This window comes from Balearica regulorum, chromosome 1 (assembly GCF_011004875.1).
Source record: "Balearica regulorum gibbericeps isolate bBalReg1 chromosome 1, bBalReg1.pri, whole genome shotgun sequence".
Taxonomy (NCBI): Eukaryota; Metazoa; Chordata; class Aves; order Gruiformes; family Gruidae; genus Balearica; species Balearica regulorum.
The window spans coordinates 189,526,971-189,582,909 of NC_046184.1; the positions used below are offsets into that span (position 1 = coordinate 189,526,971).

The 55,939-nt window shown below is 43.2% G+C and overlaps 1 protein-coding gene across 2 annotated transcripts; it reads right to left on the reverse strand.

The window, feature by feature from the left end:
• Positions 1-23,205: 23,205 nt before the first annotated feature.
• On the reverse strand, positions 23,206-54,704 carry ATP7B (ATPase copper transporting beta). 2 transcript variants are annotated; one of them, XM_075741902.1, is made up of 21 exons: positions 54,208-54,704; positions 46,210-47,434; positions 44,426-44,662; positions 43,114-43,277; positions 42,058-42,219; positions 40,520-40,596; positions 39,987-40,161; positions 39,189-39,422; positions 38,916-39,007; positions 38,649-38,776; positions 37,400-37,554; positions 37,055-37,189; positions 36,155-36,349; positions 34,346-34,528; positions 32,613-32,805; positions 31,124-31,270; positions 29,665-29,807; positions 27,904-28,107; positions 27,678-27,795; positions 26,833-26,935; positions 23,206-25,383 (listed from the first exon to the last, which is right to left on the reverse strand). In XM_075741902.1, the coding sequence occupies exons 1-21, from the start codon at positions 54,454-54,456 to the stop codon at positions 25,119-25,121; spliced, it is 4,584 nt and encodes a 1,527-aa protein (XP_075598017.1). In that variant the 5' UTR covers positions 54,457-54,704; the 3' UTR covers positions 23,206-25,118. The 2 variants fall into 2 exon arrangements, with proteins under 2 accessions (XP_075598017.1, XP_075598016.1); XM_075741901.1 differs by having other exon boundaries at positions 44,426-44,683; positions 54,208-54,684.
• Between the last annotated feature and the right edge of the window lie 1,235 nt (positions 54,705-55,939).

A 55,939-nucleotide genomic window follows, 5' to 3' on the forward strand; every position in this document is an offset into this window, starting at 1 on the left:
AGAAGCTGCCAAGCCCACCTGTGCCTCAAAAGCAGCCATACCTGCAATGCTCTCTGCAAACACTTCTCTAAGCTGTTTTGCTTGTTTAATTCCCAGCGCTAGCATTGCACAACCATCACTTTCTCTCTAGGGCTTTACTTATATTAATTTTTTCAGGGTGTCGGAGATGGATCTCCTTAATTGCAGTTTTAACTTCTATCTGTAGTCCTATCTACAGTGGACGTGGGGAACAGCCCATCCATTTGCCTTGTGCTTATCTGTCTGAAGCCCAGTATTGTCTTCTCTACCCAAGTCTCCCTAGGCTAACCCACCCCATCTTCTTCTGGCCTCCTTCACTGACCAAGCACTTCAGCTATCTGGAAGGCTTCTGTCCTCCCTTCTAGCCCTCCCTCCAAAAGACTGAAAAATCAAGACAGTTTGCAACATCCAGACACAATCCCTGAAGATGCCGAAAGTCCAGGTCGCAGTGTTTGTTTTGCAGAAGAGATTCAGCCAGGGGCGATGCAGCTGAGTCCTTCGGACATTGAACATGGGTGCTGGTGGGTCCTTCTGTAGAGCAATGCCACCGCAACCAGCCCTGTCCTGCACCCCGGGGTGTCTCAGCCCCGTGTGAATGGAGAGCAAACGCGGGACTGACTCAGTGGCACAGAGTCAGGCAGAACAGGCGCTGGTGTAACTTTACACCATACTCAAACTTCCTGTGGTTGCTGTTCAAATAAAGAGGCATTAAAGGTAAAAGCAGAAAAATTAGTGTAATTTCAGAGCAAACATAGGGATACAACCCAAATACAGGGAAACATAGTGAACCCGAACGAGCATTATATGTTGTCAGTGCAATTGATTTAAAGTCAATGAGCTGTGTGCACTCAGGAAAGCTTTGAAGGCTTCCCAAGTCCTGCACAGAGCGATCTGACAAGGGGACGCAGAAATTTGACAGACTGGCTGGGCTGCGTGCCCAGAGCTCACCTGATTTCTGGTGCAGGCGATGCACTTCTTGCTCTCCTTCCCTGGACAAAAATATGGAAATAGTATGGCAAATATTACAGAAAATACATGTTGGGACAGAAGGGTTCCATTTTATCCACACTGAAAGGCAGCCCTGGCCTCAGTCATGAGCCAGCGAGGACGCTGATAAACCTGAAATTCGTATTTCTAGGTGATACTCAAGTTTTTTTCTTTCAAAGTTTCTGCTGAAGTGATTCACAGCAGGCTATTTTCTGCTCAGGGCCACAACAAATATGGAAGTTAAGGACTGCAGCTTTGTACCTCTGAAAACGCAGAACATCCCAAAGCCCAAAGTGTCTTACGGAGGGATGACAACAACTCTCGCACAGAGCAATAAAGAGATTGAGTCATTAGTGCCAAATCAGCATAAATATTTCAATAGGAGAAAGAAATATCTCCTGAGCAAACCTACACAACTTCAAAATGCAGCATTGTAATCTGAAAGCGTTCCTGACGCAGCTGTAGAGCTAGTTCATGGGAGAGGCAGAACATTGACAATGGTAACGAGTCATTTAAGTCAACTGACATGTCTACATGTGTCATAAACCGGAATGGTAAGAGTGAGAGAAAATTAAATTATTCAGTATATGTATGTGTATATATGTGTGTGTGTGTGTAGCTATAATTTCCAACTCTGTGTGTCCGTCATTGCATAGGAGGAATGTGAAAAAGCTGGGAGGCAGGCCTGTGACTCATGGGAAATTGGAGTTATGGAGAGCATCCAGCCACAAATATAAATCCTGCTGCCATTCTGCCAGGAAATCTGGCTGGATTGTTGAAAAGTCAGTGCAGAGGGTGCCGTGGAAATTGAAGGAGGAGATAGAATACTGTGGCTGAAAATTTCAGATGGGGAAAAAAATACCACACTTTCACCCTTCAGAATTTAACATCTAATGTGGGTTAATGAAGAGAGGAACCATGAAGAAACTGTATTTTAAACACAGTTATATAATGCTGAAAATCTCTCTGTTTCTGCCTTTGTCTCTCTGTCTCTTCCCCTCTTGTCGTCTTTTTTAAATCTTCTTTTATTTATTGACTGAACCAGGAACATGATCTCTAGAGAGGGAGGGAATTCCAGATTCTTGACATTTGGGGATTTTGGGGAAGGTTTTGGTCCTGATCCAGCAATTCACTCAGTCTATGCGATCCCTCAGAGTACTTGAAATATTCCGAAGTCCCATATAAATCTGTATTTAGAATTAAAACTGGGATTCTGCTATTGCTGGATCTCAGGTCATGGAGAAACAGGCAAAGGGAGCACTCACAGGTGGTGGTGAATTGGAGCACAAGCATACACACTTAGATGAGGTGGGCTTTCATCAAAATAAAAGACAATTCAGATTTGTACCTCGGGTCTTCAGAAACCATGGTGGCAGCCCTGGAGTTGTAAAGATAAACATAGCTTGTATCTTGGACCTTCAGGGTGGCAGTATGTTATAAATGACACAGAACCACCGAATAAGCATCCAACTTCCCTTGACTGCAAGTTGCCCTCTTCTTATTTGTGATTTTTCTGTGCCCGCTGGTGTGTGTGTTTGTGTGTGTGTACCTGTAGACACATACCGAGAGAGAAAAAGTGGCCGGGAACTAGTCAGTGTGCGCAGCGCAGGCAAAACTCTCTGCCCCTGCCCTTGGAAGTGCTGCTTCGGTTGCTAACAGCGGGAGCTGTGCGGCTACCGACTTACCAAATCTCAGCGCTGCGGAAGCACGTGACCTCAGCGCCGAGCTGTGACAACATACCTTTCGTGCCATCGCCTTCATTAGCATCCCGTGCCTCGCCATGCTGCTCAAGAACAGTGTGTAAAAATTAATTAAGGATCGTATTTCTTTGATCTGAATGGAAACACAACTGTCCACCCTCCACATTTTTAACATGAGTTATAGCGTCATGATTTTGTTATCCCACCAAGCAGCTTTCTGAGCATTTTGGCATGGGAGCTTTTCAAGCAGAATTACTGTTATTATTATTATTCATGTGAATGCCACATTTCCAGAGCTCTGCTTAGCTAGCCTGAGAACACTGAAATAGAAATTGGGTTGAAAAGCTGTTATTTGGCTGCTCACCCTGCCAGTAAATTTCCAATTCATGTATGAGTTTTCTTCCTTGTTCTTCAAGACTGCCCCGCGCATTTTCGGCTTGACTGCCGTTCTGCGGGAGGGAGGAAAGAAGTGTGAACCAAAGAAAAGTCTCGCTGGGAGCACCGCGGGTGCCTCTTTTGTGAACATGCTCGCTCTCTGCTGACTCACAAAAGGAGCAGCTTTCCCTGCATTCTCCATCGCAATTTCAAGCTGGAGCCCAAACACATGAAGTCCCACTAAAGAGAAAGCTATATATCCCCCCCGGTTGTTTCATGCCTGTCATTTATGCACTTAATTCTTAAAGTGACCTACATTGGCTTTACGTCATGCCAAGATACACGGTATTTTCTTCTTCTCAGTGGCATTCAGATTTGCATCTACGCAATTAGCAGCAATGTTTAGTTTAAAAAGCCAGCCCAAGCGGCAGCCTGATGGAAAGTCATTAATACCATGGAATAATTGAGAGATGAAGAAAGGATTGTGTGACCTGACCTTTTGCACTGATCAACTGAGGAGCAATGCAATCAAGGGCTGATAGAGATGGAACTGATTAACAGGGCGGATATCGCTTGAAGCACCCATCCTTCCCAGGGGTGGGGAGAGGGAATTTGTGTAAACTGATCTTCTTTCTAATGAAGACATAAATAACAAAGCCTGCAGGGATCCCTCCGCAGGGAACCATCAGCCCTGCACCAGCCCGCTGAAAAGCAGCAGCAGCAGGCTACTTTGCACTTGTATGGTACCTATATGGTATACTGACATGGTATACTTATATGGTGTATGGTACTTCCCGTTCAGAGGTCTCAGAGCGTGCCACGCCATTAGTGCATTTACCCCACAGGTCTCTCTCGAGCTGTGCAGAGGATGTTATCACTGGTTTAAAGAAGAGGACATAAAAAAGGGCTGAGAGGTTACAGTTGAAAAAGGATGTTGAGGCAAATCCAGGAAACACAACTCGCTTCTTCCAGATCTCCACCCCACCCGTGACACCAGCCTGCCAGCGGGACTTAAAACACCCACAGATGATATCTTTCAAAAAGCATGGTGACAACTGGGCATCCTCATCCATATCACTGTCTCTTACGGCTCCTGGCATACATATCTCTGTGACAGATAAAAATCTGGTGCTTTTTACCCACCCTGGTAGCAGAGAATTATTGATTCGAGCTTATAGTATATCACAGGTGAATATGTTCCACCTCCTAGTACCATGTTTAGACAATTAATTACGGCATAACCTTATTTTCCATTTAAACAGGCCAGTTTCTAGCCACTGATGCAAGACTGAATCAGTTTTTCAACACCTGGAGTTTTCTCTTGCCGGTCCAACGGTGACAGCTGACTGCAGCCCACACCAGAGTCACAGTCCGTGGCTTTCCCTGAGGAGTTCTCCGGAGAGCCCTGCTTTCCAGGGCACGGCTCTCTTGATCCTGAGTGAGGAAAGACACTTTCTTCCTGCAGCCCCAGCTCTGGACAGGACTGTGGGGTTTCGTGTGCACCCTTGGCTGGGTGGGTTTGGGGCTGGTGGGAGCAGTACCTGGTGCTTCGTCTCAGGTCCCTATACCTAACTGTCCCCAAAGAATGTACAAGGAATTTACTTCCCACCTTTTGGTTTCTCTTCCAGGTGATCTTAATTGTCATTTCAAGACCTCATCCTCTGCAATTAATTATCCCGCCCTGTACAAGGCCCAGTGTTGGGTGCGACACATGTCACCATGCATGGGAAGTCAGAAGACCACAGCCCTGGAGCACTCACTGGGGATGGTGGAGGACCCCATCCACTGGCACGGGTCTCATGTGGGCAGACGCAAGCTGAGCCGGCCTTATCCAGGAGTCAGGGCACGGCCATGGCTCCATGTAAACCAATGGGATGGACCAGTCCCGGACTTTAATGCCAGAAATGGGTCTTCATGATCACCTGCTATTTTTAGCATCTGACTCAAGAATCTCACAGAATGGCATTTATAGTCTACTCCAGGCAGATGCTACCTGGTAGAAGGGCAAACAGATTTGACTGCAGGACCACAGGCAAGGAGGTACCTATAACCCCTCTGCATGCATATTCCCATGGGCTGCTCTCTTTGCATCTCCTCTCTCACATACATTTGTGAGTCAGCTCTCATTGCAAGCACTTCTACGAGGGAACATCTGACATCCTCCAGCAGTTTTATCCTACAGCTCATCTGTGTGGTCAGGACACATACTATGGTATGTGTATAGATTACCATGTCAGTGTAACAGGCATGGCTTGGGTGCATCCTAATGCCGTACTGGAAGCCCAGGGCACACCAGTGTCCTTGCCCAGTGCCCTGGTTTACATGGGAAGGAAACAGAGGCAGACGTGAGTGATACAGATGGGTTGGGATGTCAGAGGTAGGATTGCAGTCATACTATACACCTACAGTCTGGATTAAGGTTCAGAGCTTTAAAGGTTGATATTCAGGCACCAAATGTGATTAATGTCACTGTGCATGAAAGTCCTGCACACCTCCAAGGGTCTGGGCTGGGGTGGCCTGTCTGACAGCAGAAAGATGGCTCTCAGAGGGCTGACCCTGTTTTTTGGGGGGAATTTCACAGTGCAAAGACCACAGCAATCTTCTCCAGTCCTTGGCTGCAGCCATGGTGGAGGCCCTAGAAACAGCAGTAAGAACAAGACGGTCCTGTACTCAAACTCCTAAACGCACACGGTGATTTCCAGGCTCCCTTTTGACCAAGCGATAAGATGACCCCAACTTCAGATGCTTATCTGCCATTTAACCATATACTTAACACCTCTGCAGCTTGTTCACACTTTACGTGCTCACAGTCTTACTGCCAGCCAACGTCTCTCGTGACAACTGTAACAAGAGGAATGCTATTTTTAATCCAGTTACTGTTGATAGCATACCACACACGTTATGGGAAACCTGTGGGCTAGAATTCCTAAATAGCTCAGTCATCAGAGAGCCATGCTCCCGGTGACGGGCAATGCCACCCTCACCCCTCCGAGACCCACCTTGGCAGTAGGAGCCACCAACTTCACCCTTCAGCACGCCTTGCTACGCTTTGCCTCTCTGCCCCATCTCCTCCCCTTGCTGGAGCAGCCCAGCCCAGCTCAACCCCAACCCTTCCTCCTCCACACGGGATTTCCTAATGCATGGCAGCCCGCCTGGAGGCAAGCGGCAGGTTATCACATAACCTATAGCTAGATGCTTTGAGAAATAGAGAAAAAAAAAAAGCAAAAAAAAGAAAGCAGAGGTGCTGGCTGGAAAGAGGGGATATGACCAGGAAGGGCAGCTACGGCCAGCACAACCCTCCTCATCATGCGCCCATTTCCCACTGAACAGCAGGGACAAGTACATGTAATGTGTCATTGCTAAAACGATTGGTATTATAGGTAGAGATGCTGGACTCCTCAATTTAATGCTGGCATGTGAAATTATCAGTTCGCAGCCTCAAACACAGAGACAATAACTGGTGCGGCACACATTGTCAGTGCTGCGTATTTTTAGACTGCTGTAGGCGTTTGCAGTCATTTCAAAGTGCCTTGATGATTTTTCACATGTTTTTCCAGCAGGAATTAAGATTGCTTCCTGACCTGGGATATAATGAATGGTGAGCAAAAAAGAAATGACCAAGTGACTGTATTTTGCCGTCAGGTCAGGGCAGATTTTGGGTGGGCAAGAGCAATTTTGAGGTTGTGTAGTCATTCTTTCTGCTTTCCGAAGAGCTTTGTGATGTCAGCCAGAAACATTTTTCATGACTGCCCATTTTACCATGCTGTCAAAGCAGGGACATGCTCCTCGGGGGTTGCAGGAAGATTTTACTCACAGATGTTTAGGCAGGGGCTGGTTTTCTCCCTTGTGCTCCCTGAAGGCAGTCTGTCCTTGGGACAATGCCAATTAAACCGAGATGCTTTCATTTCATTATAAAAGAAAACTTGTGAAAATTTGATTTCAGTGGGTAGCAGGCTCACAGTTCCTACAAGATCAGTGCCGAGTGGTTCAGGAAATAACGTTGGTTTTCCACAGGACCTTGGCAGGGCTGAGCTGAGCCCTGCAGGGAGCTGGGACCGAGGAGCAGCGGGAGAGCTGGCGGGCAGCACTCGGCTCCTTGCAACTCACCCATTGCAAGGATGCTCACATCCAACAGCTTTCATGGGGCCAGGGACAGGTTTCTATGATGATGCTCAGACTATGGCTCATCTCTGATCAAATCAGGGTTTGTCAGGAGAGCGAGGCAGTGAGAGCAAGGGATGACTCCATTATACATGAAGCATTTGCCATCATGGAGAAGCTTTTCAGCAGCTTCCACCCAAAATGCTCATTTCCAAATTAAACAATAATAAGTGCCTCAATATAATGATTACATGTTGATGATTTTTAATATCTGTATGTGCATGTATATGCATTCGTGTGTGCAAATGCATATGTGCAGACAGGTGTCTCTGGGTGTATAATCACACCCACAAGGAGACCCAGACCTGCCTGAGGTCACGCACACTTTAAAAAGTCCTTTTTGCTCAGAGATTTACTCTAAGGGCTCTAAAAGCTGGATGAAATTTCTAGTGCCTCCTCCTACAGTGCTTGGATGCTTTTCATGGCCTGAATTTGGGCTCCTTTGACAAGGGGATTCATGAGATACAGAGGGAGAAAACCACACAGTTTTTTAATAGAGTCAATGAATTCTTCCAACAATCATGCACGCCTGGGTGTGCATGCAAATGACAGGACCCAACCTCACTCTCCAAATTGTTCACATTTATTTTTGACTAGTGCATAGTGAACCCTGGACTTTAGGAAAGTGGTGTTGGAAGACAGTACAGCAAGATTTCAGGTCTGTAAAATGGTCTGTACAGAGCAGCTGGCACCACCAAGGTGGAAACATGGACGTGCACAGGGTTACAAGCACTGCGTTTTCACTGCATTGTAACTCGATGGGTCCAAAAGGCGTGGTGGGATCACTAAACTTGAACCTACACCCCGCATCCTGTCGGTCCATCTCATCCTCAGCTGTCTTGGGAGAGAGGACTGCCAGCAGTATGGTTCTGCTCTCTTCTGTCAAGGAGATTTTACTGGTATGAGGGAAATGTGTCCTGTGATGTTTGTAAAGGGCTTGGACTATTCTCTTGAAAATAATACGTTATCCCTGTTGGATCAGTTCCAGGATACATTTCGGGGTTTTCATTTGAGAGTCATAATAATCATTCACATACATACATTTATAATCAGTTTGCTGTAATTTAGCAACAAGGAACGTAAAAGGCAGAGTCATCTAATTACCCTCCAGGAACAATGGGTCTGTGTGAGCTTAATGTCAAGGTGTTCCGCACAGGAGATGCTGACAATATTTTTGGATGTCTATCCCTTTTTTTGGAATGGATGCCTGGAAGAGGAGGATGAGGGCAGTGGGCAGTGAACAGCGGGTGCAGCCGGGACAGGGAGAAGGATTGGGGTGGAAGGTGGGGCTGGGAAGGGGTGGGAAAGCCCCAGACAGGGAAAGGGGGTGGGGTGTCAAGGGTGGGCAGAGCAGGAGTACTCACACCAGCCAGTTCCACGCATGCAAGTCCTTCCCCTGTAATACATAGAGCAATTCAAACATCAACACAGTGATCAAAAAGGGGGACAAAGAAGCAAAACAAATGTTGGGAATTAACTGGAAAGAAACAGAGTAGAGCAGAAAATGTAAGCGTGCCATTGTAGAAGTCAATGGTGTGTCACCTTTTGGACAGTGTGTGTGGGGGGGTCTGGTATCTCCATCTCCAGAAGCAGAAAGGATGCAATGATGGGAACGTGGGAAGCGGGAAATGTGGGACAGGTCCTGTACAGCTCAGCCTCGAGAAGAGGTGAGTGGAGACAGAAATGAAAAACATCTGTAAAGTCCTCAGGGGCACAGGTGAAGCTACTAGTCTCCACTACTACCAAATTCAGGAGGCATCAAAAGAAACTAGCTGTGTTGGCATGAACAGTATTCCCAGTTTTAAGTGCCCCACATTTCCTGGTTTTCGGAAATTTAGTTTTAATCACTAGCTCTTTCCAATTCTTCAGAGGTTTGAAGTATGTAACCCAAAACATAACATACCAGAGGCAACCTTAATTCCCCTTTAACCAAGTTCTGCTGCAGGATTTTGTGCCGAATGCCAGCCCACCAGCCGTTTCCAAGCGACTAGAAGTCTTTTAGCACCTGGAAATCCATCAGAGAGGTCTTGCATGATTTTTTTAGGTCACTGTACTGTGAAAATCCTCCCACGCCAAAGGATAAAGTCTGTGACCATGAGGGACCTCAAAAACCACAACCAGCTCCACTTTATGCCCACCAAAAGAAAAGCTAGTGCAAAGCAGGTGAAGAAGGGAGCATCCATGCAATGTCACCTTGTTGCTGTGCAGTACCACGTCCCTGCTCCCGAGGGCTCTGCCCTCGGGAGCAGGGACGTGGTACTGCACAGCAACCACATCTCTGCCAGAGCTGGCACGGGGAACGGGTGCACAAGAACAGCGAACGCAAGAAAAACAAGAACCTCTCGACAGCAGCAGCCTGTGGGTGACTGCCCTGGGGGCTTCCCGGGCAGCCTGGGTATGCAGCACTCCCAATTTCTCACCGCTCCACTGCTAGACAAGTTTTTATTAGAGCTTGGTAAGAGTTTAGGTAAACCTATTTGTTAGTTTTATTACTGCCTCAGAAAAAGCATTCCCATTCTCAGCAATATCAGGAAAGTTTTATGGGTTCGTATGGAAGAGACAGACCCTGGCATCAGTAAATTCTCATCGTTTGGATTATTATATGTCCTAAACAATCTCTTTGGTGTCAGTGTTTCTTGTGTTAGATGCTATCAGTAATTCTGTCACCCTCATTCATCAATTAATGTTCATAATGAAAATCTACCCGGCCAGCTTATCTCTCTAAGCGACTCCGCTGTGTTTGTCATCATGGCATATGAATGTCCAGTACTGCAATTGCAATCAGAGGGAGTCATCATCCACAGTTTGATTTTTCTCTCCTTCCCCAGAGACAGCCAGAAGAAAACAGCAGTGAGAGACAAAATAACCCTCTTGTTGCTTTTAAACATCAGCCACAGCCTCTGAGGAGCTGGAGAAACAGACCTCTCTTATTAAACTGTAAATTGCTGGTGTCATACCTAAAGGATTACGTTGGACTGTTTACATTTTCCTACATTAGATCAGCATTGGTTTTGGGTTTGTTTTTGTTTTGTTGTTGTTGTTTTTTTACCCAGTTGGACAAAAGAGCTGGATCCTGACTGCTTGCATCAGCTAAAGTCTTCAGGACATGAGAAGCAAGCCCAACCAGTCGTGCCTACATGCCTTTCTATGTTAAGGAAGAGCTGTAGAGGTGGGATCCCTTCCCTACCCCAAAACACTTGCAGGGAGCCAGGCTGGGAACTGGTTATGTACCCTAACTAATACTGGTAGCTTCTGCTACCAGTAAAGACCTCATAGATGTTTTGCCTGAAGTGGAAGGAGAAGGTGAGCACTTACAAGTACTTATTGTGTGGGAAGGTCCAGATGGCAAAATACTACATCAGCAATAAAGCTGCTCCAGTGGTCCACTTGCAACATAGCTGTCCCATAACACAGTTAAAAATATAGTGGAACTGGGATTTTAGTGTGTTTTATGGGTTTTCTCAAATACCTGAGAATAGCTGCTATGGGCACAGATAAAGAAAGATTCTAGCAGGGTTTAAGCATGGCCTTAACTCACTGTTTTTTTCTCATTATTATTTTAATTCTTAAAAAGGACTTTTAAAGGATTTCAGGAATACTTTGTGTTTTCAATGCATGCAGCGTCTGCCTGGGGAGGATGCCCTGAAGGCCTCCAGCGGGCATCCTCCAGGTCCAGCCATGCCATTTGGAGATGATGCCATCCCAGAGTTGTGCCAGTGGGAAAGACCAGGGGAACAGCTCATTCAAAATGGGAATAGCTGTGTAAACACTTTCTAAAGTGAAGTGTGTGATCACTCATAAAAGCATTTCTTCGGTGTGCTGGTGAGTGTTACAGAAAACCTGCAGTGCTCATCATGGCAGTGTCACCTCATGCTCCTCCATGTTGTGGTGAGCAAACCCCAAGTGCTTCTGCACTGCAGCTGGGCTCTGAAACATGGATGCAACCGGGTGGTGTGGCAGAGAGCGAGCTGAACTGCGCCATTTAAAGGCAAACCAGCACATTCAGGTGACTGTCAAATTAAGTAATGCCTGGGAGTTGAAATGAAGACTAAGGTGCCGCAGGCTTCTCCTGGTGGGAGAAGTATGGCTAAGCTCCAGGGTCACCAAGCTTTCAGGAAGCAAGTATCTCTGCTGGAAGAGGGAGGCCTCCAAGGGTGCTGGAAAGAGCAGAGATGACCAAGTCTGTATCACTGAATTGCCACTGCAAAGGGTTAATCTGGATGATGGGGCAGAGTGCACCCTCAGCAAGTTTGCTGATGACACCAAACTGGCAGGAGCAGCTGATATAGCAGAGGGCCATGCTGCTGTTCAGAGGGACCTTGACGGGCTGGAGAAATGGGCTGAGAAAAACTTCATTAAGTTCAACAAGAAGCGCAAAGTCCTGCACCTGGGGAGGAACAACCCCAGGCACCAGTACAAGCTGGGGGACACCCACCCAGCTGGAAAGAAGCTTTGCAGATAAGGTCCTGGGGGGCCTGGTGGACACCACGTTGACCATGAACTAACAATATGCCCTTATGGTAAAGAAGGTGAATGGTATCCTGGGCTGCATTAGACAAAGTATTGCCAGCAGGTCAATCCTTCCCCTCTGCTCAGCGCTGATGAGGCCACTCCTGGAGTGCTGTATCCAGCCCTGGGCTCCCAAGTACAAGAGAGACGGAGACATACTGGAGGGAGTCCAACAAAGGGCTACAAAGTTGAGGAAGGGTCTGGAGCATCTCTCCTATGAGGAAAGGTGAGAGAGCTGGGACTGTTCAGTCTGAAGAAGAGAAGGCTCAGGGGGATCTCATCAATGTATACACATACCCGAAGTGAGTGTGCAAAGAGGGCAGAGCCAGGCTCTTTCCAGTGGTGCCCAGTGACAGACCCAGAGGCAATGGGCACAACCTGAAATGCAGGAGGTTCCCTCCGAACATCAGGAAACACTTTCTCACTGTTAGGGTGACCGAGCACTGGCACAGGTTGCCAGGAGGTTGTGGAGTCTCCATTGCTGGAGATATTCGAAAGCCATCTGGATGTGGTCCTGAGCAGCCTGCTCTAGGTGATCCTGCTTGGGCAGGGGGGTTGGAGCAGATGACCTCCAGAGGACCCAGCCAACCTCAACCGTTCTGTGATTCTGTGAATCTAATTGCTTCCACCAGCGTGTGCTCTTGACACGTTATTCTTCCACATTAAAACTTCCTTAGCAATGAAGTGACATGGAGAAAAGCTGGTAAATGTCGGTTGACGTTCATGACCTCTTTCCAGTCCTCATCTTCTAGAGGCAGGGACAAGCACATTCCCATACAGCGACAGGAGTGGCTCTGGGAAGTGTGTGTTCCCAGCACAGTGCCACGTGATCCTCATGCAGCACAGGACCAGCGACGGTGGGAACAGCGCATCTGATGTGGACAGAGAGACAGGATGTCCACATGGGCTTTTGTGGCTGAAATGCATTCCCCAGCTTTCTGAGGCCATGGGAAATGCTGGTTCCTGGCCTTTTCTGTAGTCAAGCCAATCTTTTTGAGTAGGAAAGCCATCTCCTAGCTCCCTGGTAATTGCTTTTGTGGTAAATACAGTTGGGGCTGAATAACACTAATAAGGATAGCTTTTCTGCTATTAATTATTTTCAAAAGGACCTGGGATTCGGCCAAACACTAATGAAGTCAGAGGGAAACGGGAGCTGGGCCATGCATGAAGCAATGAAAAAGCTTTACCAGCAGTTTAAGAGCTGTATCATTTTCTTCACAAAACCAGATGAATACATCTTTCTGCAGCCCTTTGCAGTCACTTTTCACACTTCAGCTCTCCATTCCTTCTACAAATGGTATCACTTGAATCCTGCATTAGTATTTCAAGAGAAACTAATATAAGGTGAAAGACTGGTGTACAGTGAAAAAGCCTGAGCCAGAACTTGAAAATGTTAATAGAGTGAATGAAAAATAGCTCATTTTATCTGAAATAACTTGCTTAGTGTGGAAAATAGGACGGGGAGAAAGGGAAAATGGAAAGAAACTCATGCAAGAAGGACAGCCTAGTATTTTTTTAAGCAGCAGATAGACAAAGAGATGTAGGGACTCAGGGGCTTGCAGGACTGTCAGTTGTGCTGTTATGACTGGTCTTAGGATAAATAAATGAGAAGGTCTGGCTTGCTGACCCTATGCCCACCTGCAAGAGCAGCAATGAGCCAAGGTGGTGAGAACTGCTCGCTCGTGCGGAGCTACCAGGGACCAGATGGCACGGTCAGTGGTAGACGAAATCCTTGTTCTGATACACTGCTAGTGACTGGGGTGATTGGCAGTCTGTATATTTAAAATGAGACCATATGGATTGACAAGTCTTTTCCCCCAAAGATTTTCAGTCCTATTTTGGATTAACAGCCAAAGAATATGGCTCATCCAGCACATGGGTATTTACTATCTGGCAGGCCACGTTCTTGAGCTTTTGCTGTCTAGAAATACGCCCACCTTGTCTTTATGATCCAAATGACTTTATGCACCTTCTGTTAGGCATGAGCAGCATCTTCCCTTAAACACCTTCCAGCACCTTCCCATTCAAATGCAAATAAACACCACAGAGGTCTTGCCAATGTCTCCTCCGTATTTCAAGAAAGCTCACCCATCCTCCTCTTTTCCAAATCATCAAGCCTCTATTAGAAACACCTTTTAGTTTTAAATCAGTTGTGTGGAATTGCTGGGTTTCAAAGTCCAGGAGAAGGTAAGTCAGACAAGCTTGCTGAGGACAAACAGATGAGAGCTGTAAAGACCAGAAAAGAGAAATGTACTATCACCCCAATAAAAAGCATGCTCACAATCACTACTAAGTTATTGAGAAAAAACTAGTCACCTTCATGCCCATTGACAGTGAGCTGCTATTAGCCAGAATGATATAATTAAAATTACTGAAACAAGGCAGTTTGAAAGCCCTTCCCCTTCCCCTGCTCCATGTCCCCAGCCAGCTCTCTGTCTGAGATTTCCATGTCTGAAATATGTTAAAAGATGCCTTGCAAATGTGCACAAGGTTTGATACAGTATGGATGTGTGGGATTTACTGGGCATATCGGATCAGGCTGACTGCAGATGGACCATGGTCATTTGCCAAGGACATGGAGGTGTCTCCTAGCTGGCTGAGAATATACAAAGGTCCTGGGCAAATGCTCCAAGTCTTCCAATGCCACCCAAATTTTCTAGGCAGAAAAAAACCCACCACATGTGGAAAAGACCCAGACATATGTCAGCCCCAATTACATGTTTGGGGATAATATACCTGAGTCCTGTTCTTCTGACCAAGGTATACTAGTCCACTTCAACCTTAGCAGGGTCAAGAAAGGGAAGATGGACCTGATGTCAGTGCATGATGGGTGCAAGAACCCAGCCCAAGAGGGTCAGCATTGCTCCAGTCTGTGCATCACATGGGATCGAAAAAACAAAGATGCCATTGGGATCTGCTAAAACTGCACATCACCCTCTGGTGATGGTGGAAGCCTTCAGAGGCAGCAAGGAGGCTTTTTCTCTCAGTGAAACAGGAGAGGTGGTGTAAGACCCTGGCAGCTTAGGCTTGGTTTGTCCAAACTCTGCCCTTGAGCTGCTGTGTGGCCTCTGTGGTGCTTCCACACGCAAATCCCAAAGCATGTTACACACGGCCACCAGCTAATCCTGTAGGGGAAGATGAGAAACAGAGGAGTAAAGTACTGTCACAAGAGGCAAATTTAACTGACCCTTGCGCATCCTCTTGCCAGGCCAATGACTTAAGCTTGGAGTGGCCTTATTAAGTAAACAGAAAGATAATTTTCTTTCTGAGGCAATAGGAGACCCTCAGTAGAGAAGAAACTATGATCATCAAAGTACCGAACTCTGTAAACAGGAACCTTGGGATCAATAGAGAACCGAGAAGAAAAGGAGTAATGTTCTCTCCAAATAGCAGGATAAAGTGGATAGCAGCTGATGCAGGTGAAGCAGCCCTCGGGGGAAATGTGCCAGCACTTTCTAGTTATTGCTTTGGTACTGCCCTGTGTGCAAGCGGTGGTGTCAAGAGCTGGAATTGCTCGGAGTATCACAGCTTGCCCTGCACCCCAGTGCCTGTCTGAACAACTCACCAGAATAAAGAGAATATATCATTTGCCACGGTTTGCCATTTCTGTCTCTGCTTTTTTGGTTCTCAGGTGTTAAAAGTGGGGTTTTTTGCTGAAGCCAGTGTATGTCGTGCAAAAGCACTGTGGCCATTCACACACCATCTATGCATGTATAGAGCACACTAAATTAAATGAGGAGAATGTTAATACTGGTATAGGTGCAGTCATTCTCATTACACCTACTGCCATTTCTAAACATGTGATTTAATTTATAAAGAAGTGGCTGTCATTAGCACAGATGGGTCAACGTGATGCACAAATACATGCACCTTGGCAGAACTTGAAATCTGCTAATTTCATTACTCTTCAGGTCTCTTATTACAGGCTTTTCCAACATGTCTCTTTTCTGACTTACTCATACAAGAAGTTGAAAATGATGGAAGAGCTGGCGTGAGGATAAAGAGGGGGAAGAAGTTGGGAAAACAATCATATGTGTCTGAATCACAGACTAATAACTTGTCTGCTGGTGAGTTATGTTTGTGTTCATTTGTTTTCATGAAGCTAAACATGAATTGTTTAAAATTCAATTTTTATTTTATTTGTTTTTTTACAAACAAGCCCAGCCATTGGGAGAGCAAGGCAATATGGTGGTGAAGAGACAGGGCTGAGATGCAAAACATCCCGGTCCCTGCTGGGGTCAGACACTGCTCAGGTCACTTCACTCATGCCTCCGCTCAGCCTTGTGTGAGATGCAATCCACACTTTCCTTGTGGAATAGGCTTGATATTTTATTTCTGTAAAGTGTCTTTATCTCAGGGCTTACGTTTAATAAATGTGCAGGGACTTAAATAACAGCAATGATAATGTAACCAAATCAGCGGTGTGCTTTTCCATATAATTTAACACTTTTTCAAAGGAAGAAAATAGTGAGGCTGCTTTGGGCTCAGCCTTGTTTCCACCTCCCTCCCCAGCCCTCACCCACAGCGGTGCCATAGAGGCCCTGCCCACTCTGGGCCATGATCCTGGGACAAAACTCTCCAAGTAAAGCTGCTTTTCTTGTTACTTGAAAGATCTCTTGAGAGCAAGTCTATGTTTCAGCAGCCTTATCTTTGTCCAACCTGCTTATTATTTAAGCAAGAGGATCTTTTCCTACAGCCTAATGCGTTCAGAATGGAAAGCTCTCTGTCAAAGTCCCATTTCCTCCCTTCTCTTTAAGCACGTGGAGTTGTTGCCGTAGCCATCAATAACTGGTTAATGGCTTCTGCAGGGAAAGGGACTTCATCTGCTGCCTCCTTCACTGCAAAAGTGCTGTGTGAAACCTGCCACGGACTTGCAGTTTTTGGGGTGCTCCCAGCTCCAGCCGTAGGCTGCAGTGGGTGCTGATCAGACCCCGGCACCTCTCTGAACAGCTGAGGCTTTCCACCCTCCAGGATCGCCCAGCAAAGTGCCCCGGTGGCCTGAAAATCCAGGTGTCCCTTCCCTACAAAAGCAACCCCCACATCCTACTCATCACAGGTCATGGCGAGCAGCTCCTACCTCCTGTAAGATACCGTGTGCCTTGCAAATATTTCTCATCCTCGTAGTTTCCCTTTCCCACCTTTTCCAATAAAAGCCCACATTTTACGGCCCATAGACCGTATAAGTCATACTTCCCTGGCTGCACAGCTGTTATCTGTCACGGTAGTCATGAGCAAAAATCAGGCACCCTGTTTTCAGAACAGACAGGAGTCACCCGGTGTCCCCAACCCTGCCAGTGAGGCCAGGAGGGGGCTATAGCAAACCTTCACGGAGGAGGGAACTAAGCTCTGGCAGAGGTGCTCTGGCCACAGCGTCCCTCAGCGAGTGCTGCCGGTTGGCGGGGCAGCGTCGGCAGGACCTTATGCCCAGCACCCACCACCAGGTTTCTCAGCCCACCCATCCGGGAAGTGGATACCTGCAGCAGCAGAGGCAGGCAAATACAGCCATCTTCCACCAAAGCTTCCCTGCCAGCAGTTTCTTGCGAGCTACAGATATAAACTTTCTCACTGCAACATGGCCTTGGCCAGGGTAGCCTTGGCCAAGTCACCTTTACAGCCAAAATCTGCCTCCCCCATGGGGGTGAAGCAAGCAGCACGCTACCCAACAGCCTCGCCTACCTCCCCTTCACCCCTAAGATGATGATGCGCTTAACAAGCTCCATGGTCTGTAAAGAGATCGATCAAACAACAGCTTCTAAGTTACTTGTGGCACGAACATATTGGCAGGTGCATGTAGTTTTTTAATCTTCCTGCCATAGTGAGAGCATAAAATTCCCAACACAAATGGCAACTCTGCAGCAAGTATCTGACATAATTACTGTAATTATATTGTCTCCGCACTCTCTTATAAATCAGTGGCAGTATATATTTAATGAGCTCTTTCCTGTTCAGCAGGTTGCTCCCAGCTCTCAGATTTGCAACTGCAATGCAGAGGTATCTTGAAACAATATTAACCCTTAGAAGCAATGCCCCTTTCTGCGGGGATGCAGGTGAGTGTCTCAGAGAGGGGCCTGACTCTGCACACCCTTCCTGGTGCCGTTGGAAAGCACAGGCCGGCTTCGGAGCAAGCCCCTGCGCAGGTCTGATTTGCCTTGGTGAGTAATATTTTGCCAGTTCTGCCCGTGTGAGCTGGATGTGGTGGATGTGCGCACTGTCAGGACATAACCTGCTTGTACCCTGCGTGCAGGTTACAAGCAGCTCAGCCCACAGTGGTATATGTTGTGTGGTCTGATGACATGTCCTGTAGGAAAGCCAAGGTTTTCCTTGTGTTTTCAGAGCAACCAAGTATTTTTGCAGCCCCCGGGCTAGCAGGTATCCAGAAAATAGTCCGTGGGCTTTGGCCATGCAGAGGCACCTCTGGAGACACAGCAGGACACGTGTGGCAGTGCTGATGCTCTCTGTGCACAGAGCATGCAGCTGGTTAGCACTCCTTGGCACACCCCATGCATCCCGGTCAATGGGGAGGTAACACAGGTCACTCGGGGGACGTGCCACATCTGAGACATTTAAAATCCAGCACTTGTCTGCAGAGAAGCCTGTTACAATTCCATGTCAGGGACAAAGACAAAACTTACCACATCAGCAGGAGCACGTGATGAAGCAATCCCCCTGCCCAGCAGGAAAGCTGGCAGACACCCATGCACTAAAGCACCTACACCTGACCTTCACTGCCAACTCAGAAGTCCTCTGCCCTTGATGATCAGAAGGCTGAGAGAGCTGGGCTTGTTCAGCCTGGAGAACAGAAGGCTCCGCAGAGACCTAATTGCAGCCTTCTAGTACCTAAAGGAGGCCTGCAAGAAAGCTGGAGATGGACTATTTACAAGGGAAGGTAGTGACAGGACAAGGAGGAATGGCCCTAAGCTGAAGGAAGGTAGATTTAGATTAGGTATTAGGAAGAAATTCTTCGCTATGAGGGTGCTGAGGCACTGGAACAGGTTGCCCAGAGAGGTGGATGCCCCCTCCCTGGAAGTGTTGAAGGCCAGGCTGGATGGGGCTTTGGGCAACCTGGTCTAGTGGAGGGTGTCCCTGCCCATGGCAGGGGGGTTGGACCTAGATGATCTTTAAGGTCCCTTCCAACCCAAACCATCCTATGATTCTGTAATTCTATGATTCTGTGATTCTGTAATTCTAAGCTCTCCAGGCCAAGACCCTTAGTTGTGTCCCCTGCTTCAGCCCCATAAACTGGCCCACTGACATGCAGGGAATTTAAAAGCCAGCTCTAAAAACCAAAAATGAGTGCACACAAGAGGACCACAGCCAACTCCCTGGTGGCCAGTGCCCCCGGCACAGCGGGGAGGCCACCTAGCCTTTCCTGGCAGTGGGCTTGGCACCAGCTCCTGCTTGCACCCCCGGAGCAGGACTGCGCCGGGTCTCCCAAGGAGCCTCATTAAGTCCATGTGTGTGTTGTACACCTGGCCCATGTCTCCGGCACCATGTGCTGTCTGCTGGGCAAGGAAAAAGCTGCAGAGCTTCAGGACAGCCACGGAGTACCAGGTTTGCTGTGCAGCCGCTCCATGCCTGGCCAGAGGGGACCATGCCCTCCTCCTGCCACCCATGGCTGGGTGCCACCTCCAGCCCTTGCCCTAACACATCACCCTTGTGCACCATAAGGAGAAAGGTGAGACAGGTGGAGAGCTCAGGGGACACCAATGCTCAGCCAGGTGTTCCTGAACAACAGAAATGTCTAAAAAAATAGTAGAAGTGGAGAGAGAAATGCCAATTTTAAGGTGATTTGCTTTAAGCAAAACTGCCACAAACCATCCCCTACCAAAGTAGGGTGATCCCATTGAACTTGTGTATCTCCAACAGCATCTTTGGTATTGCCTGGGAACTGTTCCTCTTCTGCTTCAGCAGCTGGTGTCACCTGGGAGCTCCTCACACTGCTGGGGGCTGAAGGCAAGCAGGGTTACAGAGATTTAAATACAGAGCTACAGCTCTTTGTGACAGCAGCATTGCTGCTTTTCACAGCAGTGATGTGCCATCTGCCAACCACAGACACATCCTGCATCGTGTCCATCTTACAACGAGGTGACAGTGGAGGAAAACCAGTTTAGTGAACTTCTTTCAAACCCAGTCTATTTATTTATTTTAAGGAAAGTAATTTGAATTTTGGGTAGCTCCCTAAGTGTGTGGAAGCCTCAAATACTCAGATTTATGCCTAAATTTTTTTTTACATCTATCATGCGACACGTGCAGCTGTAGTTCAGAGGAACATCAAGCCTTATCTTCATTGACTTCAAAAGGATTTACACTTATGCTTTGGTGCTCTCCTGAACAGAAACACATTCCTGGAGCCTTATGGTGGGTCTACGTGGTGACTTTCCCCACGGTAAGAGTCTGCTTAAAACAAAACCCAACCAAACAAGCAGCCTTGCACCCTCAGCTGCCTGGGGAGTTTAAACTCACATCACGAACTGCAGGTTTGTTCTGAGGGCACAGGCATCATGCTTCGCCTTCCTGAAGTGCTGCTTTTCTTCTTCAGTCTCAACTTGTCAAAGGAAAAAATAATAAAAAAAAGCTAACAGTAATTTCAGCAGACAGCATATGCAGAGCTTAGGAATTAAACTTGAGTGGCACATAATACAAACATGGTAACAATTCAGAGCTCAAGGCAAATAAACAATTGCCTGAAATCTGTTCCTGAGCTAGATAATGCCAAGTCAGCCCAAAATTTTAAGCACACCCTATATTATTTGACTTAAACTGCCCCCTTTGCATTTTTTCCCGTGCATTGAATGTATTGGATTTTCAGACGCTTTACAGATTAAGGGGATTCTCTGGCTTGGGCTGGACCTGCAGTGACATCTCGTGGTCCCCCGTGAGGCGAGGTGCTGGCTGCCAGGCGGCACACACAGCTCCCCAGCCCAAACCTCGCACCGGCGCCCCTGGACCACAGCACTGACCAGCACAAATCTGTCAGGGGACTTACCTCCACCTGCGGAGACTCAATGGCCAAGTAAGGAAACAAACACACACCTCCTCCTGCGACATCCCTTCCCCTTTACCTCCAGCACCAGGGGAAACTTCAGAAATCATCCTTTTATGCACAAAGATAAACAAATCGGGAAAATCAGATCATTGCACAGAGAGCCTGTGGGTGGGCTGTGCTTGCCTGCAAAGCCTGGGTGCTTTCAACTTGAGACACGGAGAGGAATTAATCTGCCTCCTACCGTGTTTGTGCCTGTCTGAGGCTCACATGTGAGCAGGATGCTTTGCCCTTTGCCACTTCTTCTTTGGTTGTGACTCTCAAATGATTTCCCACTGAAAACCAACACGCTCGCTGTTGGAGTCTTGGTAGAGGAAATTAAATCCGACATTTCGGTGTTATCTGATTTCCCATCCCTGTACACCACTGTATAATTTCACCACCTACTCACTTGTTTTCTTCACACACAAGTGCATTTAGAGAAAATATGATCCTTGGAAGAGTATTTAGTCAGAGAAAGGTTGTAATCAGCTTGGATAGAAATCAGACAAATCATTTGCTTGAAAAAGGGGGAAGGAAGGAAGAAATAAAATGGAATAATTTCTTTCCTGCGAACTGAAATATTTTATGGTCAAACTATAGCACGAGAAGGAAAATAGTTGAAAAACTTCATGGGAAACACTGCTCCTGAGCTATTGCACTAAAAATAACACGAAAGTCAAAGATCTGATTCATTAGATGTCTTCTGTGTTCACAGAAGAAAAAAAAAAAGTTACAGGAAAAGATTCACAAATTTTCCCAGGGTAAAGTAACTAGATATTCCATATAAATTATCAGATATATGAACATTTAGGGTCAGATTGACAGTGACTGAGTCATCCCAGGAGAACCTGCAGAACGCAGACACCTAAAACCAAAACAGGGATTTGAAAAGCTCCTCCACACTGTCTAATCCATCAAAATACTCAGTCCTCAGAAAGAAGAGAAGCATGGTGAGCAGCTGGGGCACTGAGTTTAAGGATTACCTCAAGAGCCCATCCTCTTGAGCACCTTCCTCCAGCCTAGTAAAATATAGACTGGGCACATAGCACAGAGGAGCACCGGTCACAAGCCAGCACCTCGCTCTGCCAGCGGCTCTGCAGGCAGATGGTCCCACTGAAGGCAAGGAAAGCTCGTAATTATGTTATGCAGAAATGCAGGTGCTGTCCTCCATCTCATACACCCCACCAGTGAGCCAGCTCTGGTTTAACAAGAGCACATGATCACAAGTGTCCAGCCTAGCACTTGTATTTCTTTTTCTTGACTATGTGTAGCTATTCTAACTTCCTTATAGGCATTTATGCATGTTTCAGAGCAGTTTACAGTCTAAGACATTAATCGAATATAGTCAGGAAACCTTAACATATTTTCCAGTTCATTTGAAGTTATTAAATAAAGTCAAAGCCTATCTTTCTTCCAGTCCTTTGACATCTCTTGAGAGCAGGACAGTGTGATCAGTCCTCTACTCCAATAATTTTCCAGTTCATATTACATTCACAGAAATAAGAGAAAGGCCAGCTGGAGAGAAGGTCAGGAGATTGTCCAGGGCAGTTGCCTGCCCCAAGGCAGGATTCACATCTGGCTAAGGCATTTTCATCAGATATATGCCTAATTGCCACGCACATCCAAAGAGCCCCCCTTGGCGATCTCTTCCAGTACTCCATAATCTTTCCTGTTACACGGTTCCTCCCTAGTGACTAATCTAAATCTTCTTTGATTCAGTGAGCCTATTATTTTTCTTGTTCCAGCCACCATGAACATAAAAGATGCTGAAAAGATGAGAGGAATAAAATGTTCTCTTTGTGTTTGGAGACTTGTATTTCCTTAGAGTATTCTGTAGGCAAACCTACTCAAACTCCTTTGGTCTTGTTATATTTCTCATTCTCATGTACTTAGGTTCTCATGTTTTCTAGATTCTGTTAAATCTCATTGCTCTTCTCTAAACTGTCTCCGAATTTTCCAAACAACTACGACATAAAAAACTAGACCTGATACTTCAGCCGATGCCTCTCCAGAGCTGAACAGAAAGAGGCATTTTCTGTCGTATGGATCATATAGTCGTTATACATCTTAATGTTTCAGTTCATTTTGCAGCATCACTGTGTTGTTAGAATGGGTCACAATACGAATGCCAGCCAACTACCCGACCTTTTTCTGCCAAGCTGACCTTTAATTCCTCTTTGCAAAGTTTGTCAGTTCTGTCCAATTTCTCAAGATGATTTCGAGTCCTAATTCCACCCTTCAACATGCTTGCAACCTTACCTGCCTCAACATACAACACAAAAGTGTCCCTTTTTTCCCCACCTGAAACAGATCACAAAGCGGTCACAAAATCTCTCTTGTGCGTATGTATCCTGAAATCTAGCAGTCACTGCTTATGCTTTTTTTCACTCCTCAAAAAAAAACCAAAAAACAAAAAACCCCACAAAGTTATTTGTTTGTTTTTTAAAAAACACAACATTTTTACTGTAAGCACTGGTAAGAAAACATAAAACAGTGAAACAGAAGACCATCTTCCCCACAGGGACATGTATAGTAACCTACAGTGTGTTTGAAAAGTGTGTGTGCTGTGAAAGCAATCTCTACACATGTAAAAACGTTTTAAAACTGATTTGTAACTATATTTAAGACAGTGCTGTTGATGTTTGCTAAGGAAAGCTCAAATATAATATTAAGACGAAGAGAGAATAGGAAGACATGCTCAATACTTTAAGCACAGTTCTTTTCCTCTCGGACTTGTTTTTCATTTTTACATTAGGAGGAGCAGGATTTTAACCTGTGTTGAAAACAGTTCTGTATTTAAGTCAGTGAAATTCAGTGGTTTTTCACATTGCTTAGCACAGTAATTCCTGTTCTTTCACTTTTTAGAGCAGACTTATGAAACTTTGGTCTGCTTGCTTCAGAGTCCCACAGTTGAGCAGTGCAGCACCCCAGGACTAGATTCAGTGCACCAAAGCCATTTATTCCTGCTGTCCTGACTAAAAAGTGTTAAGGGATGAATTTGACATTCACAGTGATAAAGATACTGCAAGCTTTGGTAAAGATATTAAAGTGAAAAAAGGGTTGTTCAGCACCTTGATTTCTCATGAAACTAGAGCAAAGAGCAAAATGAAAACCAATTCAAAACATGAATATAAATTTACATTCAAATTCAAGCTATTACAGATAATCTTAGTTCAAGTCCTTCTGTAATCAGAAAAGGTTATTTATATGATAGCAAATAGAAGCCCCACATTTTAAGGCCATTTTTCCACCTTTACCATTTAAACTTTTGCCTCCATTTTAAGCAACCAGCAAGCTGGGATTAACATGCAATAAACTCACTCCATTCAGCCATGCTGGAGTCACACCTGTGCTAGCTCTGCTCTCAGTCACACCATAGTAAATACCACATTCGCTCACACTGGCATAAATTCTCCACTCTGTCAGAGGGAAGAGACAGCTGCCCAGTTGTCAGGAGCTTCATGGGTCCTGCAAGGTATCCACAGGAAAATGATATGCTAACTTGGACCAGGAATTGCTCTGCCTTTGTGGAATTCCATAGGAACGGAAAAGTTCCTGGTGACTTAAAGGAGTTTGTCCCAAACAGGAATATCTGTAAACATAATAATAACTCATAGAAGATACCTTGTGCAAAGAAAGGGGAAAAAAGAGCTCATATGGAGCAAAAGAGAAAATCTAGGAGAGCAATGGGAATGACAGAACAAGTTCAGCAATGGAAATGCGCATCAAAAGGATGTGATACTGGAAGGCAAGTGAAAATCTTTGAAAGAGACCTTTTAGAGAGTTATAGTCTGTGAAGCACTGAAGCATTTTTGGTCCAGGGAGACGCACGTGCATCCTAAATACAAAGTGCTCTCACAGTGACGTGACTAGTTAGGATTCTGTGTAAAAATACAACTTCCGACCACAGACCTCCTTATGCCATGGCTATTTTCACTTAGACACAGAAATTAATATTTGGCAACTCTGAAAATACTTTTGCTTCATGTGCTCTTCAAAGAATAAAGTTAGAAAGAGTGAAAAGTATGAAATTTGGTGCCTAGCAAACAGTCTAGAAGAGAGAAACTCTTTTAGACTCTGAAAATTACAATTTTACATCATTTCACTAGTTGCTGTGTGCAAAGGAGCCAGTTTATAGAGCCACAGATTCTTTCCATGACTAGAAATAACTGGTGACCTGAAAAAATCCACAATCCATAGAACCCAGCATCAAGCTGAGTTGCAGTTGTTTTGTGAGCCGAAGGAATGACTTCACTTACAACCTTGAAGCTCTTGAAGACATGTTGGTCCCTCCTGTCACTGATGAGGAGGACCGTTTCCTCCTGTACTAAGAACACAGTGCTTCAGATGTACTGTTCTTCATCTCCTCCATTCATGAGCAATGACCACTTGTCCCCTTCCTCCTCAACAAAACCATTACGTCTCGGCAGCTTGTCTGAAGTCAAGGAAGAGAGAGACACTTGGCTAATCTGATCCCAAGGAGCTGGTCTGGATAAATCCCTCCTCCTATCATCCATTCCAATATGAACACTGATTTGGGAAGGAGTAAGTGGTTTCATCCGGCCTTGAGCTCGTGCTTCATAACTTTCTGTGTCTGGCTTCTTATAACTAAGAAGAGAAAGAGACAAGATGTTTAGCACTAAGAGGTCAATGTGTAGAAGTGACTTCAGCATGAGAACAAATCAGAAACTTCTGATAATCTAAATGTAACCTGCACTTCAGATGGAATGTTAACGGCTAAGAGTACTGGTCACACGGCATTAAAACATTTCAATAGTAAAAGAAAGGGACTCTCAAAGTGAGATTCTTTAAGAAAAATTACGAGTTTGCCAAATTATGAAAGGGTTCATAGTAGACAATTGCAGGGGAATGGACTTGATGAGTCAAAAATCACTTTCTGATTCCATGTATTCTAGGTCAAAAAAAGCCCAGCAATGGCAAATATGCATGGTCTTCTTCACGTACATGTATTATTGTCTTTGGAATCTGAAGTTCTGTTCAGATGTGATGCTTCAAGAAAGAGAATTGTTTTGCAGAGTATACTGTAATACAGCTTCCATAAGACTGAAGCCAATTATGTTTTGGGGGCTTCTCAATATCTAACCACAATGGTGTCCAATACTTAATGTAATCAGCACAAGATCAATGGAATTGTAGAATAAAGGAATCCCTTTATAGAAATTTCTCATCCTTTGGATAACTACACACAGAAAGTTTTTAGGATGAAAATTCTGTAGTGGTAGGGCTAATTCTGCAAACAGACATAAGCATGTATGTAGTTTTTATTCTAGACTGTGGTTTCACTGAGCATTTTCAGGATCAGAATCATGACGCAGAAACAGATAGGCTATGCTATGCTATGCTATATATTACAGAAGATCCCAGCTACAGTAGAAATATTTGAAAGTTTGGACTAATTTCAGACACCGTAAAAAGTTTTATTTTTGAAAGATGTTTACTCATAATGCTGTTAAAAACTGGTCCACTCTAACTGCACCCAAAAAGGGCACCCAAAAATGTAGCATAAAAGACTTAATAGAATTTGAAAAATCTTGTTATAGTTCAGAAATTGGTTCGCTTCCAAAAAAATAGAGCAAGATACTTTATCGGTAGTGAGGTGCAAAAGAATAAATACACTGCTTCTCTGTTCCTCTCTGCCTAAATTGAATAGACAAAAAAACCCCAGGTACAAATCTTTTAAAAACCATCTACTGCCACATTATGGAGAACTGTGTTTTGAATTATTTGTTCACTTGATATTCACAGCAAAACCAGTGCTATCATTACCTCACTTGGTATTGAACTACATCTCCAACACAGGTGCCCAGGTGGCATCCAGTCACACTTTTAGCTGCTAGTTAAAGAAGGCTCAGTACAGTCTTAGTCCAGGCATGTTCATAATAGTGACAGCTTTGGGAGCTGAGGATTGGGCAGAACAACATCACTAAAGGAATGTCAGGTACTTTCAGGTATACAAAGCTTAAAGTAACCTCTCACTTGAGTCCCAGCAGCAGTGCTGCCTATGGTCCCCCATTTGCTTAGCATAAGAAAACTTGCCATTTCAGCTGCAGGGAAGACAGCACGACAGACACAGAAGAAGCTGCCATTGCAGCTGATCCCATCCAAGGCTGAAGCACGAGGCCAACAGGCATGAACACACCTAGCAAAAAAACATATGGACATCAGCCAGAGCAGCCTGTCCCCATACAGACATTTCTGTCCCTGCATATCACAGAACAGACCAGTAGTTTTACAATGTGACTTGCTGAGACCTCCATAAACACAACTAGATCAATATATATTTACTCACTTATTTTTAAATATGTTCCTTCTGTTGCAAGGGATGACCTCTGCACCAATTCAGCTACAAGACTGCAGCCACAAGGTAAGACTATTTTTCCCTTCCAGCTATTCTGCACATATGAAACAAAGCAAAAGCAACACAAAGACAAGGCAATAGTCCAGGCAAAGGAGGGAAAAGTTACTCAGAAAGAAAAAGAGGAATGCTTGAAGTAAGTTTGGAGCATGAGAAGATGTCTGACACAAGCAGAGAGAATGCAAGTAGTAGGAGAGAAAATGTGACTAAAATAGGGAGCACCCAGAAGTGTGATGGTATCTCTGATTAGAGCTGGGTTTGAATGTACAGAAACTAATCCCCAAGTACCGCTATGTGAAATAAGAGCACGGTTTTCATTTTATCATATAAGAATTTATTCCTAAGAGTTTAAAATTTGGGGAACACAGGTTTTTTTCTAGAACATGGGGAAAAAAAAAAAGAACTTATTTATTTTGTCGTCCTTCTGACAAGTTTTAAATACTCTAGGAACCTCTCTATGGTTCTTGAGCAGGAAACCCTGTGAGAAGCACCACAGAGCTCAAGCTGAGCTCTGTCAGTCACATACCTGCTGCTATGGGTATTCCAAGCAGATTATAAATTAAGGCAAGAATCAGATTTATTCGTATTCTTCGAACTGTTCTCTTTGATAAGTGAATACTGGCAACTACATCCAGCAAGTCATTCTGCAAGACAAGAGCATTGAAAGTTTTCCACATGCAGAATTCAGAATACCAAAGCACGAAGAGGAGTCTCAGTGATAAAAGAGGACGGGTCAAAACTGTAGTGCTCACTCGGATAAGAACAACATCTGCTGCTTCGATGGCAACGTCAGTGCCCGTTCCAATTGCAATTCCAACGTCTGCCCTGGCTAGTGCAGGGGAGTCATTGACTCCATCACCAACCATCGCAACCTTCCTCCTCCCATTTTGGAGTTCCTGGACCTTTGCAACCTTGTGAGAAGGAAGAACCTCAGCAAAGACTTTTTTGATCCCAACCTATGTACAAAGAAAGAAACACACCCCAGTTAGTGATATGCTTCGTGCTGAAAGGAAGAGTCATTTGCTGTTCTAGGGGAAGAGGAAACAAGGGAAGATCAACCAAAATGATTCCAATAGAGGCAACACTTGCAAGCTACACCAAAAGCTGAAGAGCATCATGCCTTTGACATAAGACAGGGACTGATTACAGCCCCCTCCATCTTTACTGCAGAGATGCTGGCAAACAATGCCCTGCCCTTAGCATCACAGGGCTTCTGAAGCTCTACTGCCCTGGCAATAGAGGTTTGATGGTTAAAAGAGCCAGTTTTCAGCTAATCATGCTGCTTGATGCACCAAAAAAATGTTTCAGTGAAATAAAACACAGGAACCATGAACAATCAGGCAGTTACACTAGGGGAAACACAGAAATGGCAAGTATGTGCAAGTCTCAGGAAGACTATAAAATAAAGCAGATGGCTGTCTAAATGCTTCAACCCATCCACACCTCAACTAATATGCCGTTACTACCAATGGCTTTAGCGCAAGCAGGTGGGTGTACTAAAGAGCACTGGTTTGGCTGCCTCAGCAGGCACAGATCAGGTTTTCACTACACAAGGCAGAAGCTCTCTTTTAACCTTTCAAAAAGTAACATTTTAAAAAGTTTTTAGGACTGCCTTACCATTTTCGCATTGGGAAAGAAGTGCCAAAAATTCAGTAAAAATGTAAGTTGACACAGACTAAGCTTGTTTAAAAACTTCACCTGAATGCCTGGAACCATAAATTCAAGCTTGTTTCTGAAAGACGACTTCTCTTAACAAAGAAAGTTGGGTGGGAAAGCACTTTACCACAAGTGAACACAAAAGCGAAAGTGTGAAACAAAATAGGAGAAGGATTAAAGCATCACACTGAGAAAAAAAACAGACCTCAGAACATCCGAGATCGTACATACCACAGTGCTGGCTGAGTTAGCTGTGTGGTGGGATATCTGAGGAAAGCAAAGTGGCACACGGTAGATTAGAAGTAGACCGATGCAAAGGGAAAGAAGGAAATGAAGATGGAGAGGGTGGAAATGTAGTAGGTAGAGTGAGAATTTGGCTTTGCCTTTGGAGCAACATTTATAGTTTGAGATCAAGGAAATCTCATATACACTCAACCTCTTTTAGACTGCTGTGCTTCTTAACAACAATTCTTATTGTTATGTTACCCTTAAAGACAATGACAAATTCCCACTTCCCTATTGGGAACCTTAAAGGAACTTTCCTTCATCACTAACCGGACACAACTGCCCTTCAGTGAAAGGAAGCAGGAGGCTTCAGTTCAGCAATGGGCTAATTACTGTAAGAAACTCTGTACCTCTGGAGAAGAACTGACTGCTTGTCTGCAGTGGGATCTTAATGCAGCCACTGGCCTTTACTATGCCATTATACTCGACCTGATTTTCAGAACAATTCAAGAAAAGTTAGTCTTCATTGAATGTATCCAGGGAAACTCTTGAGTTCCTGCTCCAAATTCATTGGGGTAAACAGTTCTAGAACCTCATCATGTATTGTTTTTGAAATGAAAAGAAGCAGATACCTGAGTGGCAATGGCTTTTGCAGTTTTTCTGTTGTCCCCCGTTATCAGCACCACATCTATTCCCATGTTTTGCAGCGTGTGCACAGCAAGGGCTGCCTCCTGCTTGACAGTGTCTGCTATTGCGATCATTCCACACAACATGCCTGCACAAAGAAATATGCTCTGTTAGAGAGCCCTGTGGGAGGCAAAGTGGCAACAAGAGAACAGGTCATACCCCCCATTACGGCGGGTTGTAAAATAACACATTCTGGGCAATATTGACACTCATAAGCCTGATTAACTGTCTACAGTTTTCTAAGTTATGGTCTCTTTCTTAAACACACACACTTTTCTCATTTATCTGTTTCAGACTGAACAACAAACACCTTTGATATTTAGGGAGCAGGAGGAAGGGGAGAAGAGGAAGGTAGCTTTTAAATATGCCTGAGTTGTAGGTTTTATGGTATGGACAAATACAATAGTGGGACAGAGAAAGTTTTGGTATTTATGGCCTGGTCAGATGTTGAAGCCACTCCTCCAGGAGGAAGCACACAGAGCATCTGGGTTTATGTCCCCTAATCTCTCTGGATCTCTAATATAATTAATTACTTTCATACAGAAGTGTTGTACCTGCCTTCCAACACATTGACTCAAAGATGTGTCCAGGTTTCCTTCACATGACTTACAAAAATCTCACACTGGTTTATCATTGCATGTTACCTTTCAAAAGTAAGGGCTTAAGTAGGTTTTGCACTCCTGCATCTCTATTATTTGCTATTATTATCAGTGATAGGAACACCAGCTGTACATTGGAGCCCTTATTTCCATGTTGACAGCACTTGATTTTGCTGGACAGCTGATGGAGTCCAGGCTGAGACATGTAAATGCCTCTCAAAATTGCTGTAGAGGAGCACCAAGAATATTTATTCAGTAATTGAATCAGAGGTCCCATTTCAAGATCACAGATGCACTGGCAATCTATCACCATTATAGTAGTTTCTCATATTAAGGTATTGTCTGGGATCGCTTTCTGCATAGCACAGAACAGAACCCCTCTGGCAAAACTAATTTAGTCTAATCTATTATACCTTAATGATCTAATGAATCATCATGTTCATTCATGAGATGTTTTGAAATCAGTGATGCAACAGGATGGCGTGTGATCCTTAAGTGATGTAAAGTCAGGATGGGACATGGCACTGCAGTGGCACTGCTTTTCTGAACAACTGTCCTAGACAACAGGAGGTTCAGACGTTAATACTTAAATTAAAAACTACCCAACAAAATCTTATAAACACTGTTCTGAGGCAAAAGCTTCTTTTAAGAACACCTTGATACTTTGCAGTTCACAAGCAGTTCTGCGCTAAAAGATTAGTAGTTTCTTGACAACCATTGCTGAATTGCTCCAGAGTTTGTTTTTATCCATTCGATGGGAGGATCAATTGATATTTATTAAGTCACTCCAAAGAACAGCAGTTACCATCTATAGCCACTAGTATGGCAGTCTGTCCTTTCATTTCATGGTCTGTCATCGCATCATTTACGTCATTTGCAACATGCAAGCCATTGCGTCGCATCCACTCACGATTTCCAATCAACACTGAGTATGTATGAGAAGCTGATGAACCTTTGTGCACAGAGAAAAAGAAAAACGAGCAACTCAAAAATAGTGAACGCAAGCCAGAGATGTTTTAGGATGACAATGTCAGGCTGCATTAGCTATAGAGAGACATTTTACTGATTTTTTTTTTGGGGGTGGGTGTGTTCCAGACTGGCAATGGTCACACCCAAGACACAAACAGAATTAGTAGTCTTCTTGAAGTGCTGCTGTCATGGCCAAACACAAATGCATAGGCACTACCTAAAGACAGCCTCATAAAAACTTTTCTTCTTCAAGACTCAATCCGTGCCTGTTTATACACAGAACTGCATCATGAACTTAATGGAAGTATTTGCCTGTATTTGCCTTTGCTAGTTGGCATTGTTTTTCTGGATAAGTGCAGTATGCATATTTCATAAATGACACGCTGCTTTGTTCTCACAACTAATGACTTCTTTCAAATATAAAGGCTATTTCTGGCAAGAAAAAAGTAGTTTTGTTCTAACAAACAATGAAACAGTATGTAGAGCACCTCATTATGAATTCAATACAACTTTACAAGAGCTGGATGAAGCAGGTGAGAAAATATTACATTAACACCATTCACAAATGGCACAGTTCTGATGATTATAGTTCTTATTTTATTTAATTCTTCTAATAGCTTTCTCAAAAAGGTCAGGAGAGCTGCAGTCTTCTGAAGAGAACTGATGAGCTTCTTAAGGAAGGCTTTAAATACTTTTTCTTTCTCTCCTACACTACAAAAGAACAAAGTGGCTTCCACAGAGGCTGAAACAAAAACAAATGTATTGGCCTAATCAAAATCATCAGGCACTGAAACTCGGTTTGCAGATATAACATGCTTAATTGTGCATCTGCTGAATAGGTTCTTTTTTAAAGTATCTTGAGAGACGTATGAATAGAAAACAAAAGGCCCAAGTTAATATGGAACTAAAGGGCAGGATATAAAAAGTAGCAGTAAGATAACATATGTTAAAGGTAACTGCTCTAAATGAGAAGATAATGCTAATTGGCAAACTCTGCTCTCCGCTGGACCACTCTTCTATCCAGAAGGGACATTGCTGGGTATGCCTTATTGCCTATGTATAGCATGGACTTTTTGAGTACTTATCACTGTAGCATCTAAATGCTTATTTAGGTTTCTGAATTGCAGAGAGATCAAGAGTAGGGGAAAGAGCAAGCTTCAATTTTTATCAAGGTGCATTTTTGTTCCTCATGTTCTTTGCCTCCTTCTGCCATAAATCCACCTTTCTGTTGTTCCTAGTCCCATAGGATTGTTTTACAGTAGTCAGCACTGTTGATTCTTTAACCCTGTCATTGTGACTGGCGGTCAGTTCGGGGGCAGACATACCATGTGATTCAGAGAGCGTGATCAGCGCGTTATCTCCCGGAGGAGCACTGCTGTCCCTGCTCCTGTTAGCATCCAGGTTATCCTCCTCGGCCATGCCCGGGATAGCCTCAACACCTCTGACTTTGCAGCTGATGCCACAGCCTGGGACTGCCTGGAAGTCAGTGCAGTATCCCAGGCTCTGAGTGCCAAGCTCCTGCGGATGTAACCAGAGTTCATCATCAGCTTCTGCTGCCCACGTGGGGTACAAATATTAGACAACTTCTGCTGAAAAGAGGCCTCATTCCTCCTCTTGACAATGACTGATGAAAAAGCAGCATGTAGTATCAGTAGCACAGAACTAAAAATAAGGATGTTCTGGCCGTGCTGTGGTTTAGACTTCTAGAAAGGGGCAGCCATACAGATCACATCCAGGTCGTAGCCCTAGCAACAGCAAACCATAAAGGACAGCTTTTCCTGGTAGTTCAAGGATGAAGCAGTTACACTGATGGTACACGACCTCAGCCAAGACTAGGAACTAAAGAGAAATACTGTAACAATAAGCCATACAGCTACTGAAAAGATGCAACTTCTAATTAACCTCACAGACAACTGGCTGTGGGGGATCAGGCCTTCTATATGTAAGTACAGTGAAAAACTGTATCTAATTCCTGGATTGATCTGGCCAGATGATAAGGAAACTGGGTCCTTCTGTTGAGTTAGAAAGAGAAGCCAGTGAGTACCTTCAAGATGAGAAGAAGGATTACCAGGACCCTATGAGTTACAAAATGAATGGAGAAAATATGCATTTATGAACAAGTCTCTGGAAGCTGGAATTACATGTGACCTTCTTACAATGCAGGGATGATAAGGCAGGTGGGTAAGAATATTAGCAAACAGTATAGCATTGCAATTCATATAAGCCATGGTACAGTAACAACTGGTGCATGGGATGACTACAGAAGTGTCAGGGAACTGAGACAAATATGAAAACAGAAAATGTAAAATACGAGAGAGGCAACTGAATCATTACCCATACTCTCTTTTTCCTTCTAAGTTTATATGTTAACTTCCAAATTTTACCACTGAAAGATCTATCACTAATAAGGTTGATATATTATTGCCAATTATTTTTTCCATAAATCAATTAATGACTTATCTTAACAGAAAGAAATTATTTATTTAAACAAGAGTTCCTATTTTGGTTACTATTCATGCTTTCATTCTTCCTGAAACATTTGAGGAACACATGCAATACATAAATGACCTCTGACGATTTACAAAATTTGCAAAGACTTGAGTAATCTATTAATTTGTTTGTGAAATTCACAAATATCAAAGTTTAATATTCAGGTTTTAAAGGTTTTTGTTTAATCTATTCAGATAAGCAAGTGACTAATAGAAGTGACTACAGTCAGGTAACATATGAAATGTCACCACACACATTTGCTTCACAATGCTATTTTAAGTATAAGTATTCCTCCTGCACGTATTCCACAATCCTTATTTTCCCACTGGTTCAGGAAAAACTTCGTAAGATCTTGTCTGAGAACTCCACAGCATTACCAGAAAAGCAAAGTTTAAAATATGCCTTCTGGTATTGTCCAGACTAAGATCCACAATCATAAAATCTGCCAGCTTTCCAGCCTGTTACTTTTCAGGCAGGCCTGTCCCCTTGGGACTTACTCATTTCATACAAAATTGCCGCATTTGCACAGATCCCTTCAGGCCTGAGATGAAATAGGAAGGCTAAGTACCTCTTTGCAATATTTAGTGACTGCCACTCCTAAAGGATGCTCACTGCTGGCTTCTGCAGTGCCAACCACTGCCAGCACCTTCTTCAGAGAAAGCACAGCTGTGTCTCCCAGCAAAAGCACCCTCATGACTTTAGGAACTCCGCAGGTGATGGTCCCAGTTTTATCAAACATCACAGTCTTGATCTGCAAGAAATAAACAGCACCTTAATCACTTTTACCAACAAGGTATATCATGCAAGGAGGGTTTTTACGAATGCTGTTCTAAATAATTAACAATATACATAATTAACAATATATATAATTAACAAAGTACTGAGGAAAGAGGACTCAGGACGTTATTTGGTGATAAGAGCAGGTGAGAAGAGTGCAAGAAGCTGCAACAAGTTTCAGAAACAACCACCTAACCAAACCCAACCTCATGCTGTTCACCAAATTCAGCAATCACTTGTTAGCCAGCCCAGTGGGTCTTGAGGAATTAGGAATGAACCAAAAAACACAGCCCCACATACAATGAAACCCAAAGCTAAAGTCAATTCTAATTCTGAAAATAAACATGGCACAGAGAAACACACAAACCAAAAAACTCAACAAAGTAGGTACTATTTCCATGCCTAACTATTCCAACCCACCAACCGGATTCCAACAGGTCACCTAATTCTCCAAGCCCTGAACCTAGTCTTACTTAGATTCAAAATGTAAAAAGTCCTGACGCTAATTAGCAGTCTTTTTTTTGTTGTTTTTTTTCCTGGTTTTCAGCTGGGATAGAGTTAAATTTCACAAGCAGCTGGGAGGGGACACAGCTAGGGCAGCTGACCCAAACTAGCCAAAGGGATATTTCATACTATGACCTCATGCTCCAGATATAAGGGGGGGGTGGGGGGTGGGGAAAGCTGGCCGAGGAGGAGGGATCATGAGCAAATTGCATTGTGTATCACCCGCTTTGTACATTCTATTATAAGTACTGTTGTTGTTATTTTCCTCTACCTTTGCTGTCCCAGTAAACTGTCCTTATGCCAACCCATGAGTTTTACGTTTTTTCTTCCCATTCTCCCCCCCGCTCCCACGGGTGAGGAAGGGGTGAGCGGCCTGCTGCCGGCTGGGGCTAAACCATGACACCTTGAAAAAACTTTTGGACTATGCTTTATAATGTCCAGTAAGAACAAGAATTATCAGTCTGATTATGCTTTATAATGTCCAGCAAGAACAAGAATTATCAGTCTGATTAACTTATTCTTACCATTCTTTTCACTTAAAATGTTTTGCCTATGTCTAATCCAGTCTATCATCACATGGTTTAAGCTCATATTCTTTTCAGTGGTTGTGGACATAGCAAACCTCCTCCTTCAATCTCCTCCTCCTCTTTTCATCAGTTTTCTGTCTTTGAAGGGCTTTTTCTGCTTCCCTTCCAGATTTTTCTATACACTAAAAGAACTTCAAATTGTTCTGTTTTCTCTTCCATCCTACATTTTAAACTACTGATCATGAACAGTATGCATTTCACAACAGTCCTCTGAGGAAAGAAGGGAAACACTGGATTATTGGGCTCTTTTGCAGAAGAGGTAAAGAGAGTGCAAAAGTCAGAAACCTCTTGGGTCATGCAGAAGATTAGAAGCCTCACTGGCTTCTGCTCTTAATTAGAGTAGAAGCCAATAGGAAAAAAAACCATCAAAAAAAAAAAAAACCAACAAAAAAAACCCAAACCAAACAACATTCTGCAGTATTTCTCTGCACTAGCAGGGTTTCCTGGGAAATTACATGTCATGTAGCAACAGCTGGGTAAGCTATAAAAGTACAGAATGAACTATTAACCTTGTGTGCCATTTCCAGGGGTTTTCCGCCTTTGATGAGAATACCATTCTGTGCAGCAACTCCTGTGCCCACCATCACAGCTGTGGGGGTAGCCAAGCCTAAAGAACAGGGGCATGCAATGCTCAGCACAGTGATTGAGGTTTGAAATGCAAACCTCAGTATTAGTTCAGCTTTTGAAACGTGTTTGTTCTGATTCTGCAAGAAGAGGGAAGAGAGGGGGAAAAAAAAAAAAAAAAAGAGAGATGTGTGATTGCCCATAGAAGGTAACATAGATGTACGATGAATCCTAGCCATTTCAAAAAACATATTTACCTGGAAACCTCCAGCATAGGAAAGCAATCTATTATTGTTACTGTAATGGTAGACAAAGGTTATGAATTGTTTATGGCAGTATTTTCTGGCTTTCTTTGGGCTCAAGCACATATATGCTTGACTCTGCCCTCAGGCTCCCAGATGACAATATAATTTGCTATAGCTTAGCAAAGGAGAACCCTATTTCCAGGTAGCAAACACACATCCTAAAGATAACAGAAGCTCATCTTCTTTCTAAAGCCAAATCCACTATCTGCCATCAGGAACAAGGATGTCCTAAAAGATTTCAGGTGATATAGGAATGGCTCAGCTCCTTGCAATGCAGCTATAGATCATGTTTAGTCCAGAAAAACTGCCAATAATTTCAGTTTGTAGGAAAGCCATGCAGAACTAAGAAGTAAATGCAAATGTATATTTATACCTGCAGATAGATTTTAATTAGTGTAATTATCTGTTCTGCACAGAAAACACCACGTCGTACGAAAGTATTTGCCAGGTTGCAACATCAAACCCTACACACAGAAGGTATGTTAATAATACCAGAAGATATCCTAACACCAAAATCCAGCTCTTAATGAAATTACTTACAGGAAAATATTTTTGAATAACATCAAAATTTATAAAACCAATTGTGATCCATACTATCAATGTCACTGTTGAAATGATGATGATAAATGGAACAAAATATCCACTAAACTTATCTGCCAGTTGCTGGATGGGTGCCTATAAAAAAGAAAAACATGTATTTGTATATTTATGATCAAAACACATAAGTATGCAGAGTTATGAAAATATCTAATATTCTTCATCTGATTCTTTTTTGAAGTCTGGAAAACACAGAGTTTGTTGAACAAGTAAATATATAAAAATATAGAATCTTTTTCTTATATTATAGAAATCTGTGAATAAGTTTTTCTTTTCTATTGTTTTTACCTTTGACATTTGAGCTTCTTCCACCAATTTCACAATTTGTGCCAGAGTCGTATCATTACCAACATGAGTTGCATTAACAAGAACTGAGCCGTGTGCATTTATAGAACCAGCAATCACTGTGCTCCCAGGCTTTTTAGTGACTGGCATAGCTTCCCCTAGAAAGAAAAGGTAAGAATAAATGAGGCAATATAATTCATTAGCACACAGCTCATTGTACGCTGGCAAAATCAGCATGCTAAGCAATAATGACAAGAAATCACGTATATCTCTGTCAAGTGAAGACATGTGTAAGTGCTGTCATACTTCTATAAACCTTTTTCTAGGTTTAGTTTCAAAGCAAATGCTGTTTCCTTGGTCCTACCCATCCAGTATGCCATCCCTCAAAAGGGCCAGGAGCAAATTGATTGTAAAAGGAACTGCTAAGAATTTCTCCAATTAATACTTTGCATAGCCATGGGAGTTTGAGCAATCTGTCTTTATTTCCACCACTCTCCATTTTCAAAGTCTATAAAAGCTGTCTCTGTGGCAAAGCTCTTGTTCTCACGCTGCCTCTCCAAGAATACTAGCTCTACAAAATCCTTATTTTCTCTATTTTTAGGCTTAGTGATAATGACTGGTTCTCTTTAAGGGTATCCCCATTCCCCAAGCAAATTAAATACATAACTAAAACAAGAAGCCACTGCCAATGTAAAGTTTTTATATCCTTTACCTTATTCATAAGAATTGCATGATACAGTAAATTGTTACTATATTTATAAAATGAAATGAAAATTTCAGAAGCTGTGAAAAAGTCCCATGATCCTTAATGAGCATCAAGTTGTGAGGCTTTATTTCCGTCTCCTTGCTCACTGGGAGATCCCTGTCAGAAACCCTGTTCAATGCCCACGCATACCCACCCCAACATCTCAGCAATATTTCCCCATCGCCCTTTAGAAGTTATTTCTGAGAAGGTACCATCTCTACAAATACATTCCAGGTGAATCTCCCACCAGATCTCTGGAATAATGACAATAGTGTTTAAACTCTACTCGTCCCATCATAAAAGTGGCCAAACTGAGTGAAAATTATTCAGCTTTTTAGGTTGTGTGCAGATGTAGGATTTGGATTCAAGCTCACGAAGGCCAGGCACAGCTTCCATTAAGGTGGTAGGTTATTCAGATAGCAGCTTTTGGGTTGGGTCTGCTCTCTTTTCTTGTAAGAAAGTGTTCTAGAAGATTTCACTTCTTTGAATAAGTGTAAGGGAAGTTACCAGTAATGAGAGACTCATCTGCCATAGAACTGCCTTCAATGACCTTTCCATCCACTGGGAACTTTCCACCAGGAACAACCTTTACGATATCACCCCTTTGAACCAGTTCAACAGCTACCTGCTCCTCCCTGCAAAAGACACAAGCAGAACAGACAGATTATTTATACCATCAGCTTCAAAAGAATAATAATGCTTTCACATTAACTGCATCAAGTCTAGTCTGTGCACCTACGCAGGCTGAAGGGGGTTTGGTTCATAAATACATACCTGACGATAGAGTGATCAGGTCCAAGAGTCACCACAGTGGCTTCTGTGGCTTGAAGAGATATAAGTTTAGCAAGAGCTTCTGAAGTCTTACTCTAAAAAACAGAGATAAATGTTTAAGATACATTGAGATATATAAATGCTGATGTCTACTTAACACAATGAACTCTAAATGACCTTGTATACATCAGAAACATCTGAGTCAAAATTCCTCTGAATAGTTTTATTCTACTCTCATCATAAACACACTAAATGTTTAGTGTGAAGGTGAGTTACCTTTGCTATGTGTTCCAGCCATCTCCCAAGGGCAATGAAGACAAACAGCATCGGAGGAGTGTCAAAGAAAGTGACAGGGCTTTTCTCTGCCTTTTCAATTATCGCTACCATCAGGATCACACATGAATACACATAAGCAATTGTCGTGGCCAGTACGATAAGCACATCCATATTGGCCGTCTTGTGTTTCAGTGATTTGTAAGCTTGTACGTAAAAATACCATCCACCAAGAAACTGTTGGTGTAAGCATGGACAGATGTGTTAAGATCACAGCAGTGAAAGCAGAGACTACATAATATTGCCTATAGTAGAATTATAAACATGTAGTAGATAAGGGAAGGCATCGCTATCCCATGCAAATTTTATATTGATACGACTCCAGTGGAGTATCTACTAGGAGGCTGACTCCACTGTCATTCTCTCACTTGCCCTTCCTTGTCCTCAAAATAACTCTGCCAGCTAAATACCATCCTTTTCCTCAGCAATGCAAAGTAAACAAGGCACACAAGTTGAAGGGATTTACCCAATTAGTTTGCAGCTGATCAGGTATTTCATCATTTTAACACTACGTTCCCCACTTGGAAAACTAGGTGACACAAGTTTGGCAGGAGTACGTGCTGTGAGCAATTACAGAATGCATAACTTGCAGAAAAGTGCCGCTTTATTCTGCACAGGCGGTACAGATAAGAGGTCAGGCCTAATCCACTAAGCTTTTCCAGTCTCCTGTCTTTATCACATCAGATTACATAAATGGGAGATGAATAGAAAGCAAACTGCTAGGAAGTACTGTGGACATACCTGAACAAAAGTGCACAGGACAAAGAAGAGAAGATTTAAAATAGATAATCCAGGAATGAGATTCTGTTCCAGCACCATAGTCCCACGGTGCTCAGCAGCAGGTATTAGCATATAAATCATTAGGATTAAGACAGGGATACCAAACAGTAGGCTGCACAAGAAAGATTTCCTCCACCTGAAAAGTAGAAGCTGTAAATCCCTGGTTGTCATACACCCGCAGTACACAGGCCAAACAGTGTGCTTGCAGTGCAGAGCTTGGGGTATTAGTACTGTACTAACACACAGCTTTGGGATATATGGAAAGATCCAACACTTCAGGACAGTTTCCTACATGTTTAACTGTATAGACTTCCATCAGTTAAAAACTGAAACTAATGAAAGTAATGAAAGTACTTGAACCAAATGGCAAATCATAAAATTAAACAATCTTTACACAAGGATAAGCTAGATTAACTGGGAAGAGAGGGGAGGAGGTGAGTTACAAGACATGATCTATACACATTCATTAGTGAGAGAGAAAGAGAAATACTTACTGCTGTATTTCCTTTTTATGATCCAGGTTATGTGCATTTGGAACTCTTCTAGCCACAGAAGCATGAAAGCCAATTTCCTTTTCATTGAAAAGGGAGGGAAGATGAGTTAGTTTTGATTAAACTAATATTACTTATAACATATTTAAATGACACTACTTTTAGAAGAAATGTCAGAAAAGGACGCTGTTCCATATTTAATAAATGCCAACTTCTTATTTATTTTTAGATCCTGCCAACATGAGAGGATATTTCAGACAGTACTCAAAACGTGGACTGCAAAGGATTTCTGCTACCTATTCATGGACAGGGTGTGTAGATGCAGTAAGTGTCCCAGGTTTCTTAGCTCCCACTGACAGCTGGAGTTTTGCTGCCCTCCTCTTCAAGGGAAATTTATGCCCTTTCATCTCCACCAGAATAAGCATGAGAGATGGGAAATACCACAAAGGAAGGTAAAAGTGTACAAGCCACTGGGCTAGTCAACCTTGCGAGCATCTCCTTAACACTACAGTTGAGTATATACACCTGAAGTTGAAAATCAAAGTGGCTAAAATCAGTTTAAACCTGTAAAACAACAAACTGCAGGGCAAAGCATCCCAGAAACAAATATGTGCAAAAAGCCAGTTTTGACTGATGCTTCAGTGAGTTACTGCAGTAGAACCACCACCACCCCCCAAAAAAAAAACCCCAAGCACACTTGCAAGCACAATACATTTAAACCTTGTATCTGCATCGTGAGATGCTCCTGTGACACAATGCACTTTACAGAACTACCCTGCCAGCCTGAAGAGTCCACTAGTTAACATGTTAATCTCTGCTGCCACATCAGTTCTGAGCTCTAGGAACCTTTTTCTAAGTAAATACTCCAGAACACGGAAAGGAAACAGTCTCTGCTGTCCTCCTGACTACTCACTGCCTGTGCCTCATACAGTAAGCTCTCTTCCCTTCTGGTGGGGTAGAGAAGTAAAAAGTTTTGTCCACACCCAGGCCATGATAATGGCAGAGTTCATGACCTGTGTGGTTACTGGTATGCCAGGATTTTTTTTCCTTTAGTGGCTGTATCACAAGCTCTTTTAGTTTAAAGAGTTCTTCTTTGACTTGATGTGGGAATAAATGCCAGTGTATAGAGATGTGTAATATTTGTGGTATGAGCTGTTGCAAAACTTATTTTACAGCCTCTTTTACTGGCAAGAGAAAGTAGTGATTTCTTCTGAAGTATCAACACTTCACTGAAATGACTGGAAATCAGAGACACATAATTCTACACACAGAACTGCAAAGAATAAATATATGACACTTTTACCAGATACAGATAAAAAAGGTTTCTTTTTGTAGTTTTTAGGATGTGTTTTTAGAGTAACAACCTGGAAGACTATGCATGACTGTGGAGCACAGCAGCTTCACCACAAGAGCATAAAGACATCTGGCAATAACTATGTCATCTGCAAAAGTCAGTGAAACCTCTTAAACATCACCTGCCTTATTTCCTTTTTAATGTCACCTTACAATTGTTCATATATAAAAAAATTTCTAAAGCCTACCTCAATTATTTTTATAATATCTCGAGGTCCAGTAATTTCAGGATCAAACTGGATGTGAGCTTTGCAAGTAGCAAGTGCAACTGAGGCATAAAATATGCCGTTTGTTCTCATGAGTTTGGATTCAATATTGTGAACACAAGAAGCACAAGTCATCCCTGTAATCTAAAGAAAAGACAAATTTAGCTAGTTAGCAGTCCCTCACATTCACCCAGTATTTGTGGATGAATTTGACACAAGGCCTCCCGATGTCACAAAGGCACTAATGACTATTCAAACTCTGCTGGTACTGACCCAACGCCTCAGCATGAAGATTTTATATACCTGTCTTAAATGAAACAAAGCTGGGAGCATATCTATCCACTTTTATTATAAAATTCTGCAACCATTAGTTATAGTCACAGCTCCATATTTGTATAGCAGCACTTGTACATCACAGTAACTGTACTAGTATAGCTAATACAGTTCGATCAGCATCTATATTAACATTGCCACAGTCAAACTCTGCATGTGTGACTTCATCTCACTTACTTAAATTTTCCTGTGGCTTCAATAAGGCACGTTTCCACTTTCTGATCTGTTAGCACAACTGCAGATTGTTGTTATCTGTCTTGTAGTAGGTATATGTCAGAGAATAAAAATAGACTTCTGAAGAATCTGTCCTTCATATAAACAATTTACCAATTTTACCCAAAGTTCTCAGACCTCTATACAAAGCCCCAGGCATTATCAACATGTATTTGGTCATACATTCTCAGTTGCTCAGAGTCTGCACTGTTAACTGAAGTGCCTTCACAGAAAAGTTCTGCTTCATTTCTCCTTCCTAAGAAAAGTCTATTCTGTACATACAACTATCACCTTTTATTTCAGTGCCTTTGGACAGGTTCTTCTAAGACAAATTGATTTTGTCTTTTCAGCAATTAAGAAAAAATAGTGTCACCAGCCAGAACTGACCTACTGAAGTCATGACTCCTTAAACAAAAGCATTTGCAAGAAAATGGTTCTTCCAGACCTGACTTCTCCAAAACCAACATAGAATTTCAAATACACATGACTTACAAGAAGCTCCACATTTCCTTCTGTTTCTGCATGATCTTCTATGACGGTAGCTTCAAAACCCAAATTCTGGATCAGCTGTGCTATTTCAAGAGGCTGTATGAATTCTGGCTTGTATTTTATCTCTGCTTTACCTGCCATCAGTGCTACCAACACTGAAACAATTCCTGTGGTGGCAATAATAAAAAATATTAGACAAATTAGCTCCTTTGAGGGGGAGAAAAATAAAATATTACAAGTGATTGTCAATGAGGGCTGTAACAACTTAGAGATGTTATAAGCCCAATGATTTCTCTCTGCCTCCTTCTAGTGTTGTCCCCTAGTCACAACAGCAAAGCTTTTACTGCGATCCAGCCACACTGTGGTTTCCTTTAGCAATGAAAGGAACCGCATGAGATACACAGGGAAGGAGGTGAGTTTTACTATGATCTAATGAGACAAAAAGGATGGTCAGAAGCACTCATTGCTGTGAGCTCTACCCTGGACTCTTTAAGTTTGGAAAGCCCTAAACAAAACCCACAGCACAATGCTAGGCCTTTTTCTTTTCTTGTTTTTCCCTTTGGTGGTTTTTTCTTCTTTTTTTTTTAAATAAAACCACAGAAATCTACATTTAGAATTGAAAAGCAAAACATAAAAATCACAGGCAAAAAAATTGTTCTGAATTGCTAATGATTTCTGGAATTTTTAAATCAAGGCAGTGAGATCATCAATGGGAGACTGAGGGCACAGGAATCAATAAGCAAAACCCTCCAAAGGCATGCCTACACAAATTAAAGCAGACAATGCTGAGGCTCATCTGTTCATCTTCTAAATGGCCAGAGGAAAGGCAGCTCCAGTCTGCAGACTTCTAACCTAATAAGCTTTGCTGTGCCTAAGCTAATATAATTCCCCATGCACTGCAGCCACGCATTTGTTTGTACCTGCTTGTGCAAATGTGCCCTGAAGGGTAAGTTTCACATCACAAATGTGTCAGAGCTCTCGACAGCTCTGGAAGCAATGGATTGCTCTGTAAAGCAATAAGGCCCTGAAAACGAAATGAGAACAATTTCTCTGTTCTTGTCTTGAACCTTATTTGAAATTTTTATCGCGTTACAACAACTTACTGTTACAATACAAGTATGTCCATTGGGTTTGTCCACCAGTGCAGTAGGATAGTTAGCTAAACAGTGATGTAGTTACATTAGCACTAAGAAAGAGTATTAAGTCTTTTTAACCTCCAGATGTTGTACCACAGCCTCTTCCATTACTCGCATAGAATACCTTTTCCATCCCGTAGTCCCTTATAGACTCATTAAAGGAAATTTAAATTTATTACCATCTTCTTTCTGCAAATTTCTTTCAATGGTAGACACACACGACGCACAGGTCATGCCTGTGATTTGTAAAAAACACTTTTCGGCTGTCGCTCTGCTGGGCTGGTTTGGCCCATCAAGGTGAGGACTGTCTGGAAGAGTATCCGAGGCACAACCTTGGCGAGGAGGCTCTGGAGTTCGAGGCTGCACAACAGCATTGCTGGCGTCAGGCTGGTGCCTACGTCCTCCAGCGGCAGTATCTTGAATAAACGCACAATAAACTGAACAAACACTATTTACAGTTCAATCAGATCACGTTAAACTACAAGCAGGTCACATTTATCAATCATGCAAAGTCTCTTAGTTTTTTGAAAGGTGACATAGTAATCTCAGTCTCTTTATGGAAATAATATGGATTGTTACTATGTGTATAACGATACGCACTCACCAGTACCACTGGCATGACCATTTAACTCTACAGAACTGGTTTTCCACTTTCAGATGGTCAGTGATTCCCTCCAGTTTCAATGCCTAGGCCTGACAGCTACCTCCACTCGATAAAGGTATATTGGTATCTAGAGGGTCCTTATCCAGCACAGAGAACGCAGTCCAGTCATATCCATTCTGTCCCTGTCACCTATGCAGGACTCATAGCACTTCACCTCAAACAAGGAAAAGGACAAGTTTCTCAACAGGTTTCTCTTTATGGCACAATATTTACACTGCAAGTACTGCAAAACAAATAGAGGAAGGATTTGCAGCGCCCAGAAGACCTCCACATATACAGGCCTGTTGCAATCATTTCTGTTCTTTACAAGATACTGAACAGACACCCAACGGCTCCAGCTGTGTTCACAAACTGCCTCCCTTGGGCAGAGGTTTGTGTAAAGGAGCAAGAGTTGCTTCTGAACATGTTAAACACAGGGGCTCCACTCCTTTTCCACAGATGGATCGAGAGATCTCCACCCAACAAGTTATAAACCGAACAAATCATAATTAAAAAGCATATATGGGCTCTTCCTCATCTGTAGCAGTCCAGAGATTCAGAGGATTGGACTCGTGAAAAAAGCAAACAGGATGTGGTCTAGTGTGATGAAATGAATGAATTCATCCCAGATAAACTGCATCAGTTTCTCAAAGCAAATTTGTTGAGTTGAAGCAGATAAATATTGCTGCTTTTGAAATTTGCTAGAGAGGAGATTGTGTACCATAGCAACTTCTTAAACATTGAGCACATGTACAAAATGTACAAACTGTCCCACCAAACAGTACCTGCATCTTGCCATTTACCTCGTTTAAAGTAAAGCTTAGTAAAGGCGAGATAGTAAAAACACTCAAGAAATAAAGGCCAAAGGATTAGGACACTAAAAAGATATTTTAGCTAGCTAAAAAGTGGTTTTAAATGAAAGAGATTTCATTAAGTTTGTGGGTTTTAGTATTTTGGAACATAAAGGAAAACATTTGGTTTGATAGATCTACTTACAGCAGCCTGTAGACATAGGATGAAAACTACTGCCGTGGGTAAGGGGATCAGCTATTTCAAAGACCTTGTACCAACTTCCAAACCTTTTGGCTTCACAATGTAACTCAACTCTTCCACCCACTAGTGCAGTTATTAAGGGCTGAAACAAGGGGCTTCACAGCTGAAATCTCTCTCCCTTGCTAAGTGAGGTCAGATCAGGCCAGTTCTTTAGAAAAGACACCACCAATGTGATGTTTTAAGCGTTTCTCTCCAGAAGAGAGTTTCAATGCAGGTGTTACATGGCCCAGCTTGGCACGCTACCCACAGAAGAAAAAACACTGTTACCTGTCAGCACAGAAGCATCAAACCCCATGTCTTCTATGGCAGCTCTTAACTCTTCTCCATTAGTAACAGCTGGATCATAATGTATGGTCCCAGTTCTGCCAGCTAGAGAAACTGCTATACGTTGCACTCCTTGTCTCTGTGATATGGTCCCTTCTATGGACTGTACACAAGAATTGCAGGTCATGCCATCAATCCTAATAACAGCTGTGCATGTTGTGTCTTGCAGTGGCTCTCTGAAGAGATCGCATAGCAAAGCAGGTGATGGAGATGTTCCTTTATTTGCTTCTGTACCATTAAGGAGGCATACTTTAAAGTTTCCAGGTGGAAGGGATTCAATAGCTTGCTGTAAAGCTGACAGGGTAATTAAATTTGGGCTATACTGTACCACAGCACGTTTATGCTCCAAAGACACTTTAATACTTTGTATGCCGGGAAGATCTGATATATTTCCTTCAATGTTTCTGACGCAGGACTTGCAGTGCATGCCTTCTATCCGTACAGCCACCGTAGCTGTGCTACTCCTCTCGGCAACCAGCAGATCTACCCCATCACTCTCAAGACTTGCTGGTGTCTCCTTGGGGTTTGCATTCTGCAAGCGCTCGAGGTCAAGGACACCCAGCTTCAAAGGGGCTGATTTACTTTTAATGGTGCAGTCATACCCCAGGTTACTGATATGGCTCTTGAGTTCGTCAGGCTGAATGATGTAAGGATAGTAAGCAATAATTGCTTCGTGGTTACCAAGTGACACCTTGATTTTTGCCACACCATGCAGTTTCCTAATCTTTCCTTCGATGTTGGTGACACAGGACTGGCATGTCATGCCTTCTACCCGAAGCTTAACTACTGCTTCTCTCAAGCACGACAAATTTATACTCGCTGTTGTCAACCTCTCTTCCGCTACGTTGGCGTCAAAGCCCATATCCTGAATTTCCTGGCAAATTTGTTCAGGACTTATTTCTGACTGCAGATACTTTATTACAGCGTTGTTCTGTTCAAGGGAGACTTTAATACTCACAATGCCCTTCACCTTGGAAATTCGGCCTTCTATCGACTGCACACATGATTGGCAAGTCATTCCCACAACGCTGACTGCCACAGTGTGCTCTTGGGAAGATGGAGAGGGCATGGTTTCAAAGCTCTCCTCATAGCCCATGTTGTCAAAAGCAAAATTGTGTTTCATTGTAGGATCTTCACAGCCAGGAGGAGAATCAGTGTTAGACAAAGCCTAAGAAGCAAGAGGAAAAATAAAAATAAAATGCATGTATCTTTAGCCCTGTAAAAGCAGCAATATTCTGCATGTGCTCTCAAGCACATATAAGAAGTGCTCTCAGGTCAGTCTATACTGCCAAAACGCTTCACAGTGTTAACTTAAATTTGAATATATTACCAGTGAGCTATGCCCACAATGATGAATCCAGGCCTCTGACACTTTTCTTGGGCAGCGATTTAAAAAATATTCACTAGGGATATAAAAGTAAAATTATCTCAATGTTCTTACTCCAGTCCAATAATTTAAAACTTGAGCTCTCTGCAGACATATGGCACTTTCACCATGCAGGCCGAGCCCTGCTCTTCAGAGCACGCTGTCACCTGCACAAAGGGTCACAGCAGAGTGTGCTGAATGCCTCTCCAGCAATGTCAGAAACCAGCTCAGTTTGTCCAACCTGCTACTGCTCAGCAGAAGTTCAGACCAAAACAAAACAAAACAAAAAACCCACAGAAAAGAGAATCAAGAATTTCCCAGGAGCCTGAAAAAAGTTGGCACAGGGAGGACCAACTGCACGATATCTGAAGAGCTGTATACATGCACACAAAGGCCTGGGCTGTCTGCATATATACAGAACTTTAAGGTAAAATCTATATCTGACAAAAATTTTAAAAAACACAGACTGATATGCATATATGTCTGCATATATAACTGATAAACCACTATGGTTTAGTTTCATCTACCTCTTCGTGAGGCACCTAAGACAGACCATATATTGAGCTGCAAGAACTCACTGATTTGATGCAACACCGATTTTCAGGATGTAATGGCCAGTATAGAACTAGATCAGCCAGAAGTGGACTGTCCATCAGCCAGATCACAGGCTCCACAGTATCAGGACTCGAGAGTTTAGTGCACTCAATTCAATTGAAAATGAAATGTTAAACAAAAAAAGTGATAAAAGCAATGCTTCTTGCAGAACAGGTAACTGGAGCACAGACTCTGTCATCAAAGGAAATTGCTGGTGCCAAGTGATGAGGAAGATTGAGAAGGTGACAGACAAGTCCCAGAGTGTTAGGTTTCATGGAAAGAACATCAAAATTCATGTCTGTGATTTAAGGCAGCTTTAATTACTAAAGATCTAGATGCAAGCTACTACCACAGATCTATTCTCTCGCCTGTGAAGTCATGGGCTCTCCATGATTCAATAAAGCACACTGCAGGGAGAAGGTCACCGAATCAGGCTGAATACCCCAAATCTTGTTCCTACCACTGAGAAGAAAACTCCCTCCTTTGTACCACAGCACGGATGAGAAGCATTTAGGCCGCTTATTAACACTAGACTGCATCCAGTTCATTTGATGTAGTATTCAAAATTCATTAACTTGATTTTGTTTCATGCTTAGACAGCTTGGGAATAATGAAGTCTGGGGTCATGACCAAAATGGCAAAAATTTAACACAATAAATTTGCTTTCAGCCTTCTCCATTCTGTATTTATTAGAAGAGGAGGAGGAAAGAGCAACTTCAACTCTTCAGCATTTTGGTCCAGCTCCTTGCTATCCTGACCACGAGCTCTCCCCTGGCACGCTCTCCCTCTTCTCTTGGCCTCAAGTTTACACTCCAGGGATGCTAATGAAAAAGAGTCACAGGAATATTTTAGCCCCAGCATCCCCTTTTACCTCTCCCTCCCACAAGTCTGGCAGCACCTGGGGCACGTATCCCTCTCCTTGCACTTTCCTTTCCCGAAGTTACTGAAATCCCCAACATATACAGAAAGGCGCAGCCAGCCCCTCCTTTCAAAACAAAATGTAAATAGTTAATTGGACCTCCCTGCAAAGGTGGTTCCCTGTTTAAGCACACACAAAGACAACCACATGTTTATTTCCTCCTATTTGTGCTTTCCCACAGTTTAAAATAATAATATGGTGTTGTATATGGAAAAGAAGCCCACCTGAAAATGAAAACAGTCCCTTACCCACTGCATTTCAGATGCTGCTTAAACTCAAACTTGCATTTATTGTAATGTCTACCTCGAGAAATGTTATTTGAATATTATCCCTCATCTCCTCTTCCCTGTCTTCTGTCCCTAGCCCCCCAAGGACCCTTTGCTTGCAGTGGCCAGCTCTTCTTACTACAAACACCCGGTAAAGCCAAAATCCGAGTGTGAGTTACAGGAGCTCACTCAGTTCATTTACTTTGACTCGTAGGACAATGGCATTTGCCTTCTGCATCCTTTGGTGAAACAGAGTGTGAGAGACAGGCGAGACAAACATCTTCTGCTCTCCTGCTCCCCTTCACCACGTTTCTGGCAGCCACTTGCAGATGAAAACCAGGAACTATCACAGACCTTATGTCCTCTACTGCATTCCCTCCACCCCCACGCTCACCAGCTGTCTCAGTTTTCCTTGGTACCCAGTGATATAAAAGCAATTCAAATTAAATGTATAAAAAGATTAAAGGGTATTTCTTGTCCTCCAGTCTTCTGAAGAACATAAAAGCAAGGACTGATTCTACTATTTTAATGCATTGTAAGCCACAGAAACATCAAAACTTGGCCGCCGCTTTATATTTTGGATAAAAAGCTATCCCAATGTTCAGAAGAATTGGCAAAAATATTTTGTTACTTGACAAAACCAGATGTTTATTCTCTGTAGGAGAAAAATCCTTGCACAGAAATTTTTAAATGAGAAGGAAAAAATTAGAGAGGGGACATGGATATAAAATAAAAGGTTTATTTCCCTTAAAAAAAAAAAAAAAGACAAAAACCCCCACAAATGCCAAATCAGTGAAGAATCTCCCCCCAAAACCCAGAAATGTGCACAGGTTCAAATACAGTATTTACAAAGCCTTTAGTATTATTTAATAGCTTAAAAAAAAAAAAGCGGCATAAATACATCTATGTGTGTATTTTCATGAAGAGGTGTTTCTACACTAGATCAGCAGAAAACAGCAGGTTCACATAAGGATACAAAGACGAGGCAAGCAGAAATGTGCCCGTAGTTTTCCTCAGGCATATCCTAGGTCTCAAGAGAGGATTTCCTGATACCAGCTAACACCCACATGTAAAATGGCATCTATAAGGCCGTATAGTAATTCAGAGACACCATCTGCAAGAGGATCAGAGAAGCAATCATCTACAAAAAATGCCATAAAGGGTGCCTGGGATTCCCAGGTGTTGCCCTCCTGTTTGCTTCTGCCTAGAGAGAAATCCTAACAAAATAATGAAAATGCATCTGACTCCACATCCATACAGGAGTGTGAAAGAACCGGCTGCAGTTCCCGACTGTTTTGTCTCTCACACCAAAGCAGGTCTGCTTACTTTTAAGGGGAGGTGTACACCAAGTCTGTTTGCTTTACGAGTCTCGCACATATTTTCACAGTGACTATGTAAAAAATATGTAAATAATGAAAACATGAAATTATGACAATTCTTTCCCTCTCCTGTTCTGCACGTACAAGTTGCAACCCAAAATGCACAGCAGAGTGATGGTCTAGTCTGAAAGCAAAGAATCCATACAGAAAGCAGTGTTATGAAGCTCATTTAAACAATATAGAAAGAAAAAAAAAAAGAAAAAAAGAAAATTCAAAAGGGACTCATTGACACAGAAGCAGCAGCAGCTGGAGAGGGCTTTAAAGGAAGCACCAGACCTGAATGGAAACAATTCCCATCTGACAGCTCTAAACTGGACCCAAAACAAGTAGCAACTGAAGGTGGTGATGTCCATGAGTGTGGCATCTGAAGCCCAGCTCCTAATATGAGGATTTCAGAGCAAACCCAGTGGCATGAAGAGCAACCCTTGCTGCCCCAGACAGGAGATGGAGCACTCATGCCTGCCCTGGGGCAAAGCAGGGCTTGGGGGAAGCAGGAAGAGGCAGAGGCTCCTGCTCCCTGGTCCTGGCCGCCTCCTGCCAGCAGGAAGGAGATCATCCGACAAGAATATGCCCCGGGGCTGGACTAACTTTTTGGGAAAGCATGGAGGTGGAGTAGGGCAGAGAGACACTGCTGTATTGGGAGCATCAAGTCTTGAGCCCTGGCTTGACATGCAGCTCTTGGCATTACAGCATCCAGAGCTCAGCAGCTGGTCTGGGGGAAAGGTGGTCATTGTCCATGGCCTGTGTGACTGGTGGGGTAAAACTGTCCCATCAAGGGCTGCCCCACTATCCCCTAAAATGGGCTGTTTCTTTTGGATACTCCCATTCAGAAGAGAAAAGGCCAAGGGTTTAACACAGCAGTAAAGGGATATAGAATAAATGTAAGAAAATCAACTGAACTGGGAAAAAAAACAACCCAAAGAACAAGAAACCACAGCACAGGGTGACACCTTCCCATACGTGCACACGGTGACCGGCATCCTGACAACAGATGCAACCCCATGGCTGTAAATTCAACTAGGTTTGTGCCCTCCTCAGCTTTGTGCCCTGGCTGTTAGCCGCCCCTGGCCGGGTCCCCATGCTCCCTCCACCCCTGTGCTGCAAGGTCATTTTGTGGGGTGGCTTGTCACCAGGAAAGCCATCCCTCTCCTCACACTTCCCCTTCCCAAGGGCTGTAGCCACCTCCGAAATGCCAGTGTAAGGCACTCAGCCTCTGCGGCACAAGGCTGAGGCCATGCCGGGTGTAACCCACAGCTCCCTGAGCATGGCCCACATTGAGATCCTGCAAGGCTGCTGCTCCTCTCTGGTGCTCCAGCAAGGCTGTCCCCCCAGGGCTGGCACTGTCCTCCCACCCTCCTTCTCCTGGCTTGCAAGGATGTCAATTTTCACATCCTGAAATTCAAGTGCCGGACTCCTCACCATGATGCCAGGCAGTCAGCTGGTGAGGAGATGGGATCCATCCCGTTCAGCGCCTTCCCCTCTGCCTCTCCCCGTCTGCTCATCCACAAATGCTGGAACTCACTGAACCTCTCACCTGGTGCCTCTCAAAGTTTTGGGCTGCTCTTCTCCCTGTACCTCCACAGGCTGAAACCAGCTATCACCCTCTTGCCTTTGAGCACATGACTGCTGAAGAATTCTCTTATCTGTGTCGCTGTTTTACCTTCCCTGCTTTGTTCTTTCACAACCCACTGATTCATGGCTTTGGATTCAGGCAGGCAGTAACACACAACTGAAAAGCCACATACTATTAATTAAATACTTCAGATGCTTTACTAGTTTGTTATAGGCAGCCAGTGAATAACAAAATGAGGACAGAGCAGCCTCAGGAACATCAAAGGTCCCAAGTCTTCAACTTCATGCCTGTAACAGCAGCACTTCTGAGTGGGCAGAAATTCAATCATCATCCTCCTTAACAAATTTCAGTGCAACTTGTCCATCCATCTTGTTAGCGTGTACTGTTTAAATGTATTACAACTTAAATCGTTGTCCTTCCTTCCCTTTTCCCCCCAAACTTAGCAAAGATAAGCAAATGTCTGTAGCTACTATTTTCAGTAACTACTTGTAACAGAACGTGTTATTTTTCAGTTCCTGAGTCTTAAATGAGGGAAAAACCACACTCTCCACCTGGATATGAAGACTCAGTGAAAATATTACTTTAAAGCAGCCTTTATGGTGCTTTTGTTTGCAAAATACTAAGTTAGTTGCCCTAATGCTTCTGCCAAGGGTCTGCTCTTCCCCACTTAGGAACAGGTTTCTTCAACAGTACAGACAGTGAAAGATTTAGGCAGTTGCAGCCAGTCTTACCAAAATGATACCTACATACACCATAGTTAACAAAACCTAGAGACCTTAACAGGTACTTTTCAATTAAAGGCAGCTATGTAAACCATGCTTGCTTTAGTGGGAAAGGGGAAAGCCTTGTTGTAAATGGATTGTTTCTAATTTAAACTGAAAGCAAAACACTTTGTGATGTTCTTCATGGCTCCAGTATGAGCAGCACATATATCCCAGTGAACTGAACACAGAAAAGAGATCCTTTGGTAGGACAAAGTCATTTATGTCATGATTGTTTTCTAGCAAACGTTTATAATACACGAAGTAACTTGAGGCAGAAATAATAGCCTGGTCTGCCCTGGCTGTTATTTCATTCCAGTCTGGTGCTAATTATTTAAGCCATTCTAAGCACACACAGTTTCAAAAGACACAAAATTTGATCTGAGAGTTTCTTTTCCTTAAATATTCACAATATTCACTGATCTAAACAACGTTACTGTAATTTACATATCTTTTAAATAGAAAAACCTATTTTAAAAATAATAAACCTCATCATGTTTTTACCAGAATTGATCCTTCTAAGCCTCTGCTCCACAACAGTTATCTCCAAAAATACCATAGTTATATACAAACTGAATTAAAAACAAAAATAAGGTTGCCACAGATGTATTATCAAGAACTTTTGCTAGCATCCACTTAGTAGTTATAAATAAACTACTTACCTACAATTAGGACCTTTTAATGTTTCTGCAACTTCTATTATTCCAGAGAATAACCTGCTGTGAGCTGCTGTCAAACTACTCAAGCAATTGCAGTTTAAAAGGAGAAATACTAATATGTTTCCTCACTAAGAATCACCACTCTACATTATTAGAGGTGGAGCTGAAAAAATGCTCATTAGTTACTACAGCATAACTCATCATCAACATCTGCTTTCAAAGATTACTTTCAGAGGATCTCCAAAGGACTTTGCATTTGTGTACTACTTGTTATGGGGCAGGCATACATGCCGGGGATTGAGACAATTTAGATAAAGAAGGTTTAACTTCCTTTAATATACAACCCGCGTCCAACGTGCTTTGTTTTAAATTCTCCAGTTCAGAAACACCGCTTCCCACCCAACACATGCACCAGCTCACTGACCTGTCTTTCAACTGTATTGACTTCTGGCATTCCCATGGAGTAACTCTGCAAAATTTTCTCTTCTTTCTCCAAGTTACTGCTTGCTTTTACCGGAGATCCTGTCTTGGACTTTTCACCAATAATCAGTAGTTCAGGCACATCATGAGCTGCCTGCCGCTTACGAATAGACACCAGGGTTATGTTTTTGTTGTTTAAAGTAGCTAAGCAGGACAGTTCCCTTTTCAGTTTATTGTCCAGTTTTCTCTCCATTATCTTTGTGGGCTTTAAATATTGCAACACTAAAGGAGAGCTTTAGGAGAGTGGTTATTCGGCGTCTCCTCAGTCACGCTTCTTTCAGCTACATTTACAATAGCTTGAAGAGTTCTGCCCGTCTAATCAATGTGCTCGTTAGGCATTCATCACAAAATCCCAGATGTAACCTGCGATCCTTGTTACACTGCTTGCTGCACTTGGCTACCTGCTCTTCCTGGCAGTTTAAATGCTTCCCACCAACTGGCATCCCTTGTGCTTACCGAACTGCGTTCAGCGCTGCTAATCTTTGCACACGGCATTGCAGCAAGCTCAGCCAAGGTTGCCTTTCACAAGCAAGTCAAACATGACCTGTGTGCAGCAAGCCAGTGCATAATTAACTCAGCTAGGCAGGCATTAGCTCCTTGTAGCCATGTGCATAAGCACAGCTCCTACAAAGGGCAATGCTATTCCATTTCCTTCTTCTATGAAATTACCGAGGATTTCTTGGATAAAATGTCGTCCCTTCTAACACTGAAAACGTGCCTATGATTATATCATTAGATAAGGTTCCTAGACCAAAGGTCTTTCACTCATTTAGGGCACAAGAACATTCATTCTTTGTTTCAAGAGGCAGAAAAAATGAAAAGCGAGTGCAATATTTGCACTGTTTAAAGTGTGCCTCTTTACCATCAGCAAGCTTTACTAAAAACCAACCAACCAAACAAAATTAAACCAGCAATTAGTGCCAGAAAGTAAAGAGAAAAAAAAAAAAAAATTCCTTCTGGCAAACTCAGTTTCCCCTAAAATCCTCTTGGCAACTACAGGAACATCTAATTTAGACAGCCACACACATGACAGGTACCATCACTAGAAGTGCCTTGAGCTAAACCTGAATATATTTTTCTGGGATTGCCCGCAGCAAATTCACAGTACTGTGCTAACGTGGTGAGTGGGATCTCTAGTTGCCTAAGTTCACAGTTGCCTAAGTATTGCAGTCCGCTTCTGAAGACACCCCTGAACAAGGACACCTAAGGAATGGCCATGCAGGGAATTTATATAATATAGTTGATGTGTCATCAATTCACACCCTCCTGGCTATGCAGTGACCTCACTGCACAGGGAAGCCTTAAAATAATTGTTTTACGTTTAATCAGAATCTCTTGGACTTGTTGGAAAAAGCCACCAAATTTACTCCTATGAAGAGGTTAGCACACAGGGTCAAAATCTGAGCACATCTCTGTCATGTCACGAAAACCTGATGGGATAGATGACACTCCACCTGTCTGGCAGGACAAATTCAGATTGATTTTTTTTACTTCCGAAAGCAGAGGTTTATCCCTCACACCCTTGCCACAAAGTCAGTGGTCCAGAAAGCCACCACGCAGGACATTAGCATCCTGGCTTGTCTCCCTGTCATAATTTCTCCACAAAGATGAATCCTCCACTCTGCTCACACCATCCAGTTCTTGCCTCTACTTCAGAGTTAAGAACCATCTTTGGA

Coding starts and splice junctions, on each gene's coding strand:
- ATP7B (XM_075741901.1), bottom strand. CDS start 54,456: ATGGAGAGAAAACTGGACAATAAACTGAAAAGGGAACTGTCCTGCTTA. Junction 43,278..44,425: donor AAATTTGCAGAAAGAAGATG/GTAATAAATTTA, acceptor TTGCCACCACAG/GAATTGTTTCAGTGTTGGTA. Junction 29,808..31,123: donor CATACTAGTGGCTATAGATG/GTAACTGCTGTT, acceptor TTCTTTGTGCAG/GCATGTTGTGTGGAATGATC.